Consider the following 69,693-nt stretch of genomic DNA (forward strand, 5'->3'; position numbering starts at 1 on the left):
CCGCTGGGATTTGAATGTTTTTCGCAGAACAGGCGACATTCGGGTTGCATTTGTACTTAGCGGTTCCGAATAAATCGCAAAGCGGCAGACAAAACAAAAGCCCCATGCCTCACATTCACACTGAGAGAAGAGAGATACGGCGTTTCGTGCTTCAATTGGCAAAGTGCCGACCGTCATAGCAAAGACGCAGACTCGAGAAAAAAGCGCTCGTTAATCAAAACCAGTCGCGGAATCGCCCCCGAAAACGTGTCGTCGTCACGAGACGAGAAAAAAGCGAATTTTCTTCTCTTTAACGCGGCCGGAAGCGATGACATAGAGGCGCGATTTTTGCTGGCGCTGGTTTAACTTTGCTTAAATTTCGTGCAGCCGCAAACGTTTATCAGCTTATCCCCCATCAGTGTTGTTGTTTAGCCTTTAGGGATTTGTTTGTTTTCTCGTAAACGTATATACAACTGCAATGGCGAAGCTCGACGACTTTTTAATGCCTCATGGTAAGTAAGCTTTGTTGTTTTTTCCTTGTTTCTTCTCTTAAACTGTTTTTCGTTTTGTAAAAGTCACTTTTGGTATCCTGTCATTAAGGTTGAACTTTATAACTTTGCGTTAAACTTACAAAGGCACACTTAAATCATAAACTGATTGCGAAACAACACTTTTGGAGTCTTTAAAATTTTTATTAAGTATAAAACCTAAGTAAAAAAGTGTGATAAAATTTTAATTTTTTTTCGGTTTACCTGAACCTACTGCACTTTTTTGCGTCTGATTCATCACACATTGCTTGCGCCGTACATATTCCGCTTCGACACTGGTTAAGGGGCTTTTGTTTTCGACTTTCCAATTTTGAATGATCACGTTACGATTAAAGATGTCCAATAATATCGATCGAAGCCCATATATACTCGATACCAACTGGTATTATCGGTACTCGTCCGATAATAATAGAGTGGTATCGGTACTCGTCCGATAATAATAGAGTGGTATCGGTACTCGTCCGATAATAATAGAGTGGTATCGGTACTCGTCCGATAATAATAGAGTGGTATCGGTACTCGTCCGATAATAATAGAGTGGTATCGGTACTCGTCCGATAATAATAGAGTGGTATCGGTACTCGTCCGATAATAATAGAGTGGTATCGGTACTCGTCCGATAATAATAGAGTGGTATCGGTACTCGTCCGATAATAATAGAGTGGTATCGGTACTCGTCCGATAATAATAGAGTGGTATCGGTACTCGTCCGATAATAATAGAGTGGTATCGGTACTCGTCCGATAATAATAGAGTGGTATCGGTACTCGTCCGATAATAATAGAGTGGTATCGGTACTCGTCCGATAATAATAGAGTGGTATCGGTACTCGTCCGATAATAATAGAGTGGTATCGGTACTCGTCCGATAATAATAGAGTGGTATCGGTACTCGTCCGATAATAATAGAGTGGTATCGGTACTCGTCCGATAATAATAGAGTGGTATCGGTACTCGTCCGATAATAATAGAGTGGTATCGGTACTCGTCCGATAATAATAGAGTGGTATCGGTACTCGTCCGATAATAATAGAGTGCTATCGGTGCCGATTCGATACTAAATTAATATAGGAATTTTAGCCATGATTTCCGATCAAACGCAGCGATTTATACAGCAGGGGTTCTCGGACCCCTAAAATATTGTTTTGACGTCGCGTGGACCACCGAAGGCAAATAAATTCAAAAATTACATCATGAATTGACGTCACAATACAAATAGACTTCATAAATTTGCTGATTTCGGTCCAAAAACGTGAAAGTGAAATGGAGTCTAAATACATTCAGTGAAAAACCGTTTTGTTTTTAATTAAACTGTTTGCTTTAAAAAAATGTTGACTTCCTAAATATTCTCTAATATTTCAAGTAGTTCTTTATGGACCCCTTAAACTAGTTTACGTACCCCCAAGGGGTCTATGGACCCCAGTTTAAGAACCCCTGTTCTACAGTGAAAGGCAAACTTAATAAAAAATTATAAGTTAACCACTTTAGAGTTAATTAAACTTATTATCGCTGAAGCAAACTGTAGCCTGTTAAGCGGCAAAAAGACAACTTTAAAATCTCAAAAGTTCCATCTACTTCGCTTGAGCATAGTAATGACGTCATTGGCATCAGATCGCGATACTTTTTGTCCAAAATATCGGGTATCGTATCGGAATAAAATGTCAAGTATTGGATATTCCTAGTAACTTCACATTAAACGGTGGAATTGAGTAGCCGGGTGTGTGCACCATGAAGTAGCCTACTCGTGTTGCTATACTATATCAAGTGCTCCGAATTAAACGCAGGGGCACGCAATCCAATCGAGCCTTACTTCAGTGGTTCTCAAACTTTTTTGTGCGCGACCCAAATCTGAGTTTTATGAGCATCTCACGACCCAAGCCTCAAACATCAAAAATGTACTTTTTCTGATATGCATGAAATAGAAAAATACACAGACAACCAGAGTACACAGTTCTATAAAGCAATAATAGATTACAAACAAATGATTGATTTATTTTAATGTGATTGGTGAAACTGAATTTTTTCCTTTTTAAAATCAGCGTGGCTTGTTTGGTGACTAAAAGCTTACACCAGTCTTAGCAGCTGCTGTAGTTGGCTGCCATCAAAACGTTCATAAAACCACTTATGATGCAATAATCCAGTTACAGACTTGAAGCCACGTGAAAAGCTTATGATGCAATAATTCAGTTATTGTTGAATTGAAAACATTTGAACCCATGTTTGGGTCGCGACCCATACTTTGAGAACCACTGCTATAGTTAATCATACTTTCTTATTTCGTGTAGTCGCTTTTGTGAACATGCGTGTTTTTAGAGAAACCCGCGGTAAATCAATCAATGAAATAATGTACGGCTAATGACAGTATATTTTTAAAGTTTCGGCTCTGAAAAATTTTCTCTGTTTCAAACGTAATTACACCAAAGTGATGGCAAAATGTTAGTTCGGTGACTTTAAACAACAAAAAATGTAAGGTCAAGAAAAAAATCCAAGGTTACAGACTAACAAATAAAACAGAAAGACGTTCGTCTAAAGCAGTGTTTCTCAGTCCATTGCATGCAGTTCGGGAACGTTTGCTTTTGAGGGGGGTTTTCTGTGTTTAAAATGTCAAATAGCCCAACCGCGACACATCACAGTATCTTTGTAAGTGTGTAGCTCGGGAACTTATATCTTCCTGTTGCTTTTTCTGTGCCTGGAATGCTAAATGATAGAACAACATAAACAGAGATTATGCCCCGTTGTCTCTGATAGCTAGCAGAGGTGCTGGAACTTGTTGCCTTGTACAAGTTGTGCTATTTGTTGATAAATTTACCTTTAAAGGGAGAATTGCTGTGTTGGCTCGCAAATCATGCTTGAAATTCCATAATAACTCGGTACTACTGACTTGGCACTGGTCTTCTTCGTTTTTTATTCGATAAGGTCATCTCTATATATATATATATTATCGAGTGTTGCTAATGTGGCTTGGAATTAAGAAATGAATGAAGTGCAAAAATTCGATTCGCTTCCACAGCGCCGAATTTCAGCTTGGCGAGTAGACTTGCCAGTCGTGCTGCTGTTATGCCCTGCGGTAAGCTGTTATCTGATTGCATCATCTGATTGCTATAGGCGTGATCACAGCAAATATAAAGTTATACTCCTTAAATGGAAGGCTAAAGACTGATTTCGTGTCTCACAACACCGCCTATCGCCTTTGTGTTGTTCTTTTATTCGTTGATATGTTGTTGCCATTAAATATTCTTGTCGCGTGCTTAGTGTCATCTTTTACGATTTTAAAGATCTTGGTTTGGTCATTTTTTTTAGAAAATAATTACTGCGTTTATAGAGCTACCCAACTTGATTTTAAAGGGGTAAATATGTAAATTTTAAAACAGATTTCGTAGAATTTAATATACATTTTTTTAATATCTACAGTATATACATAATACAAAACAAATGAAAAAAATGGAGAATTGTTTTTTGCACTAAACACATTTTTTGCGCATATAAAAGATTGTTATAAAAAAGTTTTGGGAAATCGTATATTTCCCCAAACACTTTACATTCCAAACAGTTGTGCATTCTGCAAGCTTTCAGAGTCAACATTTTGCTGTTGGCTCACGCCTTCGAGTCTGTAACAGGACGCGAGCAAAACCGTGATACGCCACTGGCCAGGGCAAAGCGATCATTTGCGACAAATGTCATTTAGTGCAATTTCCTTCTGGCAAACGGTTTTGGCTCGAAAGCTTCAAACGCTTCTCACCGGGAATTTTTGGGCGCAGCAAATTACAATGTTTTCACAATTCCCCTGTTAGCAGCATTCTACAATTACATTTTGAGTGAAAATGTGCAAATAACTGCTGTATATTTAAATATTACTTTCCAATTATCCAATTAGTAGGAAACCAAATAAAAGTTAATTGACAACCGTTTTTACACGACTATCATTTTTACTACAGAATGGTGACAAAGGCTGCAATTTATAACGGTCGGGAGTATATTTTACTAAATTGAGATCTGCAAACGAGCGTTTTATTGTAAAGCTACCGAATCAGAACACAGATTAACTGCCATTTAAAGTTTTCATACTGGATAACTGGCGTGTACGGACTTAAGGGAGTATGTCACTTTGGCAAAAGTTATTAAGGCAAAGTGGTCAAATATTTGCTTAACTGACATTAGTAAATTCGAAGACATTTTTCACCGAAGTCTTCATTTAGGTCGAGTCTTTTTAAAACACCGCCTAAAGTTCACTTAAGTTATTACAACTGCTATATCCTTCGCCCCAAACGCGTCGAGGCCAACAAAATAAACCCGAGTACGACTCCAGCCAGATGTGCGATCTCGTCGAACCCCGATCATAGCGATGTTACCAAATAATTCATCCACCCACAATATATTGAAAATATACCACCATATCATATTCCAGCGTTACAATTTACAGTTTTCGGTGTGATCAGTTTCGAAGTTTGGTACTGCGCATGCGCACAGAGTCTCGGGACTCAAGTAGATTTACTTTAATCCCGAACAAACCTACTCCGTCTAGTCCCGAGTCCAAAAAACTTATTTTATATACATAGCAAAAATTAGTTTATATTTGCATCCTACAAACCTTTCCGACAATACACTTTTAATAAGCGTTTTTCTTTATGGAAAATATGCCGCACGTCAGAAAAACAAACCCCGAGGGCCGTGGTTTGGTGACATCTGTTTAAAATAGCAAGAACTAAAAAAATTAACCGACTCCGACTCCGCATCCCTGGCAAAACGTGTTCTCCGAAGCCTGGACATTAACAAGTTCCTAAACTTTATTACGCACATAATAATAAATAGTACGGACTCCCGAGTCGGACTCTGCCGCCCTGGCAAAAGTATTCACTAAAGCCTTCTGGACAATAACAAGTGCCTATAAACTTTCACAGCACCCAGCTACTGCGAGTTGCAAAGTCAGCCACAGCGAGCATTCGCCGCCATCGTACTGGCTCTTGTGTTGATCGGACTGCTCGGTAACATCCTTATCATGTTCATCATTCTTGTGCTCAAGGAATACAAGAAGTCGGTGGCGAGCTGGTGAGAGAAGCTTCATAAATACTAGATCGTTGTTTTGTTTATAGACCGTTAAGGGAAGGCCCAGCAGAGTTGATTAAAGGCCCAGTAGAGTTGATTAAAGTGAAGCATATTGTGTACATATTGTGCTTAATGACTTAAGTCCCAGTCAAGTCATAAGTCAAGTCTTTTTATATGGACAACAAGTCAAGTCATTGTTAGAGCAAGTCAATTTCAAGTTAAACCTTTGTAACAAAAAAAAAACTTTGAACTATTAAAACTGGCAAACTCCTCCTATTATGAAAATGTGCAAAGATTAAGATAAAAAACCTTATTATAAATAATTGCTTAATTGAAACAATTTATTTTAACCCCAGTAATTTGTCCAAATGACTTAAGTCAAATCAAGTCATTTGTCTAAAAGACTTAATTTAGTCAAGTCATTTAAAAACAGTAACTTAAGTGCACTTAGTCATTACAAGATTGCATTCTGATTTTTCGATTTGTGTTGCATTTATTGTGGTAACTGCACAAGCCCACTGGGTTAAAAACGTACATTGATCAAAAGGTCAATTTACCATGTCGTGTTTTGTTCAGGTACATTTTACAGCTCTCTCTGGCAGATACCTTGTTTCTACTCACCTTACCCTTCACAGCTGTCAGTGAGTTGGCGGGCAAGTGGCAATTCGGGCTGGAATTTTGCAAGATCAAAGAGGCCATTCTCTTTATCAACTATTACGCCAGCATATTCTTTCTGACGGTAAGAATGAGCTGCGCTTGCATTTGTATTACAACCTTAGTCTCCCGGGGAAAATAACAGCCTAATGATCTTCTGTTACAATTGGCTTTTATTGAAAAAAATACTTTAATGAAACTTGAAACCTATTATACGGAGAAGTATTCCTATAGTAAATATCTATTTAAAGTATTTTTTAACCACTTTTGTTATAACTTTTCAATAATGTTATAATATTAAAATGTTTTCAACAGTTTTACGTTTACAAGGTTAAGCACTTATTGCCTTTCAAATCGTTTCGAATCAATCCGATTAGATTTGGTTCAATGCGAAACAAAACCACACAACACGATAAGATACGCTTCGATATCAATCAATTAGATTTAACACAGCGTGATGCGATACGATACGATACGATACGATACGATACGATGCAACTATGATAAATTCAAGCGACTCAATACGGTACGATTCGATTATCATCTAATCCTTTAATATCTCTGAAAAGACTGTTTTGGACCATGACAAAAGTTTGCCGACCAAGTGTATAGGAACTCATAAATCAGACGTTAAACACAATTCCTTGGCTAACAAAATGTAAACCACTCGGGTTGACATAAACAGCATTTTCAAAATTGGCAAGTCGTTTGTCCAAAAGACTCAAGTCAAGTCGAGTCATTTGAAAACAGTGACCTAAGTGCACTTAAGTCAAGTTATTGAGTCATGTCATTGACTTAAGTCATTACAACACTGCCAATCAAAAAAAAAACGTTTACGTTTGTCGCAGGTGATGGCCTTCGATCGCTACCTCGCCGTCACAAAGGCCTTCGCGTCCAACAAGATCATTAAGTCGCTTCGAACACCTGTGGCATCCTTCGTCATCAGCTCAGTTGGTTGGGTGGTCAGCATCCTGGCCTGTACCCCCCTGTTTATGTTCAGCAAGTTGTCAAGCTGTGGTCAGTGCCAGTACGAGTTTCCAGCTCGCTATGATGAAACAGTCACCATTAATAGCGAGGTACGTGAACTAATAAAAAAAATACTCACTTGCTGAAGAAAATAAATAAATAATATGGTTTGGTGGAACGAAGTGGCAATTGTGTGCTGCAAGCTTAAAACAATATTTTTTTATTTCGATTCTATTCGATCAAACAAATACTGACTTGGTGAAGAAAATATATAAATAATATGGTTTGTGAAATAAACTGATAATGGGGTTGGCAAGATTAAGCCCGGTACTGTTTTTAATTTAATTCAATTCAGTTCGATTCAATACTAACTTGGTAAACAAAACACTCACCGGCAATATGGTCGTTAAAAGCGAAGTAAGTGAACCAACAAATAAATACTGACTTGGTGAACAAAATAAATAAATAACATGGTTTGGTGGAACGAAGTGGCAATTGTGTGCTGCAAGCTTAAAACAATATTTTTTTATTTCGATTCTATTCGATCAAACAAATACTGACTTGGTGAAGAAACGATATGGTTTGGTGAAATAAACTGGCAATTGCCTGCTACCAGCATAAAACCTTATGTTTTCCAATTTCATTCGGTTCGATTCGATTTTGCCTTCTTTATTATTCTGTATTACATTCCTTTTAAATCACGTCACACATCTTCTTTGATTTCATTTAATAAACACGAACCTCTGAATGGATTAATTGAACTTCCTCTATTGAGGATAATTCAGTCTCAAAACCTCCGCCCTTAGGCCGAGATTGCACTACTGCCTGCTGATTTCTGAACAAACAAAATTAATCAATAAGAAAACACATCCCTAGAGCCAAGCAATATTTATATTTTTCCTGTAACCTAATAGAAATGTTATTGGATACTCAAAAACGTATATACCATAGTAAAACTTCAGAGCGTAATAATGTCCCATAATATTATCATTGAGACGATTTTAGAATATCAGGATCTTCTGGTGGTATTTTAGCACTAACATGTGAAGCCTTTTCCTATTTTATTATAGTTTTTCTACATTTTTGTGCATGAAATTTCCGTAATTAAACACATTGATAATAATCTGTTTTAATTTGGAAAACAAAGGTTAATATATATTGGTTGCGCGGTTGCAAACTACACAGTTTTTAACATTGCATTTCTTAGTGTTTTTGTTTTATTTCAACTGACTTGTTGTATTTTCATTGACGTCGCCCTTTATGTTTAGGATTACAACAAAACAAATGAGAAATTCTGGGATTTGTACGACAACATCGGTGATGACTTTTTCGAAAATTACCTCAACAATACAGAAGGGAATGTGCAACCTTCGTACCAAGAACAAACCATTGGTTACACTTGCAAGTAAGTAAAAAGAAGTCGCAATCTAAAACCAAGTCAAACTACTGGTTGAGCTTGACACTACTATTATATATCTACAATCCGGGGCTGTGGAGTCGGTTAAAAATATATTAAATGGCTGTGGATTACAGCTAAAGCAGACATTATTTCCAAAAACATCCATACATCAATCGAGTTAGAACAAAAGTCTGACTAATAATCCCCAAAACGCAACATGCATTTAATTGTAAAATGCAGTAATTTGCAGCATAGTAACTGGAAGAGCAAAAAACAAAAGGATTTCTAGCTATTTTTTCCTTAGATTCTCGATATTTTATATTGAATACACACTTTTTATTGTTGGAATCAGTGGGCAATGTTGAAGCATGGTGAGGTGAGGGCTGAAGGTTCATTGTGACTGTCTAAATGACGGTTAAAAATAAACCCGAATCCGACTCCGGGCAAAGAAGAGTCCCGACTCTACAGCGTTTATTCCGCCAATTCACGTAACTAAAATAACGTGGACGTTCAGCAATCCACTTATAGGGGTGTCTTATTATTGATCCACCCACAATACAGGGTTGGAAAAGATTCCACCATCTGCTATTCCTTCATTAGAAATTACATTTGCTATCTTTAAAGTTTCAAAATTTGCTCATGCGCATGCGCACGTCGGACTCGGAACTCGGGTAGTTTTACGTGGTCTTACCCGAGCCCGACTCCAGCAAAACAAATCTACTCCGTCGATTTCCTTGACTCCGCAGTTTGACTCCGCAGTCCTGCTCCAATCTGTGTTTAATGTGTTTCACTCAGTCGCTGATACAGTTTAATTGAGCCTATGTTCGTCCAAGCAAATATGCAAATAATATTCCAAGGAAAACCGTGATTGAAAGATTAGTTTTCCGCAAATTCATGCGGCACATTTTTTCGTCGATATTTATTTTTATATATTTCTCCATATTATTTTAAGCTGAAATGTATAGTATGACAGTAAAAATGTGCGATAATATATGCGAATAATACAAAATCACATAAACAAATGCCAATTTTACCTAATTTAACATAGTAATGACGTCATTTGGTATCAAATCAGGCGGCCATACTTAAATGTTGGATCGCGACCCGTAGGAATACTGGCATAGGTTCTAAAACGTCTATTTGTCGTACAATTTTTATTACAATATTGTTGACAAGCTCAGTGTGTTAAAGGAAAGATTAATATTTTGTCGTTGGACGAACTGGTAATCGACTTATTAGAGTTTTTTTTAGCTTGAATAAGAAGTAGTTCTCAACATGAACGGACATATGCCTACTACCCTATAGCTACAAGTAAAACATTGGCTTTGCAGGCATCCAGAAAACTCAACGCTTTTTGAGTGGATTTACATCAACTTTATAATCGCATTCGTGGTTCCACTGATTCTCATCTGCGCTTTCTACGGAATGATTATGAAGGCCATCATCAAAACAAGCTCGGTCGGAAACGCAGACTCGCAGGTAAATTCAGACTTTTTATTCGATTGTATTTTCAATGGTTAATAATATAAATCAATGAATTTTTTACTTTTTAGCAATCTAATTTAATTAAAGCTAATTTAGGAGTATTATAGTTGGAGGATTTAGTAAGACGTAGTAAGAATATTAAAGCTCATACAGAAGTAGGTAACATTTTGAACGTTTCGAATAACTCTTTTCATCCACAATGAATAAAGAGTTATTCTAAACGTTCAAAATGATAACTATTTCTGTGTGGGCTTTGATAATCTTACTGAAGCTAATTTACCTTTTCAGTTTTATCTTTTTAATTTTTTAAATTTTCATTCAAAACGTTCCCGAATTCACTGAAAAATACACTGTTTTCCAAAATTAATAAAGAAATATTGGAAACGTCCAAAATGACGCACACTGCTGTATAGGCTTTGATAATCTTGCTAAAGCTAATTTACCTTTCTAATTTTTTAATTTTTTTTTCATTATTTATTAGATACGTTCATGAATTCACTGAAAAAATACACTGTTTTCAAAAACCGTTTAAAATCCAGAAACGTCCTATTATTCTTTGAAATGTTCTCAACTTATCTTAAATGTCCTCAAATCTATATAAAAGTCCTAATTGTCTCGGAAACATTTTCAAATTCTTCAAAAACGTCCTTAAAATATTCTGCAAGGTCTGCAAATTTTCGCATTTCGTTTGAGCAAGTTTACTCTATTCCTGAACATCTATAAAAATAATTTAACAGTCTTGAATTCTCTATAAGATCCATATATTCTGCAAAACCTCTACTATTGCTTTAACTTTCACCGCATTACTGAACCTACAACAATGTTTTAAACATCTTTAAACTGGCTGTTAGCCGTTGAGATATCTTTTTATGAGGTTTTGCGCGAACGCACACCCCGCTAACAGAAATTATACGGCCGAGTTACCCGCATTTGGGGTAATCGCAAGGGTCAGCCAAGGCGAAGTGCAATGGCAAGGCCTCGCCTTGGGCCAACCGCCTACATGATCACAATGTTAAAGGCCCCCTAGCCGTTGAATTCTCTGTAAAGCGCCTCATTGCTATTACTCTGACTTCCAAGCTTATCGTACCCGCGTGACTGTTTACAACTTTTTTAAAAATACTCATGAGTTTTCAAAACGTTAAAGTTTATCAGGGTAAAATTTATAAAATTAAGCTTAACTGTAAAGCCCTAAAACCTCATTGCTATTATTTTAACTTCTAGCAAGCTTACCGTCGCCGCGTGACCCTCATAGTACTCGGTCTTGTCTCTCTCTTCGTGATAAGCTGGCTTCCCTGGTACACAATCCACATTGCAAAACTACACGGACTCAACATATCGGAGAACAAGTGCGGGGCTGTAACGCTGGTTGGACGAGTATTCGCCTACCTTAACAGCGCCCTCAACCCCTACTTCTACAGGTGAATTTTTTTTTAGATAAGACGGTTTTATTCAGTGATTCAGTAACGTCCGTCCCAGGGCCGACGGGGAACCAATGGAGTCATATCTGAACCCTAACTGGAACTTTAAGAACTCGTTTTTGGTTAACTTTACCCGAACCGTAACCGTTTTTTAACAAAATTGCCTTGAACCCTTACTTCTACAGGTCAATTTATTTTTATTTCAAGGAAGGCATTTTTATTCAGCCCTGAAAAACTTAAATGATCTAATTTAATTGTAATATAATTTAAAATACTTAAATAAATATTGCTTTTTGAAGTCTATAAGCCCTCAGCATCGATATTTTTACTACGGTTCTTGTCTAGTCATCGCTGATAAATTGTAAGGCACCTTTTTAGTTCTGTTTCTTCTTCTTTGTAGTGTCTATCAGGGATTCTTAAACTTTTTTTGCTTTGCGTATACCACGATAGGCAAGCAATTTTCAAAGATGACGTCATAAATTAACGCAATAATGCAAAAATATTTCAAAAATCTAATGATTTCGTTCCAAAAATTGTGATAGTTCAATTGAGTCTTTACACTTAGTGCAAATCCGTTTTATTTTACATTAAACTGCTTTTTTAAAGAAATTATTTTGAAAAGTGTTTATTAATATCTCCTCTCGCTATCAGCTATTTTCAACAATGACGAAATACGGCTACGTTAAGATTAGATTCTCAGGCTAGCGCGTGCAATAATTTATAGTTCTCAGAACAAAAATGAGGAAATGGAAATACGTTTGCACATTACTTGAAAAATATCCAACTAAGTATGATGCCAACACATCAACAACAAATTGGAGACTTTCGCATGATATATAAAATAAAATCTTAAACAACCCCTACCACATTCGCAGCTTCCTCGGCACTCGGTTCCGCGAACGCATCACTCGGGCAAGTTCGCGCATCACGTTCCGCTCGACTACCCGCACTCGACTGGCGTCACGTGACCAGCGACGCAAGCCCAACAGCTCGACCAACAGCGCCGCACGTGGCCATCGTGTACAAAACAACGCAGTGCCTTTGCAGAGAAATGCGACGGAAAACAAGAAGCCAGCTTTATCACAGGACGAGGTTAAAAGCAGCACAACCGCTCAGAAGACTGAGAGGACCGTATTGTGATGGGACACGCCCGCAAGTGGACTTTGCAAAGCGCACGACTTTATGAAGATTGTTTAAATCCCAAAGCTCCTTTGTGTTTGTTCTACCCAACTCCACTTACTGCAGTGTTCAAGAAACCCTGAATTTTTCAAAGATATTTAGATACAAGCGGTTTGTGTTATTCAGAACTTTTCATAATTTTTTTTTAAATACCTTTATTTTACTAATGCAAATAATAAGTTTAGCGAAAATGAAACGAAGGAAAAACATCACAGAAGTAGCTCCACCTATCACCGTGCAATTTGCTAACCTCCCCTTATTGTGTTTAGCATGGCGAAAAAGGGCGATACGAAAAGACTCGAAAAAATAAAACGAAAGATTCGAAAAATAGAAAAATTAATTTGGCCAAGACCTTCCTGTATGTGGAAACCTCTTCACATGAACGTGTGTGCGGAATCATGGTGGTATCGTTGCCGACCCTATATACCAATTAAATATGAAAATTTCGGCCTTTATTTACAATAGCGAATCTGCGTTGAAAGATAAATTTATCTAAAATTAGTAGGCTGAAGGTAACTGACCTTTTTTACTTAAACTTGTCCTGACGAACTGGAAAAATACCATATCGCTATTACCTATTTTTATATTTTTTGCATAAAACATCGAGTGCTGGTATCCAATTAAAATGTTTAGTATCGGAAAACCACATTGGAACATAAAAAAAACTATAAATTTGAAATCTTATAAAAGCCGACGAAATCTCTTGACAAATATGTTCCATTTGCCTTTTACAAGTAATTTTCAATGATTTGCATTATGACTTATGTCCATTGTTCATGCTTAGAATTTAAGTCAGACAGAGTCAATAGTTGCCAAAATAAATCCTCAGTCAAAATCGATGTAGAGCTACGTCAAGTTTCAACTGCACTACAAAACAAACGCCAACATATTGGACATCGGTAACTCGTTGCACTTCGGTCTATTATCCATTTCAACCAAACTTGTATTCAATAAAAATCCTGGATTTAATGTAAATCGGAAAAACGAAAATTTGCGAACTTAAGTTAAGTCCATGACAACTGTCTAAATGATTTTAAACAGATTAAAGTAATTTTGCAAATATACTAGAATAACTGAAGTCATTTCGTGCGGGCATGTTATTGCAACACTGCAAGGTTTTTCTCATGTTTAACCCAAAATGCACCTGACCAACTGAAATCGAGCCTTTCAGTCTTCCGCAATTTCCTTCTTGTCAAAGTTTTCAATGTACTTAAAAGCTTGCCCTTCCTTTGAGTTCCATATTATCCCCTTGCTTTCTTATATTCCATGAAACTTTCGGCTTCCGTAATCTTAACCCAACATGAATGATATTAGCGATCTTCGTACATTTTATCGCTGTGTTTAAAACTCACTTGCACCGACAATCATTTCGTTTGTTTAATATTATTCATTTTCGCACTTTGCTGTACACACATCTACGTGACATTGTGTTTTTGTTCTTTTCCGTTCTCGACAAAACTTGCCAATGTGCCATCATACTGATGTCGCTATAGGAACTGAAACGATGTGCAATAAAACAGCTTCGAACAATTGTGGTTGGGAGGAATTTTGTCCTACACTGTAAATGCTCGAATTAAATGCCTGATGTATGTAGCCTATAGTGTTTCTTAATCAGGTGAATGGTTCACCCCAGGGTGAATGAAATTTTTACATATGTGAACCAACCAAAAGGGGTGAATAAAGGTTAGCCGTCGGAAATGGATGGTAGCTTGCCAAACAACCAAGTCATTTTGTGATGTTATATATAGACGAGATAGTTTTTTCATATCATGAGATAAGGGTGAATGAAATCTGGAGATAGATGCTAGGGGTGAACAAAACTAAAAAAGTTTAAGAAGCACTGTAGTGTAGTAAAAACGTATTTAGGCGTAATTAGGCGCTAATGTCATTTGGCTGTGTAAGTAATTGTTTAAACACCTAATTATCAAATAACGTTGCCGAAAGTACAGTTTTGTTGCTTTAAAATTGCAGATGTGGATTTTTGCCGCGTGATACATTGCTTTAAAATACATGAAAACCTTTAGCGTACCAATGGAGTATAGCTGTAAATCCCATTTCTGTGCCTTAAAATCTATACACATTTACGGCAAATCGTGCGTTTTGGGTAAATGCCTCTCTATGGTTGTTGGAGTCCTTATTTTTTGTAGAATCAGATAAAAGGCCCTAAAACCGATCATGAATGTCGTCGTTCGGTAAGGTTCAACAAGTTCTAAAAGCTTTTCCGTAAACAGGCTTGAGGTTAACAAGTAGCAAGTGACAAATATACTGATTCATAACGCATCTCACTCTCAGCTTGTTTACGGAAGTGACTTTCCCGCTGGGTTTGTGCGTTGGCAATCAAGCCGGAAATCCATAACTGTTCTTAAGACCAGGTTGTCTTCTAATTACGGCGAAAAACGGCAACGCTGCACTGCCACGTCGTAAAAAAACACACATTATTTTCGACTTGCTTGGTAAAAGGGATAGAATGAGACACGGTGCCCAAACCCAAAACTGCCCAATAAAAGCCACATGTGGCCCGCGACATCAGTGTTTGTGGCCCGCGAAGCACCGTTGAATTATTATTACATTTTTCCAGTTATACCATGAAATAAACCAGTCTCCAATCGCTATTTATCTATTTAAATAAGGAACTGACGATGCCAGTATAGGCGAAATATATATTCCTTTTAAATAAATGTCTCATCCTGATTTTACTCTGTTTTTTAAACTTTGAGTTTTATTGTTAATATACGCGTCAGCGGAACAGTGATCGACAAGCAGAAACCTGCTGCCAATGGTTTTTGATTCCATAAAGATACGCCCTGCTATAATATATAGAAAATTATGAAAACAAAGCACCCTTCTGTATTCTCAACGTATTTACCTTAAACATCCCTAATACGCGCTTTGACCAACGGGTTTGTATAACTTAAATGTAAAAGTGATTTATAACCTACAACTTTATTGCATTTTCTTCCATTTTTTAAATGCTTCAAAAAGCATTTAAAAAAAATTTCAAAAATGACGTCATAAATTTACGTCACATTACATAAAATACATAAATTTGTTGATTTTGGTCCAAAAATTGGAAAGTGAAATGGAGTCTAAATACATTTATGGCAAAGCCGCTTTATTTATAATTAAACTTTATCTTTGATAAATGATTATTTAAAAAAAATAACATTTCAATAAGGCTTCACCGACCCCCTAAGACTAGTCGCGGACCCTCAAGGGGTCCATGGACCCCAGTTTAAGAACCCTCGGGCTAAACACAGTAACGTTAATGAGACTCGGTATACTGTAATGTAATTAACCAAATCACAGCCTGGATGACGTGAATGTACGTCACAATCGTCACATCAACCTGGTATCCTGTTTAACCTAGGTGTGTGGGTGGTGGTAATAGTGTTGCACCGAACAGTAACTCTGAAATGTTTATACATTTTATTATAACTTGATTCAAATAGATTTCAGCTTGTAAATTAAGTAGTAGTGCTGTTTCTGTTGTAGATTTGGGGACAAAATGGAGTTTGGCAAATACGTCTTAACTGGTGAAAACGGCTTTGTTGGAGTTGGGCATGTATTTGGCTTCGAAACGAACAGAACAGGCAAGTTGATAAAGCTTTTGTAAACGCCAACAACGAAGTATGTTATCTTAGCAACGCGTCTATCGTTTAAAAACAGATAAACATTCTATTTGTTTCAATTTTCACACATCTGCGAAGCTTGTAAATCTGTTTATGGCAAACTAACCATCAGGATCTTTTTGTTAAGGACAAAAGGGAGTTAAAAACCAAAACGAAACTGATGAAGAAAACAGGAAATTTCGTCAAACGGTTGGAGCCTACAAAAACATGTTTTTGTCTTTGAAACTCGATGTACAAGAACACTGGAACACGAGTTATGATAATTTGGAAGAGGTAAGAATCAACGTTTCTGCTATTATTTCTCGTTTTAAAGAAGCAATTCCCATTTGTCTCACAACAAAGCCTAACAAAGAAATCGATGAAATGAAATTTGGTAAATTGTTTTAATTTGATAAAAACGGTAATGTGTAGAGGATTTTTTGGAATGTATGCATGCGAAATTTTTGAAAATAATAGTAAGTTTAATTTGTTTGTTTTTTCGTTTTCATGTCGTGGTCGTGTAGATATTTTTCTCAGTCAATCGGCATAAACATAATTAGTAGGCTCGAACTTAAATATATTGATTACAAATAAAAAAATATGTGCAACATATCCAACCAAAATGTTTAGTAAGTCAGTTAAGGTCTCCAATAAGTTTTTGCGATGGGAAAAACAGTAAATAAATGTAATTAATTTACAGTCAATTTTCCAAAACACGTTACAAAAACGTAATAAGAATATCAAAGCCCATACAGAAGTAGGTAACATCTTGAACGTTTCGAATAACTCTTTATTCATTTGAAAATGATGTTGAAAATGGATAAAAACTTATTCGAAACGTTCAAAATGATATCTATTTCTGTATGGGCTTTGATATTCTTATTACGTCTTATACTACAACCTGCAACCAATATGCTCCAAACGTTTAAATTTACTTTAATGCTTTTTTATACACTGTAATTACAGCCATATATATACCTTTATAAAAAAATTTATATATAGTCATATCGCTTAGAAACTGGATGAAATATCAAGTACGACCCCTGAACCAAACAGCTGCATCTTTATTTCGTTTAATTGTGTCCCACGGAGATGACAAGCAAAAAGACTCGATCGTAACACGCAATGCTCCTTACCCGATGGAGAGGATTGTTGGAAAAATGAAAAATGAAAATTTGAACGGCATTCCGAAGATCATTTTTTTCGAGGCGAGTGTACAAATTTTATATTGAACCATTGGGGCTATTTTATCTATCGTGAAAAACGTTCTTACTTATTTAAACATGTGACCAATTATAGCTACAAATTTGCATTTTCTTCTTCAAACTTCATTTATTTATAGGAAATGTAATTTCGTCTTGCCTGATGGGTTACTTATCAAAGTGTTTCAATATATAAAGGGACTACACAGTAAGGCATATAAAGCAACACTTTCTAAGGCGGAATCATCTATAATACTGCAGTATAAAGACCTAAACTAGTCGAAATAAGACCTAAATAACGCCTTACACTGCTGTGGGACAATGCTGACGGGGGTGTTTAACCGGACCACTGTGGAACTTTTTTTTTTCTAGGTAAATTTTTTTTTTTTCTAGGTAACACCGATTTTTTTTTGTGTAGTAAAATACTAAAATTATTACTTACTACTGACACTATATTATTACCTGCACCACACTCAACAAGGCGACAATGTTATCCCGACCTTCTCCCGATGCGCAGTAATAACTCGGGCCTTACCTCCAAGTGGCGGCACCATCTCCCTTTGAGAATGGTTGTCCTGAGGACTGGACCTGAACCTATTACTGAGATTTCAGGCATTCCCGGCCTCCTTTTTGGCCAATGGGAAGCAGAAGACACTTACCCTTTTACCCTTCACTTTGCTTTTACTTTCATTACTTTCTTTTACAAAAAATAAATAAACTAAAAAAAGGGTATCGGGTGTTTTGGTACCGACATCTTTTCGCCCTAGCTACATAATAAAGCCAAATACGCAGTAATGGCTAGCTTGAACTGCACTTAGGGGTTCCGTAGTTTTGGTACCCGTCTGTTTTCCATTGTTTAAGGTTAGGGGTTGGGTTAAGGTGGAAAATTATTGATTTAGGGTGGAAAATTATGTACCGGTAGTTAGTGATAAAAAAGGGGGTTAGAGTTCGGTAAAAGGTTAATCATACCGTATTCTGGCCGTTTAAGTCCAATTCTGAATTGTACCTGATCACTACTTTTGGGTTTTAGTTCCATATAAGTCTTATCCTGATTTTTATTCTAATTTCGGTCTTATTGCCGGAGCTCCTTATAAGTTTGCAAAACTATAAACTTGAACAAGCACAGCACACGAAACCAAATAAACAGCGGAAGTCGACTATAACGTTTTATAATTTAAACCTTATTTAATATTTATTTAAATTAACATGAGTTAAGTTATTGTTCTGCTCGGTTAAAATTATCTATTCTTCAAATATAATACTATACTGTGAAATTAAATAGTATTTTAGCGACGGACACCAAGTCAACTGACCCATTAAGTTATGCAAATTATCACACATACTGCATGTAAAATCTAAGCAAAGTCCCGTAGCGCTTTCAGAGGCATATTCATTTTTCTAGACTTTCTTGATTTGTCTAGGAGGCGGCTCAAGATATTTATTTAGGACATTTTTTTTTACACTGGACAGTGTTTTGCTTTTAGGCCAACAGACCTACGTAATTCGTTTTGTAACGTATAAAAACTGGCTCTACATGACATGTTAAAATTATAAGAAATTTATATTAATTCAGGAAATATACTTTATGTTGCCTGAAAGTATGTTGTAAAATACGCTGCAGTGACCAATCATTTATTTTTAAAGGCTTGTAGGGGTTATACTTCCACCAATGTAATGCAAGGCCCTTCTGGCAGCGCCAAAGCATTGGTGAGTGCTTTTGAAGGCGGATATGTGGTGGATGGATACTCAGCACAAGGAGCTGACACTCTTGTGTGCTACGCAACCAGTCAAGGTTAAGTATATTATATATAAGGATAATATGTATCTGTATTTTTTTGCGTAGCTCTCTATGGGTTAAACACAACATAATTTTCACAACATTACTTTATTGCGCTAGTGTATTTTCTTCGGTAGTCACAGAAGTGTTAGTGGTTTCTGGGTCGTATCATGCAATTTTCCTTCCTACTAGGTTTTAGTACAGTGGTTCTAAACCGGGGTACCGCGGCACTCTTAACTTTCCCGTTTTTTTGCTCTATTGGTAAGCTCCTTGATACGATATTTTGCGTACGATCAAAGTGCCAAAAATAAAAAGTTTTTTTCAATCTTGTTGCACAGTTAATGTCCTATTTTAATCTCTATTATTATAACGTTATAGTTAACCACTCAGCCAAAATACGAGAAAGGGTGCCGCAACTTATTTATAATTTATGTGTAGTTGCCGCAAGCAAAAATAGGTTGAGAAACACTGTTTTAGTAGAACGCCATAACGTTCCGAGCGTTTCGGCTTACTTATTCCACTGTCTACTCATATTCAATGAAACATGAACACACATATGTGTGTTAACCACTGAGATCTAGTCCTTCTGAAGCTGCTTTTTAACCAACGATTACGGCTTACATATCATTAGTATACTGAAAGCCATTGCAGACTCAGCGAATCTGTCGATCAATGATGCAAGCAGAGCAGACTAGAAAAATAACTAGCCTGCAGTGAGGATCGAACTCACGACCTCCGGTCAAGCCGGGACCGTCGCTCTACCAACTGAGCTATGCAGGCTCAGAGAGGAGCGAGTCGAGAAACAACCATACGCCAATACTTGCTCAATATACGGCAATGTTATCTACTCATATTGTTAGAAATTAGCGTTAGTCTTTAAGATATTTTTACGCCAGGCAAATTGACTTTTGCTTTGCTTTGTTTAGATGAACCGGCCTATTTCTTGAAATATGATTACGCCGTCGACGGTCCCAACACACTTTACTCGCTAACACTGACTGAGACAGTAGCTGAATATTTGGGTAAGACATTTTTAATGCAATGTAAATGCACATAAACTTTGGAACACAATACACGTTTTTTTTTAATTTCAATAAACATAATGGTTTTGATGTTTTTATTGAAATATATTCCCAATTTAGGTAAATAAGCTGCGTATTTTTTTACGTTTTTAATCGTTTTTATTTGGGGGGCATTTTTAACATTAACTGTGGATAACAAAATCAAACCAGGTAAAAAACGACAAATCATATTAGCGTTTCAACTAATAACATATAAATATGAGTTCTTAAATATGATTTTTGCCTCATTTTTAGGTTTCAAAAGAAGTAGTTATACGCAACAAGTTAAAGATAAGCCAAGCACAGGTTTTATCTGACGTATGAGCTACGGCTACGCACTTTTTGGCCTTTTATTTCGTACAAGCGTCTACTTGCTGGTATACCGGTTATAACATAGATCATAGCCTACTGTTTATATAAAGTCATAGACGACATACACGTAATAATCGTTATCGTTTTTTTTTGTTTTAAAATGCCAAAAAAGACCTAAACCTGTCGAAATTAGACCTAAATAACGCCTTACACTGCTATGGGACAATTGGGGCCACCGTCAGGTATCGGGTGTAGCCTACTTAGCTGACGGGGGTCTTTAACCGGACCACTGTGGGGCTTGTGACCTGGATTTTTTTTCTAGGTAGCACCGATTTTTTTTTGTCTAGTAAAATACTAAACTTATTACTTACTACTGACACCATATTATTACCTGCACCACACTCAACAAGGCGACAATGTTATCCCGACCTTCTCCCGATGCGCAGTAATAACTCGGGCCTTACCTCCAAGTGGCGGCACCATCTCCCTTTGGGAATGGTTGTCCTGAGGACTGGACCTGAACCTATTACTGAGATTTCAGGCATTCCCGGCCTCCTTTTTGGCCAATGGGAAGCAGAAGAAAATACCCTTTTACCCTTTACTTTGCTTTTTTATTTTTTTACGTTTTTAATCGTTTTTATTTGGGGGGCATTTTTAAAATGCATTAGGTCGTATACAAAGCCACAACTTCAGCCACTTTTTTGTTTTTTTGTTATAAAACAAACGCAAAATATTTCCTTCTTCGCTTTATTCCAATTTGCATGCTATTCCTAGAGCAAGACATCGAGGCTGACTTTGTGAAGCTTATGACACTGGTCTCCTACAAACTGTGCGAGAGATCTATTCTACTACTGGGAAAGGTGAGATATTTTTACAGTTAATGTACAGCAGTGGTTCTCAAAATTTTCTGGCCTGCTATCTGCTAGGGTTTCAGGGAAATATTTTTTGTAAATTTACTTAATTTTAATCTAAATTTAATTAGCCTACTTTTGAAAAAAAAAAATTAAAAAAAAAAAATTTTTATGGAAAAAAACTTTTTCCTGCCCGACGTCAGTCGATTTTATGAACTTTATAGCTTGCGGTAGATGATTCTTATATTAGGTTATTCTTCTTAACTTTTTATAAAACCTGATAGTGATACCTCCTGGCGTACTACCTGAAAAGCCTTTCAGTGTCATTAATACAGAGCAGGGCTGTGGAGTCGGTTGAAAATAACTCGAGTGTGACTGTGGTCAAAAAATAAACCAGAGTCCAACTCCAGAGTCCGACTTCGGTCAAAATTGCGATTTCGTCGAGTCCAGCCCTGACTCTACGGCCTGTGTTCCGCCAATTTACGTATAACGTGGATATTCAGCAATCCACTTATAGGGGTGTCGTATAATTCATTCACTCACAATACATGGTTGAAAAAAAAAGTTGAAATATATTCCACCATATAATATTCCATCTTTACAATTTCCAGTTGGCGAGCATATATCAGTTTTAAAATTTGGTACTGCGCATGCGCACGCCGGACTCGGGATTCGGGTAGTTTTACGTGGTCTTACTCGAGTCCCGAGTCTGACTCCCTCCGGCAAAATAAACCGACTCTCCGACTCCAGCAAAATAAACCGGGAGGTCGGCAAACTACGGATTCCAGATCAGGTCCGGAATCCGTAGAATTAATTATACGAGCCCGCGGCACGTTTTCTTAAAAAAGAGAAAGTAGGCTACAGTTACAATATTGTCGGGTACAATTTCAAACTAAACTTCGAATTTATTTTAAACTAAACGACCATTTATTAAAGCTAACTTCAGTTTGCCTTGCATCATTAATATGATTAACTCTATTTATTTCGTTTAACTATAAATCACACGAATGACTGCCTCAGACAAACAGAGTGACCTCAGACCTATATTAAGTGTCTGTGCTTATCATATACCTCCGCCCATAAACTACACAATAACAACATACGTCTAGATCAGGGGTTCGTAAACTTTTTCACCGCGGACCACTAAAATTTATTTTTGGGTCGCGTGGACCATGGTAGGAAAAAAATGACGTCATAAATTTACGTCACAATAGAAATAGACTGCATAAATCTGCTGATTTCGGTTCACAGATGTGAGAGTGAAATGAAGTCTTAATACATTCAGTGCAAAACCGTATATTATTTTTAATTTAGCGGTTTTCGTTGATAAATTGATTACTTCTTAAATATAGACTAATATTTAAATTAGGCACTTATGAAATCCCTAAAACTAGTTCCCGGACCCCCAAGGGGTCCATGGACCCCAGTTTAGGAATTCCTGGTCTAGGTTTAGAACAACAATTAATGGAGAAACATCAGCCCAGCCTAGATGTCCTCATGAATAGTGGCGATACTCTTAATGCTTACACCAGTATATCTTCAGGGTGAATAAACTTTTAGCAGGGGTTAACCAATCAAAAGGGGGTGAATAAGGGTGAACCGTCAGAAATGGATCATAGCTCGCGAGCAGGGCGGATATTCCGGGTGTTCAACCTGTTCAGTGAACAGGTGAGAATTTCCAAAATCAAAATCAATTCTAAATTTTTCATCATATTATAAGACAAGGGTGAATGAAATCTGGAGATAGATGCTATAGGGGTGAGCAAACTAAAAAAGTTTAAGAAGCACTGCGCTACACAACCGAATCGACCACTATAGCAATGTTTTTTTTCTTTTGTAGAATAGTGCAAATTATTTGAAGCAAACTCCCACCATGGTTTCAACTTTGCGGAAACAACTGGTCTTCAAACCGGGTGAACGCCGGGACGAGGCTTCGTCGACATCAGGTCAAAACCCTGTTGGTGACGACGATGACATTTGAATCAAAATGCAAATGATTTGATCACACCTTTTTATCTTACTCAGAACAAAAACAACAATACGACAAGCTTATTAAGTGTGTAGCCTATATATTTCTCGGTGTACCTGTTACTTGCTTTGTAAGTGTAATGTTAAGGCTACCGTACAACCTCTTTTAAAAAAAATTTGACCTGTTTTTCAAAGAAAAGTGAATGGTCATACAACGACACTCTTTTTTAGATTTTCCACTTTCGTGCTAATCATTTTTTGAATTAAATTTTTATGTGACTTTTTGGTAAAAATCCCGAGGTAAATTAAATAACTTTTGCTACAGAATCAGGTCTAATCGATTTTTTCATCCATGTTCCTTTTTAAATGTATATATACATAATGAAAACACCAAATATCCTTGTTTTTTTGCTTATACTTTTACTGAATATGCGTATAATCAAAAAAGGTAATAAATTATTAAAAGTAAAACTCTATCTGCGTTGTACTTTTTATCCCCTTTTCGGTTGATGAAAATATGCTATGTAGTCTACTGGTAATGTTTAAAAGTTCCCTATAACCGATCAGTAATGGGTCAAACATATTGATAATTGGATCATTCAAATAACAACGTTTCGCTAACATTGGTTAAAATTAATTAATGTATCAACAACCATTTAAACTGCCATAAACAGACTGTAGAAAAGATTGTTTTTTACCTGTAGCTTCCATTTATATTGCCAATGTATTTTGCTAACTCGCTCTTTGCAACAGATTTATTTCAAATTGTCTCTCTTGCAGCACACCGCACTGCTATAGTTGATTTTAAATGTAGGGGTATAGGGACCTCAAAAACTTTCAGTGGGACATTGACGTTATGTAGGCTAATGACAATAATACATTCTTATCACTGAACCAGTCGTGTTTAGGCCTGGCATTTTACTTAGACTTGGACAATAGATAATTCTTTCTAGTTTTCTAAGTTAATGAATTAGAGCAAAATGCGACTAATTCTAACTTAAATCTTATTGGTGGATTGCTTTAATTGTTTGCTCTAACTCTAGTTCCAATCTAATTCGAATTTTACCAAAAATGCTACTTTGTCGAATGGCATTTTTAGTTTGAGGATCCACGACTTTGTGCGCAAGGCCGCAACTACAACCAGAGCAAGGGAGTCCCGAAATATTTAGATTTACTCAACTTAACACTTAAGTCAACTTGTAAATTTTTTTTTGAAAACGTAAATTTACGAAAATCAACCTTGACAAAAGGCTTACCGGGTTAAACAACCTTGGCAAGTTGCCTTTAGACGTTTACATTTATTCATCTTTCTTGTTTGAGCAAAGTTAAGACGTTATTTGAGATTAGATCAGGTTTACTTTTAGACCAAAATATCGGCCTGGGTATAAATAGGCCATATCAGACAACCCTAATGACAACGGTAATTACTTTGCATATTATGATAGTTCTGATGGTAATTACAACCCCAGTAGCAAACAATTTCTTTGAAATTACAAGTTTAAGGCGAAATAGTATTAATCTGGTAAATAGCCATGTTGACGTTGCCAAAATCTTTAGGCTGTACATCGAACAAAAAACACAGGCTTTCTTAAGTCACTTGTTTTAGACATCCTGTTATGACGTAACTTTATGACGTCCTGGTATGACGTAACTTTATGACATAATCTATGAAAATTTCCGTGCGTTTCGGTGAGAAATTTGTTCTAGTTTCTGCCCTACATCGGCTCTACAGTACAATTGGCAACAAACAATAAGACCTAAAAGGCAATAATACCTAAAGCAGAAGAGTCTATGAAATCATAGTAATAAGACCAATGACTTAATACAGCCAAATACGCAGTAATATCCACGACAGAATAAGTTCAAAATCGTCTGAATAACACATAAATCTGCTACGTCCTAAATTCGTCAGAATAAGGCCTACATCAACAAATATAACTGCTTGGTCCTATTTTGGTCTTATTCCGAATTGTGTTTTATTCCGACGTTGATGTTGTTCTTATCTCGGCCTTATGGTTAAAGTCCGTGGAATCGCCGAGAAAAACCAAGGCGTCTATACTGGGGTTTCCCCTATCACAAAAGTAAAGTATGCACAGCATTACGCATCTTGAATTAGTGACGTAGTCGTGTATATTCTTGGTGTTTGAATGAGCAAACAGCAAACATTTAAACCAGTGGTTCCCAAACTGTGGTACGCGAGAGTCTTTCAGGTGGTACGCGACTAACTTCAGCATACGTATCAATTTCGAAAACGTTCAGGTTTTAAAACTTTCAGATTGGGTAATTTGCCGTGCTGCGTTTTAGCTACCTTTAACTTAAGGTTTCGCACGTTTATGACGTAACACTTATCTTGTTCAAAATAATAAAAGGCTAATTGTTAGCTGGTTTAATAAATATGTATGTAGTAATAAACTAATAGTGAGCGGTGTAGTATTGTCGTATGTATTGACCAGCTGGTGAAGAAAAAACAACTATCGCATTGTACCTTGGGTTTTGTTTAATTTATGGCTTCTTTGTCTTCCTGGTATGGCGTTTGGTAAAGTTTTATTCTGCTTACATGCTCATTTTCGTTTGTATAATATGCTAAAATAGTTACAGTTTGAGATATTCTGGTAAGGTGTAACTTAGGTGGTACATCAAGACTGTACAAAAGCTCAAAATGGTACGCGAGAAAAAAAGTTTGGGAATCACTGATTTAAACAATAGCATGTGATTGGAAAACGTTTGGTGTGACTGCTAGTCACGTAACTCGTATAGTCGGCAAAGGTGTGGTGCAGTTTCGGCGCTGGTCTACACTTTAAAATCCTCTACAGTGTTGAGTTAAAACAATCAATAAATCAACGCACATTATTTGGGTTAGTGTTAGTATTTGGTTCGGTCGAGTAATATTATTTAATAATATTGCTTAGCCTACCCAAACACAAACCCTAACCCAAAATGTAAGCTGTGGTAGGATTCTGGACCAGCGCCGTCGTTTCAAATGTAAATTTACCAATACTCTACTTTCAGTCGTGTCGTTTATAAACGCCCAGGAATATCGTTATTGTTTGAGGATTAAGAAAGTTTTACGGCTTTGTTAGTTAAACCAATAGGATGGCAGAACATAGGTAAGAATAATTTATATATTGTGCGTTTCTTTAATAATTGTTTCAACGCTGTAGTAGGATTTTAAAGTCTAGACCTGCGCCGATTTCTTTTTAACAATGACAAACTATCAAATAAAACCCGTGAGAACGGTAATTTAAAAAACTTTCTAGGAAAATGGAGAAACAAGTGCAGATAAAAAACTAAACTGTGCAACGAAAAACAACTCAATTGCAACCAATAATTCACTTTTTTAAAGAAAAGTTTTTAAGTCATATAAAAACTATAATTTTGAGATGTCATCAAGAGAATTGGTCAAACAAAAAACCGAAAAGGAAAAACAAGATGAAATGATGGAAAATATTTTAGGTGGTGTCTTAACATTTGCCATTGGGGCGGGTGTAGCTTATCTTGGCTACAAGCTTTACCAGCATGTCCGCAACGAGAAAATATCACCGGCACAAATTCAGTTCAGCCAAGACACTGTGAAGTCGACTTTTCGAGATGGCCGACGCATTGACGATCTGATCTTTGCAATCGCTGCAAAGAAAAAACAGGTTGACGAGATTCCACTCATTGAAGTTCTCGAAGATAATGGAACTTATTTCAGGTGACCATTTACATCTTACTGTTTTTGATTGATTGTTGATATAAAGTTTTTGTCCTGATAGCCTTAAATGAAAAATATGGTTATCTTTACAATCTAACATAAACTGTTTTGGTCAAAGTTACTTGAATTCAATGTCACCTTTTCATTGTATTAATCTACAGCACAGAAAATAAACTGGCATAACTAGTCTAGACCCTTTTATACAGGTATGCATACTTTAAGGGAAATCCTAACTATACTGTAGAATTTGAAAAAAATTGCGGCAAAAAATAAACTTGAGTTAAATATATCATAAAGGTTTGCAAGGAAGGAAAAAAGGTCCAGTGCTAACTTTAATTCCAAAGTACCGTTGCATTTGCATATTTATATATACTAATTAAGAGTAAAGCGGACAAATTTTAATTAAAATACTTATACTTTAAAAGTTTAATTTAACAATAACAGTTACACTCTCAATCATTTTTTTACGTTCGCTTATTTTAAAAGAAAAAAATACATTTGTGTTGGATAAAATCTTGATTAATCCTTATAAAGAACCAAAAAGAAACAACCAAAAAGAAAGGGGTTTTTAAGAAAAATTATATTTGAAAGTGCCCTTAAATTCCTGTGTCAAACATTATTCTATGGCACATTGCATGAAAACATGTGGACTGTATTCCAAAGATATTCATTAGAACTACCATAATATGTAAAATGGTATAAGGCAGATCTAAATTAGAAGAAAAAAAATTAGCACATGACAGGCAAAAAGTATGCCATATTTTCATTTTATGATATTTCTTCTGAAGGCAAACTGACCATTAGTGATGTCATACATGATTACTCATAAAAGGTGCTAATCAAAATAAGTTGCATAGCAGTTAGAATAACGATAAACAATTTAACTAATTATAAGTTTTAGTCTTATTAAAGATTAGATTTTTAGACTTGCTTACACAAAAATGGCGAATCAGCCAATTTTCATTTTGTTGGCCAAATGAAAATCCTCAGTGAACAATAGCTCTAACAATTCACTGTTAGACTGGTTATTTTGGCCTCACAAAAAAAAAACAGAATACAGTTGACAAAATTGCACACTTTTCTAAGAACGTCACTAGGTTACGTTAAGTTTTATTTTTGAAAACATAGACAATTCTAAGAACGTCTCTAGGTTATGTTAAGTTTGGTTTTGTATACCTGTCTAGAATGGTGGGACAACAACAGACGTAAAGTGAAATATGATATGCAGACTTCACAGCGGATGTTGCAATTGGATTATGCTTCAAACGCTATTTCTCGCACTGCATCTGCAAACGATGATGCGTGTATTGTGATGTAGTCAAGTTGTTTTACTACAGAGTTGAGTGTTATGTTTGTTGTGCAGTGTTCAATCTGTCTATCGCAATAACCTTTTTAAGCAGTGGGAAAATATAACTGTGCATGTGAAGTACTTATAATTTGTACTGCTGGTGAACTTGAAATATATATTACTGTGTAGTGTGTGTGCTACGTATGTTGTTTAATAAATAATTATGCAGTGTAACTGTTTAAGTACTTATAATTTTTACTGCTGGTGTACTTCTATATATATTACTATGTAGTGTGTGTACCATGTATGTTTAATAAATAAATATATATTGTAACTACTTGAATTGTAGTGCTGTACACAGCCTTTTTGAAATGCTCTGAAATTCTAACTCAACGCTTTTATGTGCGCAATTAGAGTGTAAAATTAATTCATGTAACAAAGTTTTAGTCTACCAAAAGTGTTTAAAACTTTCCTGAATTATCATGTAGGCACGCGGCTATTAAACCCCAAAGCTGTATCTTTAAATTATACAAAAATGCATTTTTTTTATAATTAATCAGTTTTGCATTGGTTAGAAAAAATCACACTGGAATTTCAAAATTTCTGCGCCTTTGGTGGAGTTTGTGTATTAATTATGTTTAATAAATAAATTATTATAATTTATTTATTGTAAGACACAGTTGTAGCCAACGTGTGTGGCAGCTTTAGTGGTTGCTAAGTAGTTTTTCTTTTATATATCTTTTTTTTTTATTTAGAGAAACAAAATGGAAATTTGTAACTAAACTACCAGCCATATATATTTTTATCATAATAACAAGCATGATGATATATATTATAAAAACAGCCTACTTATCAATTGGTTCTATAATAATTCGAAAAAATGTTTTAAAAGAGGGAATATCAAAACAAATAAACAAGTAATATAATACATGAAAATGCCATTTTAACTGATAAATATTACTACTGTTTATAATTGAGGTGAATTTATTTTGGCTGTATTATAATTGGTGGCAAAATAGGTACAAATGTGCCAAATTCTGCTATAGATTGCAAAACATGACTGAAATTCCTATATAAACCTAAAATCTTCTTGACAGTAAATTTACTGATGTGTGATAGTACAACTTGGTTTCAGGTATGTATATCGATCTGATAATATCAGGCGGCCCAATTGTAACATGTATTTTAAATCAAATGGGCTTTCTAGAACAAAAACATGACCACAGATTTATAACAATTAGTGCACTTACTTTATGGCAGAATTCTTAGGAAACAGCATCATTACGGTATTTTCAATGCTTTACAATTCTTAAGGTACATATACAATATCTCTATGAAAAAAAGGCGCATGAACATTGCAACATGAGCAATATATTTAGTGAAGAACGGTTGTGCAAATAGATCATTTAGGTCATTTACACGAGCAGAATATTACAAGCTGTCTTTTACTGGGAGTTTGTTTCAGTAACAAAAAACAGCCAATCGTTTATCTACCAGGCAAGCCATGGTAGGCAATAAATAGAACAAACAGAGAATCAGATTTTAAATCACCTAGAAAAAAATAACTAACACAGCTATATTTATTGCAAAAAAACTTTACCAAAAGCTTAACACCAGTTATCAGTACAAAATTGAACTACTTAAAACTAAGGGCGACAGCATGCCAGAGAGCTGAAATGTTTCCTGCCCCGAAACCATTTGCACAGCCAATCCTTTGAATAACCTCAAAGAAGAGAGTTTGCTGTTCAAAGACTGGTCGCGTAAAAGTTTGCATCACAAAGCTGTCAGACTGGGAGGTAACGTTGGTCTGTTTTACAGACACTTCAGTAATGAGGTCGTCGTGCTTTGCCGTGCTATACTCCACTGCTGAAAGTTTGCCATCAACCAGGATATTATTTTTCTTAAGACTTCGCCAGTCCAGATTTAAAGCCTTAATTTCGTTGATTTTTGAATTTTCAAGGTAATAATTGTCAGGTGGAGAGAGACATTCAAGGCCCCAGTCGTTAAACTGTGACATTGTCTCCAATATGTTATTAGTTCCAAATGCGATATGTTGGACTCCTTCTCCACCATGGTTGCTTAGAAACTGTGTGATCTGGTCTTGAGCAGAACAAGATTCCAACGACTCTCCAAAAACAAACTTGGTCATGTTTGTCACATGGTCTGTGTCAAATATTTCCTGCTTGGCGCCATCCTTCACAATTTGACTGATCGCTTTTAGCTTGAGTCCCTGTTTTCCATCACTTACAACAAATCCCTTTTCAAGGTCGTCATCAAAGTTCACAAATATTCTATCGAAGCCGAGGCACTTTTTGTACCACTTAATCACACTGTCCGTTCTGTTGTAATCGAGGGCAAATGCAACATGGTCAACTAATGTGAGGTGTGGCTTTACCTTTGTGTCAATATCGTGAACAGTAAACCCAGGCAAAAACCTTCCAGAGTATTGCGATAGGTCTAAAAGTGTGTGCTGCATGTTTCCCATTGGAGCCTTTATAACAGCATAGCTAAGACAACCTTCGTCGCAGTGAATTTTAGTTAAATCAATCTTGATTGCCGTTTCATCGAACTCCTTCACTTGTTCCAAAACGGCAGAAATGTTGTCACACGAGAAGCACACATCACACACAGTGTCTGTCACATAGTTTGAATTGCTAGAGCAAAAATTGTTTGAACTTTGACCATCTTGGCATTCTAATCTTTTGCCAATAACAAATTGCACTTGACCATTGTTCATAGCAATATTTTGCAAAGTTAGCTTGCCAGGCCCTATCCTTGTTGCGTTGACGGTAAATCCCATTTTTTGTGACAAAAACTTTGAAAAATCTTCCACGTTAGCAACTGCATATCTAATGTGGTGCAACGCAAGCAACATATTTTAAATTTTAACATTTAATATAAAGCCTATGAATCAACATAAAGGTTACAATTTTATTGATGTTTTTCCTCATTACAAAATGAAAGACAGTACAAATAAGTCCAACAACAAAAAAACACAATAATATTATTTTAATTTGACACAACATTTTTAAGGTGTTCTTTTGTTAATCAACCTAGAACAGAATTGATGAACATATAGTCATACTATTTGTAACTATTTAGAATGATACATATGACAAAGCTGGTACTAGAAAAAATCTTGGTCAGACACAACAACTGCATTGGGGATAGTGTTAAAACTAACAAATCAGCACTATTTTTAGGAACATAAAGACATGGCATTGAAAATTTCATTTCTTTATATTAACATGGCATCAAAGGACTTTGGTACACAGAACTATTTTCAGCGCTGGTCTAGAAACCTATCATGTTGTCTTGTCTTGTCCTATATTGCATTTTGCCAGTCTATAATCTACAACAGGACTCAAAACCAAAACGTGCACATTGTGTACTTGCGACATGTGCATTTACGATAATAACATCAACGCTTATAATCTGGACAGCTAGTTACGATTTTTCCCAAAGTTTGAAATGATGAAACAGCAAGCAAAAAGTTTTATGACGAAAGACCTGTGCAAGCTTTTTTGTAAAACTGGAAGGTTAACATATGACCAAGTAACTCAGCAACCGGAAAATACGTTGACCAAATGTTAGACGGCATAAGTTGTAACCTAATGCCTAGTGTACTTATTTATTCGGGTTGGGTTACGTAATAGCGTTTGAGACGACGTGGGTCAAGTATTATTAAATTTATTCTCCTAGGTGAATAAATGACTAAAAAATACATAAAATATTTATATCAGTGCGAGTAGCTACATGTCATACCTTACCCTACCGTGAAATTAACATTTGGTCAAAGTATTTTCTCAGTGACCTTGCCTACAAAAAAACCCGCGGTACTTACCCTAAGATGAATCCACTTTTAACAACAAGCTTAACATTTTTATGTTATCTATAAAAAACTTGCGCCTGTGCTTTTACGTGCATTTTAATTGTTTTCATTTATACTTTGACCTGATGAAGAACGGTTGTGCGAAAGCTTGTCGAGAATCAAATACAATTTGTCTTTATACATTGCCACCTGATTTCTCTATAAAAAGAGTACATTTTTGCCAAAAGCCTTTTGGCGTAGCCCGTCCTAGCCGTTAAAAAAATTAAATTTTGCCAGGTGTAGGGATTTATTTACTAGGGATGGCCGACAATATCAAACCGGAACCGATACCGCAAATGGTAGTATCGCTACTCTTCCGGTACTAGTGTTAGGTCCAAACAAAAGACTTTAACAAATGAGATGCAACTCCTAGTCACGTTATCATTTTCCCCGTTTAACAAATGCATTTTGGTTTTTAAATCTCTTTGGTCCAAACGATGATTATTTAATTTAGGCTATTAATTAATTGTTTAGTTAGTTACCTGCCTAAGTTTATTTTGTCTAATAAAGATACCCGTCAAAACCACAATTAATTTGCCACGTAGCCATGGCCCCCCAAACTGTATTTTTCCTATTTTAACTAATTGAGTGCACTTTTTTAATCTAATTATGTTTTACAATGCCTTAGCCCATTTTGATAGAATAGTTTTATCCCAAATGCGTTTTGCGCGAATCGGTAACATCGTTGTAGCTTATGTATCGGCAGTAAAACCTTAAATAAACGAACTGTGTTGTGTGAGGTTATAGTTTTGCGACGTCACTGTAAGTTTTGACGAAATTTTGTTCCAAGGGGTAACTTTGTGACGTCATCTCTGAAAATATTGTCAATTTCCGATTCAATCGTTTACAAACCACAGGCCTAAATGATAAAACGAACCTTTACAACAAAAAAAATCTTGAAGAACGCACGAGCTGTAACACACTGATAGATTTATTTTCATATCCATAAAAGTGATGAGCAACACCCGAAATTTCCGATGACGACAATAAGAGAAAGTGTAGCAAGTTACTAGGAGGCGCGACGAACGAGAGAGATGTTGTTATTTGTTTGGGCCCTTAACTGCCTTCGCCACCCTTGTACAGAAGTGATGGATGGGAGCCTCTCCGTATTTCACGTACCACCTGAACAACGTAAAAATACATGGCGGAAAACCAGTCTTGGAAAACTGGAGTTATTTTAGCTTTTAAACTTGGATTAGAATTTAAATTAGACCTATAAATTATATTAGAATTTAAATTACAGGATTTAAGTTTTTCTTATTCGGTTTAGTTCCGGTTCAACTCCTTAAAATAGATACATAGGTCAATTGTATAGAAAAATTCTAAATGACTTGAAGTCAAGTCGTTTGTCCGAAAGACTTAAGTCAAGTCAAGTCATTTAAAAACAGTAACCTAAGTGCACTTAAGTCAAGTTATTGACTTCAGACATTACAACACTGGGTAATGGGTATACGACAAGCTGCAGTGATGTCTAGCTTAATCGTCAACCTCTGAGACTAAGTCTTTAGTTCCACCATTTTAACAGTATACAAAAGTTGCCTGGTAAAGCGATTCCTATTTCTATGTTGTAAATCGCGCACCGACGTCAATATACTCACAGTCCGAACAGCAGGCCTCCGAGGTGACCGGCGTGGTCTATGACGTAATAACGCCATCGCGTTGCTATGCCGACAAGGAGGCCAACCGTGTCAAAGATGGCGATGCCCTTGAGGCCAGATGCAGCGCTGAATGTCCAGTTGGGGAGGAATGCGATCATAAGGCGACTATCAGGACGCTTGTAGCACACGTACGCAACAAAACCCATCACAGCTCCTTTGAGGTAAATGACAGTCATTTTAAAACAAATAAAATCAATTTGTTGAGTACGTTGAAACTTATGGCCAAATCAAGCAATAGACAACAACTTTAAACTAAAACATTACAAAAGTAATTCAATTCTGAAAAATAGCCCGGCAAGTTAGACATTTAATCTAAAAAGTTAAAAAATTTTGTTTTTCAAGTCCGGCTAGTATGAAAGCAAGATAAACAAGCTGTGTTACATTGCTCAATAAGCAAAAGTGCCGGTCGCGTATTTCCAATTACGTAAGTCGACTCTCATACTAGTTAGCGTGCTTTCCAATTTGTAGGTTTTTAAAGACGTAAATTTAAATCGCTTGATATTTTTAATATAATTCAAAAACAAACCAGCATGAATGCCATGGTCAGCAGCACAAACAAATATATTCTTTAATAGTTTTTTCAGCGGCACTTTCCAAATACATAAATTAAGCTGTACATAAATGAAATTCAACGACCATTCAATATGACATAGGGTTTTTAAAAGACTTTTCGATAAACAAATCAATACAAATTGTCATCAGCCTGTAGCAAATAGCAACTTAAAAAAGCAATGAAAAGAACAGTTTTTTTTCACCTGATGCTCCCAGCGATGGCAAAGTAACTCCGCCGAGAATCTTTACGGCCACGCTTGCCCAACCAGACATCATTCCAGCGGCCAAGAAAAAAGCGAGCATTTTGCTGGCACTGGATAAGCCCTGGAAGTCAAGAGGGTGTTACGTGTTCATCAACACTTAAACACCTAAATTAATTAATTGCCATAAGCCAAATCTTAGAGTTCATTAAGTGATTTTACGATGTGATAAATAGGGTTTTAGATTACGCGTTTCAGCTTTCGTTTGCCAAATATGTTCTTCAGTTACATAATATCATATTTGATGATGCAAAGTTTTCCGTATTGTTGTGTGTAAAATTCCTCAGTTTTCCTGCTTCAGTTCGCCTCGTTTCAAACTTGACATGTAACCTTTAATCTCGTAATCTAAAACTGTCAGTCTTGCGGGCGGTTTTCTCACGTTCTGCAAAACAAGCCACTTGTTTTGCTGGCCTCTTACTCCCGCTGCAAATTGGCCTTAGAATGGCCGCTGTAATGCCTAGCCATGTTTTCAGAGTGCCGGCCAGTCTTATTGGCCAAATATGACGTAACTTTCGTGTTCTTTTTCTTCCTACGTACTGGCTATATACACGTCGTTTCTTAGCTGTTTTGAGCTTTTCTCTAGAGAAGTCTTTTGCGAAGTTTTAGCCGACAGTCGCTGCAATAGGCGGTGGCTGTCTGTCTCACTTTAACTTGAAAATAACGTTCACTAATGCTATTTGATAACGTTTTAATTCGTTGTAACAATATACTTTTGATTGGAATTTTAGTTGTGGTTATGACAGGTAGCATATCTGACCAGAAACCTTTGCAAACAACAAGAGCTCGCGCGGTTGCGACCCGCCGGGCAACTGTATGGGGTCAGGGGCCAGGCCCCAGTGCACAGGTCGCGGCGGGGGCGCAACACGGGTAAAGAATATATAGCAGCGATATCAGTGGAAATTTCAACGAGGGTAGACAGTATTGTACGTAAGTCATATCCCAGTCAAGACATTTATAAAAATAACTTAAGTCCCAGTCAAGTAATTTTAAAATAACTTAAGTCCCCGTCAAGACATTTATAAAAATAACTTAAGTCCCAGTCAAGTAATTTAAAAATAACTTAAGTCCCAGTCAAGTAATTTTAAAATAACTTAAGTCCCCGTCAAGGCATTTTAAATGACTTACGTCCCAGTCAATTCATTTTAAAATAACTTAAGTCCAAGTCAAGTCATTATTATAGTAAGTCATCTCCAAGTCAAACCACTAGTCTGCTAAAAAAAAACAAAGCTATTAAAATTGGTAAACTAGTCCAATTATGAGCAATAATTTATTATTAAACTAAAAAATATCCAAAAAACAACATGTAGTTCTCTAATCGTTAAACATACAAAATTTGAAATAAATTTTTTAAGAATCCTACCTTTGGTGATCTCCCCCTTTCTGTGTTATCAATGCTATCCCAGGCGTTCATGAAGGATTTCAGCACGTACATGTTGAAAAACAAGTGAAGAAAGCTGGAATGACTGAGCATTGATCGAAGCATCGCAAGTGGCTGAGAACCTAACAAAAAATGGCATTTATGAGTCAAAAATGTTTCATACAGTATCATGTTGAGGTGTTTTTTTTGGTTTTTGTGCCTAGGTCCAGCACTCTGCAGTAGGTACAACACAAATTACTTTTAAGTAGTTATACCTTTAATTAAAGGGTCGAAAACCTAAGCTTGCGGGCCAGATACGAAAGCGAATGAAAATCATCCGACCTGGTACATCACTTACAAATGGACAAAGGCCGGTTTCCTTATTGTTTTTGTTTTGTTATTTTTGTTTTGTAAATGCAAAAACAAGTTTTGTGTGTTTTAAGAATTTTTAAGCTAACAAGTTTAGTCACTGAATTGGTGATTTCTTTATAAAGAAAATTAGTGATGGAGTTGCAAATTTATCGACTAACAACCAACAACCTAAATACTACAGCATGCTTGTATTAATGTAATTAGCAAAAATATAAAAAGTGCCAAATGCAATGACATTATCTCAGGTAAATACAGGGGAAGTTAAGAGTTTTATTACACAATACCAAAATTGTATAATTTTTGTAAAAAAAAAATGTAAAAAAATGCCTAAAATGTGGAAACTAAAGGAAAAACTTTTATAGTTATTATGTTACCATTAACATTAAAGAAAGGGACAAATTTGTGCCAAAGTTTCACCTAAGAAAATTTTAAAATCCATTGATACATATGTTTAACAAACGCCTAAAAGTCGAAATTTAAGAAACCTTTTTGACCATAAAATGAGTTTTTTAACGATTTAAATAAACTACCAATCCAAGGTAGCATTTAATCCCAAGCCTACCATTGTGAAGTGGATTGTGAAGAAGATAGTATTTCGTCATTATTGCCCTGATCGCTGGGATTTTCCACACTCCATAAACACCAGCACATGTTGCAAGTACGCTGAAGTAGACAATGTCGAACTTGTTCAGATTAGTGACTAGCTGTACAAAAATACAAAAAAATACTTGAATCAATTAAAATAACAGTAAAAGAGCTAAATATGATTAAAAATGATAAAAGCTCGTCGAAACGTCTTAATTAAGATGATGTCGATCTACTCAACCTTTTTTAGCTTTGCAATTCATTTTTAAGTTACATTACAGATCTGTGCATAATGTACCCACGATTAAATATATTTTATTACTCATGGTTCCAACATCTATACAACACCTCGTTTGGTGGAGATCCAATGATTACACGGCTGATCTTACTTCGATCTTGAGATCCATCATCGATTCCCAAAAAACCAAAACACAGAGCAGAGGTCTTTAAAAAACACAAAAAAGCAAAATGTGTAAGTTTTGGGTCATAAACTATGATACACAGCAAGGCTTATTTCATCGAGTTGGTCTCGAGCAACAGATAAGTGAGACATATAGAAGAAATATTACGAAAAAATACTCTATGCATGGTGAATTAAAAGCAGCAACAGTATGCAGAATGTAAATAAAACAGACTTTGTCAATCCTGGACAACAAATTGCCAAGCATTCAATGATAAAAGTATAACGAAAAACTTACCGATAGAGCAACAGCGCCGTATAATAGGAGAGCATTAATAGCTGTAGAACCTCCGTTGTTATCGTTGCCTTTCTGTCTTTTTTGTTTACGAGTCTTGCGAATATCAGTGGCTTTCTCTTTTATGTCATCATAATCAGATGTCGATTTTGAATGACGGACATGAAAATTTCGGGTTGGCGTGAAAACGAAGGGTTTGTTACACAATACATTACTGTCTATACTTAAATTGTTTCCAAAACAAAACAAAGATGAACTATAACATGAGTTTTTTGTTGGAAAAGGAGAGACAGTCTTTATTTGCAGGGGCGCAAATAATCGTAGCCCTTCAGAAGTGCTTCCTTGTATGCTGGATTTTCTTTGAGATACTTGACATGCAGTGCTTCTACAACAATAATGTAAAAAGCTATTTTAAATACAGAGAAAAGGTTTTTTTGTAGGCGTTTATCACAGTGGTTCACCACCGGGGTGCCGTGGCACTCTATGGTGGCATTTTTAATACTCAAGGGTGCTGAGAGATATTTAAAATTCTTTAAGATTGTAATTTTTGCACTATTAGTGAGCGTCTTTTTTCAATCTCGCTTATTGTAATGTTCCAGTTAATTCACTCAGCAAAAATAAGAGCAAGTGTGCCACAAACTGTTTATAATTTTTGGGTGCAGCAAGCCAATAAAGGTTGCGAAACACTGGTCTAACACCTAGTGTTTTTTACTGGGATGAACTGGTTACATTTTTTTTTAAGTTTATTAAAGGTAAAAAAAAGAATAAAATATATTCCTGAGGATTTATTTTAAGCACATAATTTATAGCAGCCGTACCACATTAAATATGCTGTTGTTACCAGACATAGTATAGTAAAAAAAGCTCCAGTGTTAGTGTTACAAAATAAATAAACCTATTTATTTCAAATAATAAACCGGGAAGCTTATTTTTAGAATAAATTTTACCAACTTATTACAATGATAAAAATACCACAAACTTACTAAAATGATTAAGAGTAATAGCACGCTAGCAAGAACATTACAACCGCTAGCATGAACATTAAATAATAATTTAAAAAGCTATTTTAAAATCAGAGCAAAGATTTTTTAGAAACAAGTAGATTTATTTCTACCTCTGTCCTCGTACGATTTCTTGATAGCGTAGTTGTGATACCGCGGATAAGAGTCGCGTGTTGCAAAGAAAGCGCTTAACCCAAACGCTGCCAACAGAGAGAACTTGGCAAGGGGCCATGCTAGTTTCAGTGCCACAAAGCGGAATCTCAAGAATTGGGCGGTTGGCTTTAAGTTGTCGATGTGCTTGATCCAGTCGCCTGGTATTCCGTAGTATTTCTTCTGTGCAGGTGCCATTATGACATTGCCTTTGCAGCTAACAATTAAAATATTCACTTTTCCTACGCAAACAAAAACGAATACGTGGGCCAGGTTAATTTATGGAGACATATTGTTTCACCAATAACAATCAAAATGCACCAAACAATTTTTTTAGATCAAATAGCAAGTTTGTAAAGGCAATATAAACACCTTGCAAAAAATAATTTTCTCTTTAAATCACCAGAACATATTGAAACAAGATATAGTTTAGAGAAAGAAAAAAGCCAAATGACAACACAGTAATAAAAAACTATTCCATGTCAGCTGGATAAGTGTAGGGACGCCATACTGGATGAATCCATTCAACCTGAGTGAAAGGGATGGATAAATTTTAAGAAATAAATCTAAAAAAAATTGGTAAAAAACGACCAACTAAACTTTAAACTATATTTTAATGTTTTCTGGCCTTTAATTTCAATTAGTTTGAGAACAATGTGAATGCTAACATAGAATAAACAACCTGTTCAAAAAAACAAAACAAAACGAAAAAAATCAAAAAACTACAAAAAAAAAACTAAAAACAAGAACTATAGTCTACAGTAATGAAATAACAATGTTAAAAGATTAAGAACAAAAATATTTCTCGTCTATGTTTGGTGAAAATTAAAGAAGATGCGTGCTAAATCAGTAATGAAACGAAAAATCGCAATTGGCCGAGGTCGGACCTATATTTTAACCGACATAGCAGCAATGCTATAAGTACAATATAATGTCTATTGTCAAACTTGTTAACATTTGCTGTACCTCAGTTGCATACATTGCCATCCGGTGGTCACGCTCTGTTAAACGCCTGTGAAATTGGTTTCTCACTCGTTCACGGTGACCGCTGTACGGCACCTGCAAAAAAATATTTTAAATCTTCTATTTGGCATTTTCACAAATGATATAATTAATAGATCACGTTAAAATTGTACAAAATTAAGTCCACATAAATCTTGTACAAATCAAGATATAAGTGAAAGTTTTCTTTTGACCGCAAAAAAAATGTGAGTTTGTCTTGAATAAAATTATCACTGGAGTGTATTATTGCACATTCTAACAAGATATAGAAAAGATTGTGTTAATATTTTAATAATTCTATGTTATTTCTATGTTTTATTATGCTACTCAGGGCACAAAACATATTTATAAAAGTATAGGAATCAATAATACAACTCTTTAAAAACCTAGTTAAGCTGCATTGCTTAACTTAGATAAAACTGTGAAAATAACTTTTTATTTAAAACTTCAAAAAAAGAAAATAAACATGTCTTCATTGTGTTCTTTTGGAGGACAAGATTATATTGTGGAAAAACACACTAATCTTAAATTTACACTTTTAACATATAACCAAATCTTCTTACCCTTTCATCAAGGGGACCACGGTAAGAAAGATGATATGTCAGTGACCGTGACTTGAACATGAGCCATAGAGCACCAAGCGAGGCACCCACAACAGGCAGGGCTTCAACCCAAGTCATTATGTTGCACACAAATTTTACCTTAATATAGCTGCAACCTGTGACAATTAAACCCAGTTTGACTTGTTAGAAGCTTAGTCCAGTCATTCTCGACCTTTGTCATTCCCTGGACCCGTTTAACCGCTATTCGAAACTCACTCCCTCCTAAAATCAGCACCTGTAAATTTGTGATTGGGAAAAGAATATAAACTGTTTAAAACTACATGTTTTTCATCCGCCATATTAGTACTAAATGATTGTTTGATTAATTTTTTTAGCTCAGACTAACAGCCTGCTTGTAACCCTTAAGAGAAAGTGAAAGTATTGCATTCTAAAGTTTTTATTTTTCTACCTGTCCACGCTTAATACATACACACGCAAAATAGAAAAGTAAATAACGTTACAGGATTTGGGGAAGGATCAGCCTTGAACCACAAGTGGTTATACAAAGAGACTGACTCTTTCTATTTTTAAAGCAGTGTTTCTTACTGTGCTGAGAGATTCTAAAGTGTGCCGCAAATTTAATTTTAAAAGATCACTTTTATGTTTAAAAAAGAGGCAAATACGCAACACCAAGACTCAATGCACACCTTATCCAATTTAATACTGATGATATTATAATAATTACGTAACTATTGCTTAGCCGTGTTTTAGGATTGTTTTTGAGTTATATTACTTTAGTTTTGTCGGTTCAAGTGTGCTGCGAATTTTTTTATTAGCGTGTCGCATCCGAAACAGGTTGAAATTGACTTTGTTGCGGATAAATGAATGAAGAAACGAGTTGATTAGTTGAACAAAGTTAAAAAAGTGTAGTTAGGAAGATTGAAAGAATGTTAATACCTTTAGTAATCTAAAAAGTAATTGCGACGAAGGGTATACGATTTAATCTTTTAACGAACCCCTGTTACTTCTTACGCTGATGTTAATTTATCATTAGACACCCAAACACGAAAAGCGTCAATTTCGCAAAAAGGAAAATTATCAAAGATTACAGGGGAGTTTTGTGCAAAACAAAATAAGAATAAAGTTCACTTTGCAGTTTGTACTTTCTGCATTGTTGTCCAGGAAAAAAGCAAATTGACCTAGTCATAGAATACTAATACAAACTATTAAACATAGAAATATACAGGTATTTTTCTGGTGGATTTTAAGTGGTTTCATTTTAAGTTCTCTATAAAAAAACTTGGATCGGGTCAACCACGGTTAGAAGATAAAACTTTATAATTTGCGCGATTCAATAACGTTATTGTAATTTCGCCATTAGCCTATGTATTTGTAAACGCAATGAATGTTTCTTCTAATTTGCGCGAACTTTTGACTTTGTTTCTGTACAGTTGTGTAGTCAATGGCCTTCACGGCTTATTTAAACAAAATTCATAAACGCCATGAAATCGAGAATGGGCCTAATGCGCGAATATTGATGCTGTACGTGAGGTGTCGTGTCTCCTTCAAATTAATCGTTTTATTTTAAACTAAATGAATCCTTCAATACAGTGGCTCTCAACCGGGCCGCGACACTCTATGGTGCCATTTTTGAACAACCAAGGGTGCCAAGAGATATTTCAAATTCATTAGGATTCTAATTTTTGCTCTATTGGTAAGCTTCTTGATACAATTTTGTGTGGACGATAAAAGTGCCAATAATTTTAAAGGGTTTTTCAACCTTGTTGCACACTAGGCTAAGTGTGCTGCTTCAATCTCGTTTATTGTAACGTTTACAGTTAACAAAAAATAACTATTTCTAATTTCTGTGGAAGCCAAAAAAAGGTGCGAAACACTGATTTAACATATTTACAAGAATAAATTTATAGTGTACATTTCTGCACGATTTCGCCGAAAACAAGAATATTCTGAGTTACTGGTATCATAAGAACCCGTCATGAGGGCGTAATTTTTTGACGTCATCTTTTTTTTGTGTAGGCATAAACGCATAATTATAGGCTATATATATTCATATATATCCAGTAAAAGTGGTAATTTTTAAAAAGTTTCAGTGTTCCATTACGAGATTGCAGCTTAAGTTATTTAAATAAATATTCTTTACACCCTGTCTTGGTCAAAACCTGCCGATATTAAGTCCTAGTCATTTAAAAGAGAGATATATCTCGCCACATCATAATTAAGGTATCATCGGTCATTGTTAAATTTACGTGTTTAAGGGCGGGGAGATATCTTCTTATTTTACACATTCAGTTTGCCATTCTTTAATTAACTGTGATATATCCTATTGAACCTGGCCTATAGGGGCACATGCAGCAAAACATTAACCACATAAGGGACGAATCTTTGTTTAGTGACGCTTACCAATTGTAGAGTATAAGTCCGTTGCTTATACCACTTAGTAACTGAGTGATTTGCAAATCGGCTAAAACGTACAATGTTCCCACGGGCTAAATGGAACCTATACGCTTCGTAATAAAAACAGATGCTTTATTAACACTCTTGCGATTAAGCTGCACATTATTGCGGAATTATTGCTACACTTCTATAAACTAGTGTCTTCGTAGGCCTACTATTTAAATCTATCAAAACACTCATATACAGAAATAACATAACCATTGTAGGCTACACAAATTTAGGCTGTTTCAATATTATGAAAAACGTAGCCGACTCGTGCATTTTTCTAAGACCTTCTTGATTAGTTTAGGCTTATTTTTATACTTTCAGCCCATTTTTAATCGTTTCCTTCAAAGAAGACATTCAATTAGTTGCATAGGGGAAATAATGCGATTAAAGCTATATTGCGGATAAGGGCTTTATCTCAGAGCGGATTAACCTTGTAGCCTGTCAATTCTAATAATTGCGAGGACGCGATTTGTAGATATGACGCGGTTCTGACAGACAGGGGCTCAGTCAGTGCATCGTGTAGCGTTTATCGAAAGGTTGAAGCGACAGACAACCGAGATTTGAGCGTTTAATTATTTCACAACAACAGCATAGCTTAACGGGCTGATAATTTAGGCAAAGGATAAGTTTTTAGTGCAAATAAAAATAAGTTTACCTCTTTATGAAGTTTCAATTTACACCTGCTAAAACAAACAATAAAGTTTAGTTTTTTGTGCATTTACCACTAGAATTTGTGGTGCGGATTTTGTTTTTCGCGACAGAAAAAAAATATTATTTTTGTAATTTAATCGTGTTATGTTCTTGACAGTATTGAAAGCCAAACATATCTGGCTCAGAGTATCATAAAATACCGTTAAGCTTGTTTGGGGTCCAATAACGCTCGCTTTATTATTTCTAGAGTAATAATCAGGGAACCTATAATCAAGATTGGAATATTGCACTATATGTTTTTGTTTTATTTGTAGGTAAAACCAGACGTTTAAATTGCACGTAAACAATTGGGCGATATTTATTGATTTTTTCTTAAGGCTTACAGCGTAGTTGGATTTCCTGCGGTGAAACACATTGGAGGGATTGCACATCGATAGGCCACGGTGGATCGTCTGCCATGTCGACCAGTCTAAATATAGCCAACTGTATTTTGGTTTGTTTCTTCGTCGTGTCCAATTGTGGGAGTCAATGCGCCGATGTAAACGGTGAGTTGGGCGTTTGGAAAACAATACGAATAATTCGGACGAAAGTAAGATATGTGTTGAAAGAATTTTTTTTTTTTGGGGGGGGGGGCACATATTAGGGATGTTTTTGGTTATGTTGTGTTGTCTTTGCTTATATACTGTTCCAGAAAATTCTTTTTAAAACGATTTAAGACACAGTAAAATCAATTAAAAATCAACTTAAATATACGTCAAATATTTTGTAAAAAACACAAATTAAGTCCTACTCCATGTTAGTATTACAGCAACTTCAATTCAAGTCATTGACATCAAAAGCAAAAAAGTTAATCTATTAAAATTGGGCAACTCGCCCGGTTATTATGAGCAATAAATAAACTTAAAAATAACCATAATGCAACATATAGCAAGCAAATGCTTTTACAGGCAAAAAATGAGGTAAGTAATCTAATTTTATTAAAGATGTTAAATGAAAACATTTAATTTTAACTCAAAGCAGTTTGGTTTATAATCACTTAATTTCAAGTCATGTCATATGAACAACCGACTCACGTTGAGGTAAAAATGGTGACTTAAGTGTACTTTAAGTAGCGTGTTTGCTAAATTTGATGTGATAACATTAGAGTCTTTTATTAAAAGTTTGTCAACACCAATAAACTCGTTCGATTGCAAATGAAAAAGAGTGAACTGTAATTCGTATTTTCAGTTTTATATTCAAATTTAAGCCACGTTTTACGCGTCAGGAGATAAAGCAAGACGCTGTGATTTAAAAAGCAAAGACAGAAGAAAAGTATGTCGACTTTATCAACTTTTTTGCTTTTTATATTTCGATTAAAAGATTTCAAAGATAAATTATGAAGGAAAAAAAAAGAACAAAAAGTTCGCAGGCTTTTAGCTTTTTTGGAACCATCAATAACGTAATTTGTTGACTTTGCTTTAAAGCGTGAGTCGTGCTAAATAAAAGCAACGCAAACGTGAATTTAAACTGCTTTACATCCCTGTCACAAAATCAATAGATGCATCCACGGATAGGATGTACACTGTGCTGAGCCTCATTATTATGCATCAATTGATAGGTTATGACGTAGACAATCTCCTTTCCGGAAGGATTTGCATCCAGTAATCGTTTTTATCCCAGGAATACCAAATCGCTTAAAATTGAACAGAGCGCATTCTCTTTGGTCACTGGTTGAATTTACTCAACTGTTAAGTTGAGTAAATTCCAACCACTATAACATTTCGTGTATTAGCGAACAGATTCTAAAATCCTACCACTTATATGCAGTAATGAAACGAGTTGTCCAAATTGTAATTGCAAGTAATAAATAAATAAAAATATGGGGGAAAAAATTGATGATTGGTACAGAATGTTATTACAAATAGGGTTGTCAAATTAAAACGTCCAAATATATTATTTGACCAAAATTTACTTTGTAGTGGAGGTTAGTTACTTTTAGTTTTTAACCTACTGAATTTCATAAATTTACCTTTCAAGGCAGAATCGCTGCTTTTGGATCGCAAATCAAGGCTCGATTTAATATACAGTTGTTATTGGACCGGGATGCCACCCTAACATCGGATGATTACCGATAATACCTTTTGGCATCTGGATCAGTTTTTCTCCCATATTATCGGAAATCCCTAATAAAAAACACAATTTCACAGTTCAATTAAGGACACACACACAAATGTGTTCTACAACTGTGATCTAGCCCTTCTGAAGCTACTTTCTGACCAACGATTACGGCTTACTAATTATCATTAGTACACCGATAGCCATCGCATTTCACAGATGGTTATATATTTATCTATATGCCAGAAAGGCGTCTGACAAACATATCGTATATAATTAAGTGTCGTAAAAAGCGTCAATAGAATCGTAATTTTATCTTTTGTCTCGAATATCACCTTTAGATTTATCTGTGCCAGTTCAGGTTAAAAATAACGAGAAAAACTGCGCACTGTCGTTGGAACATCGTCTTTATATATCAGCCTTCATTGTCAAGGAATACGGACAGATATGTGTTTGATGATATCTAATTAGCTTACTTAAAACCATAAACTTAACGCATATCGGAAATTAAACTTTTGCAAATTGAAGTCAGGAGCCTTACCTCGCAGTTTTAACCTATATCTAGCACCAAACGGGGTAACCCGGCCATGGTGGTTTATTTGACCTCCAAACGCAAAAAAATAACATTCAACCTAATGTTTTAAGTTTTATTGCGCATTTCAATGAAAACGGGTATATTATTATGGCGATGTTATCATTATCATATTTAATTTCAACACTGCAGGCCAACAGTTTTTTTTTTTAATAAGGTAAATTATGAGCGAGGCCGACCAAATACTTTTTGCCTGAAAACACTCGTTATTTTTTTCAGCCATTAATCAGTTCCTGGTGACCATATCCGGTTCCAATATGTCGGCAAGTGACGTTTTGCTGAAGCTTAAAGTTCTACTGAAAGCAATCAACGGTAAAGCTGATGGTAAGTGGAAAAGAGGACTGCTCTTCTTTGAAACAACCTTCATGCTCAGCGATTCGCAGTTATTGGGTATTTATAATTCGCCTTAAGATATAGTGCCTCGAAAATGTTTTATTTATTAATTTAGCAAGAAAAATTTTGGCCAGCCCTCTTTTTTCCTATCTAACTTGGAATTATTTAGTTATTTACTTCACACCAGAACGTTAAAGACACCTTTAGATTTGCTACCGACCCATAGTGTTTACCTGACAAGCGTTCTTGTTTGTTAGACGTCAACGAGTGCCAACTGATCGCGGACATGTGCGACCGAAACGCAACCTGCATCAACACACTTGGGTCGTACGCGTGCACTTGTGGCCCAGGCTATACCCTTTTGCTAAACGACGAACGTACTACAACTGCTGCTGCCAACCTGTCACAACCCTGCGTCGGTAAGCCAAGCCACTTCCATGTTCTTGTAACGAGGATGTGTTGCTACGTCACTCGCCCGTCAGCGACTTGACTGGCGGGCGTAGCGTGTTGGGCTCAAAGTCCGCTTGCTTGTCTCTGTTTTGAAAGCATATATCTCCGTTTGAACAAAAATATTTTTTTTTAAGAAAGAAACGGCGGTGTTGTAATGAGTTAAGTCCATAACTTGTGACTTGACTTAAGTGCATTTAATTTACTGTTTTTTTCACATAATTTGACTTAGGTCTTTTAGGCAAAAATACTTGATTGAGTTTACTTAGGTATTCTATTTTAAACGAATGACTTGACACGAACTTAAGGCATGATGTCACCTTACTTGGGTTTAAATTAGCTATATAAACACTTACTTTATTACATTAGTGCGGTAAATAAATCAACTATAAAAAAGTTTAAAAGTCCTGTTACAAAATGCCCATACGACACGTCCAGTATACTTGTATGTTGTATTATATCTACTCACATTGCAGATTTGGACGAGTGCGCTTCTGGCATTCACAACTGTTCCTCCGATTCTAACTGCTTTAATGTTCCGGGTTCCTACGTCTGTGAATGTTTACAGGGATACACTGGTAATGGGATCCATTGTGTGGGTAAGTTTCTCTCCTTTCAACAATGCCATTCTTTCATCATTATGCTTTACGCTTTTTGTGTTATGCTTCAACTTTTAAAGAACGAAAATTAATAATTTCACTGGGAAATTTTATATTTTAAAAGCATGTTACACTTTGTCAGCTTCTTTTTTTGTTAGGTATATTAAATAAATAAAATAACTTTAAAAACAAAATGGCTGCCAATTATGGTTGTACGTCTAACTTGTTGTTTAAACAACTACGCGCCAAAAGAGTTTAGTTGTCGTACTTGCAGACTTTAAACTGACGAAAATTAGTCTAAACAACTATTTCGTCAAGTAGAATGACTTCGGGATGGATGGCCAAATTTATTTCGTTCTATTAAGTTTGTATTCTTTCCCTTGAATAGACTGTCCTTTGCCTATTACAGAACTTTTTAACTCTGTAAATCAAATTGCTTTTCCCAGACTTGAATGAATGTCAGCAAAACGACAAGCTATGCAATGATAACGCGGAGTGCCTTAACACTGACGGGTCTTTCACGTGCGTCTGCGCAGAAGGATTTGAAACTGATGGAAACAAATGCAAGGGTAAACCAACTTTTTTTTAAGTTAAGAGTCAGTTAAGACCTCTGCAAAACCTTGAGCCAAAGTCTGCATTCTGTGTCCTGATTACATTCCACTGCCTTCCCGCCAGAGATCTCTGGCGTGGAATGCTTGCCAAAAATCACGCCTTTTTTTAAATTTGTGTGCACAACCAAAGTGCAGTAATGTGCTTAAATTAAAAAAAAAACTTAAGCGTGGTAGATTTTCCAATGTAAGGTGTACAAAAAACAAAGTTGCCCACCTCCACACTTCAAAATGTGGTTCTGCACACCTGAGATCTCCGCGTGAAGTGCCATGAAATACAAATTGGAGCTAGGGGGCATAATCAAGCACCGAAATCGCTCAAACAGAAAGCACTATAAAGTCATTTGAAAAGTCCGAAAATATTTCATTTTCAATAAAATAAGTTTTATACCAGGAAAATATACTCATTTACCTGCACAGTTTATTTAAATAAGTTGATTAAACTGAACAAAACAGAGTTAAACAAACTTATAATTGTTTTGCAGTTTTTTTTGCACATCTAACTAAAGATGTGTGAAATCTTTTTTGTTTAATTTTGGTCAATTTTGGGAAATACTTAAATGTATCCCAGGTTATACTCTGTAAATAACAAGGTATTTGATTAAAGATATCATACTTTTTTGTTATTGAAGTGAATTAAAAAAAAAAAAAAAAAAAAACCTTAATTTTATTCGTTTTTATTTACCAAGATGTTGATGAATGTTTGGCAAATCCATGTCCAATCAACACAGATTGTGCGAACAACTTTGGCAATTATTCCTGCGACTGCAAACTTGGTTTTGTTTGGACTGGACAAGAATGTGAAGGTTTGATATGATTGATTTTAAGTTACCAATCTTCAGAAAATATATATTTTTGGGCCCTTGTCTAAACTTCTCCCTTTCTTTATTCTAGCAACAAAACTAGTTTCCAAAATTTAAATTGCAAGTAAGAACTAAATATGTAAAATAAGTATAGCATTAATACTTGACCCACCTGAACCCAAACTTGCACCCCAACCCAAAAAATGTTAGCAATATACACCCCCGGACAGAATGGGGAAGGATTCTTGACCAGCGCCATTTTTTGTTTTGGGTCAATTTTAGCTTGGTAACGAATTGAACTGAGTAACTACTTACCTTTAGATATTTATTGATATTTAGTTGTTTTACAGATCTTGATGAATGCGACGTTATGTCGGTGTGTCACTCAAATGCTGATTGTGTCAACACAGCTGGATCGTTTGGCTGCATTTGCCAAGTTGGTTTCTTAGGTGACGGATGGAACTGTGTGGGTATGTCTATGTTTCTTAAAAATAATGACATGTTTTGATTAGTCAAATATCAAATCACGTTTCCTTAATTAAGTTATGTGTCGTCACCCTTATCACGGTTTCTTAATTTAATGATGATATGTATTGATTAGTCAAATAGCAAATTACATTTCCCTGAGGTTGAATAGAATATCACATTTTTTTTAATGGATTTAGTTGCCCTATATAAAGTATCTTTGTATATGTCCGTATTTGTCTTATTCTAAATAGGTTAAATAGGTGGCACTAGAGAAACACAAACTGTGTTAATTCTAGTAGGATTTCTACTTTTGACCTGATGAAGCACGGTTGTACGAAAGCTTTTTTACTATGCAATTTGTCTTTATATGATGCCACCTTTTCCCAATTTGCAGTATCTTTTTTTACTTTTCATAATTGTTTATGAGCATATAGCTGTAGTAAAGGTATCAAACCCCATACAGAAGTAGGTGGCATGAATATCTCTTTTTTATTTTAACATCTTAATGAATAAAGAGAAAATGAATTAAGAGATATTCGAGAATTTTAAAATGCTAACTACTTCCGTTTGGGCTTTAATATTATTACTACATATTAACACACCTTTCAAACATTATGCTTCATATAGCTATAATTTTTCACTGTTCACACCATTTATGTTTTTAGATATTGATGAATGTTACATTGGTAGCATCACAAATCCAAATGAGCCAGTATGTCATGAGAAAGCTGAATGTACAAACTTGCTTGGCTCGTATAGCTGTGTGTGCAAAGATGGATTTCTTGGCGATGGGATACACTGTGAAGGTACAGCATAAATGACCACTACAGTATTGCAAATACTCCCATTTTATACCTCATGGTATATAAAAATTAAGCTCGGCAGAATTTGTGGTTGTTATTTCCCTGACATCTTACTGAAATAAAATACAAACTGTGAATAAAATTCCACCTGTATACTAAATCCAGACCTACAAAGAACCGCAAGTGTTGACTTAGATCCAAAATTACTTTTTTAATAATTGTGAATACTGCAGTTATGCCAAAATGTCATTAGTTGTGCGTTATTTCTTTTTGGAACACAAATTAATTTTCTTTTTTGTAACAACTTTGCAGCGAATGTTTTGCTAATGCTTTATTTTTTGCAAAGATCTTGATGAATGTGCATCCTACAATGGAGATTGCCATGAAAATGCAGTCTGTTTTAATACTGCTGGGTCATTTAGCTGTGAATGCAAAGTCGGTTTCAATGGCGATGGATTATCATCTTGTGAAGGTAAAATTGTTCTTTCTATAAGCGTTTGCCATCTTACCAGTTTTACCATTTTACTTAAATAACAAAAAATTGCTTAAATCAGGTCTGTGTAGTCGGATTTTGAACTTCAGTAAGGATGGAGTCTGTCTGTTTTTTTGTTTTTTTACCAACGCACATTTATACAATTAAAAACTCATAAATAACATCCATGCCAGTTTTCAACCAAACACAAAATTTCTATACCGTATTAAAAGTGAGCTAAAATATGTGAATTATTAAATTAGACTTGGACGAATGTGAGCAAAGAGGTGACGACGCTTCGTGTGGAAAATATGCCGAGTGTATAAACACAGAAGGTTCTTTTGAGTGCCTTTGTTTGGATGGATTTGAAACTGATGGAATTATGTGTAAAGGTATTATGTGTAGTTTAATTATTGTTGTATTATAAAATATAATCCAACTGAGAATGGATTATTATATGAATTCAAATTTAAATCCCTACCAAGTTACATTGGAAACAGGGCTACACGAAAAATCAGTCGATTTATAACCAATTGCAAATATTCTTTAACTTTTCCTGTTGTGGTTAAAGTCGGTTATTAATAAATTGTAGTCTTTTAAAAGAGAAATATATTTTACCACTAAATACGGCATTTTTGTCTCTTAACTCGAATGAATGAATAAAGGTATGTATATATAATATATAATCATATAGGGTTGCCGAGTTTGTCATTTAAGCTAGGAAGAACATAAATTTAGATGGAATACAGTTTGATTTTTTGTGACTGGGAAAGTTCTGTTTAAGAGTAATCTGGAGTTCAGGACGCACTATTGCATAGTTGTAATATTTTATCCTTATAATGCTCAGTCTAAATTAAATTACAAATTGTCAACAGTGTCGTATGTCACACATCTTTCTGCAAAATAAGATCAATGACGTCATTTCGTATTAGATCGTATTACAATACTTTGCGTCGAAAATATCGAGTGTCGAAATCGGAATAAAATGTAAAGTATCGTACATCCCTACCTTATTCAGATCTCGACGAATGCCAGATGACGTCATCAATATGTGACGTAAACGCCGATTGTATGAACAGCCCGGGATCGTTTCACTGCGTTTGCAAAGGTGGCTACCTGGGCGATGGACGACATTGTGAAGGTATGCGTAGTGCTCATCAATTATGTTTTGTTTGTAGAAGGTTTATTGCTCATGGACGTAGAAGTTAAGTGGAAGAACGAATAACACGCACGGTTATATAGGGCGCAGAATGCAATCACCATTCCAACGTAAAGCAATAATTACTGCGCCTAGGGACGCTAGCGAAATAGCAACGAGTGCACAAATCGGCAAATCGTGCATGCTGCTTGGCAGTGGACTCATAGAGTGCGACAACGAAATACCGGGTACTAAATTGATACGATGGTCGACCTCCATGACAAATTACAACTGCAATAAGCAACCAAGTTTGCGAAACCTATACCTAATTTTTGCGTTGTTAAACAAAATTAAACAAACCACCCTGCTGTTGTCCCTTAATCGCTAAGTATATATTACGTTGTAACAATGAACGTGTTTAATGAAAGATACACACACGTCGCACAAATGTGTTCAACAACTGTGATCTAGCCCCTTTGAAGCTGCTTTTCGACCAACGATTACTGTTTACTTGTTATTAGTAAATCCTGTCAACCGAAAACGTTTACTGGTAGAACTCTACTGCGCTAAACGTGTTGGTCATATTCAACACGCATTGATATGGCAATTATATCCAACCTATTGGTCGCAACCACATATGGGATCGCCTATACCAGGGATGTCCAACATTTTATTATAGTGGACCGCATTGACACTTGAAATAATTTAATGGGCCGCAGAACCTATTAAGTTTCAAGATTAAGTATTGCTCTTTAGAGTTATAACGGGCCTTTAGAGTTATATATATATATTTTTACCCATACTATACTATTAGTGCGCCCCTAAAAGCTGACGGGTACATTTTAATTAGGCTAATATTGAACAATTAAAATACTACTACTCTACTAGGGAGTAAAAATGACTAGCGGGCCGCACAAAAATTTCAGACGGGCCGCAGGTTGGACATCCCTGGCCTATACCATGGTCGCCATCACTCACCAATTCCTGCAGATTTATTCACTTCATTGCGCTCGTGGTTTAAACGAAAATTATTTTTTTAATGCGCCATGTAATGGATGATTGGCAGTTGTTTTAAGCTTACACTAATTAGACGTTTGCAAGTAAGGGATGATACGATGTTTCCGTGTCAGTAAATACGGAGTAGTTTACCAATGCACAATACACACTTGTACGCCGGAAGGCTAATCGCAGACTAATCGGACAATATAACCCGATAAGTTGTTCCCACCCGGCTTTGTCGGCCTTTCATTAAGTTATTCAGCCGTGTCGACAATAATTGCTAATGGCAGATTAAGCCAATATACAGCCATGGATCTCTCTGCAGTTTGCACCAACGGCCCAACGCCTTTAATATGGATATCCGATGAAATTGGTTTGCAGCAGATACCCAATGTCAAGTAGTAATATCGGTACTCGTCCGATACTAGGGTCATGAGGGTCCCGATCCAAACCAAATTAATTGAGCGTCTAAGGATTAGAGTTTTAGCCAGTGTTTTTGTAAGGTGTTTTGGGGGACCGAAACGGTGCGGTTTCCCAAATTTTGGACTTGCAACTTTTTGGTATTTAAATGAAACACTTGCGGTCTCTTAAAACTACTAAGCGGTCACCCAAACCAAACCTTAAAAAAACCCCTGGTCTTAGCAATGTTTTGTGCCTTAATTCAGCGTTTTCCACTTTAGAAGGTAACTTTAGGAAAAAAGCTTCCCAGCGCTGAAGCTATTTTTTTTTCAACAACCCAGAAAACGTTACATACACGTTTGAATTTGATCAATTTTTCCCATTAAGGCACTGCAACAACACGTCATTTGGTGTTATATCGGATGGCTTGTACTTTTGGCTCAATAGATAGGTTATCACTATCAGAATAAAATACTGGATATCGGACATTCTTATTTTTTGTTAAACAATAATAAAATTATTTTGGTTGGTCATGTGAGAATCTTTGCCTGTTCCAACACTACCAGTTGTGACGATTCGAAAACAACCACAGATATTTAAAAAGATCAGGCATAACTCCAGTATTCTGTGTTTTGATTAGAGTTGTTTGATAGATATTTTAAAGCTCTATTTTCCTACTTGTGGGTCTTAGTCTCTCAGAAAAAGTTTTCAGACACCGCGAAACATATATTCTGGGCGACGACTTAACATTTTACGCCTGTGCCTGTAGACATTGACGAGTGTTTGACCGGTGAACTGGGCAGCGGTGTTGTAAGAGAGTCAGCTTGCCACATCCAGGCAACATGCGCCAACCAACCTGGCTCGTTCTCTTGCACTTGCATGGACGGATTTGTAGGCAACGGGACGCAATGTCGGGGTAAGCGGCATGTATTTTTCTGCTTGTTGCGGTACAACAGGGTTGTCACAAAAATTTTAGTATTTTTTATTTTAGCCATTCAATGTTTTTAAATTGATTTACGCACTGAAAAGTCTTTAACTAACTCTATGTTTTCCCCAAAAGCTCTTGAGATTATTCTATGCCCAGCTTAAGCAAAGTGTGTTATTAAGGCAATCTCTTTTTTAGTTAATCTTTAAAAGTCTTCGAATTGATTTACGTATTGAAAAGTCGTTTTTCAAATCTTTGAATTATTTTATGTTCAGCTTAAGTTATGTTTTATTAAAAGTGTTAAAAAAACAATTACAAAAAGTAATTATATGATTATGGCTTTTACAGTGTTTTGTTTTCCAACTATATTCAAAAACCCAATATTTTTTAGGTGTTTAATGTTTACGCGATTGTGTCTAAATGAGGTGACAAAAATCAGGGCTTTAAGGGTTTTTTATTACAGCAAGCTGTTAAATACTTTCTGAAAACGCTTCAGTTGTTATTTAATTTTTGTTTTTATAAAGATGTGGACGAATGCGCTTCAATCAACGATGAATGCCACGTGAATGCAGTTTGTTTAAACCTCCCTGGATCGTTCAGCTGCAAATGTGAAGTTGGATTTAACGGCGATGGATTCTCGTCTTGTCTAGGTTTGGCTAATTCCGATGCACAACGAGTTTCTTGACTTGAATGTATTTCCAACATTACACCTAACTAGGGATGTCCGATAATATCGGATGGGGTCCGATACCCGATACAAAGTGCTAGTATCGTCCTCGTCCGATACTAAGGTGGTATCGGTACCGATCCGATACTTAATTAACAGAGCAATTTCAGCCATGATATGCAGCCCAACGCAGTTATTCTACATTAAAAATTTATCAAATTAAAAATTTATGAAATAACCCCCCTAATGCAGTTTTTTTAATATTTATAACATACCATATTGTTAGACAAATATTGTTGATCTGTTTTAAAACCAAAACCTTTAATGTCAGATATCGACGAATGCCTGGACAACCCATGCCCAGCCGGTGACCTCTGCGTGAACTCTGTCGGCTCCTTCTCGTGTGAAAGTTGCCCCAAGGGTTTTACTGCTGGAGAAACAACGTGTCAAGGTGTGTAGGTGCGATTGTGCACTAGAAACCTGTAAAAACTTAATTAAGACTTGGACCTAAACTGATTTCTAAAACTCCCAATTCATTTCAACTTGGTAACTTCTTAACGAAATATTGACTTGCAGCTTCTTGTATTGCGTTTTGTGTCAGAATTTTCAGAAGAGTAAAGACTTTATTTGTTGTGTTACGTTCATATTTATTGGCAGGTAACACAAAACAGCATTGAATACTTCCGGACTTGATTGTTCAGCAAACAGAGCAGTGGTCACGTATTCCCACGGTAGCACGTTCGGCTCTCACCTAAGACATGGCTTCATTCTAAGACGAATTATACTTATATATTTATTTTTTTTACTTTCCTTCTAGATATCGACGAATGCTCTTCGATCGCGTCGCCGTGTGACGTAACAACTGAGCGTTGTGTTAACGCGATCGGCTCTTATGAGTGCCTCTGTCTGGAAGGACTGCGAAAAAGCGACGACATGACGTCATGCGTTCCGCGTGAGTGCCTGACGACCGAATTTGAAAAATATCTATTCCGGCTTGATATTAATATCACTTCGAAACCAACTAACGAGGGTTTATTACACCATTTTAACGCTGACCCCTGTAAACTATGTGTTTGGTTTAAACCAGAATTGGTTTGTAATATTCCAGCGTTTTAAAACAAATAGACTTATAAACCTCCTGTTTCCCTTCGGACTTAATGAACAAATTTGAAACTGAAATCTAGTACAAATACATAGGAGAGGACTTAGAGTTTTCATTTTTTTATTGATTTCTTTTAAAAAGCTTATTACATTTTAGAACATACACAATGTTTAATTTTTACATATCAAAAGCATTTGTACTGATTTAATTTTGAACTAGATTTAAAAACCGCTGAGCGATCCAATTTTTGACGTATTTAGAATATCCAACCCATATAGAAATAGGAAGCATTTTGTAAACGTTTTGAATAACTCTTAGGTTGTAGTAAGACGTAGAATGAATATTATAGCCCATGCAGAAGAACGTAGCATTTTGATCGTTGAAAATTAATAACGTTTAAAATGATACCTACTTCGTAGCCTTTGATATTCGTATAAAGTCTTACTCGAACCTACAACCATTATGCTCCAACGATTTTAGTTCTTTAAAAACCTACAAGTTTGCTTTGAAAAGTCTTTAAATGTCTTTGATTTTTTTTTAACAAAATGTGTGTCAACCTGATTGAGAATATAAAAAGTAACGCATCGCAATTTAAAAACTATGAACTTCAAAGAAGTCATTCTTTTAAAATTTTGCGATTTTCAAATAGTAAGCCTGTCAATGACTAGAATTGCACTTCGACAAAAATGTACGAGTTTATTCCAACTACCCTGTAGTTACAATTTCACTAGTTGTGTAAAGTTATTGTCTTTTAATTTGCTGAAAAATAGTGTTTATTATCCAAACCCTAACCTTTCCAACCTAATCGCCGAGATTTTATTCTTCTTTCCTGTCTAGTCCCGAATCGATGCATCGACGGTACTCACGACTGCCACCCACTGGCCACATGTGTGCATGAAGGCCCAACGTTTGCTTGTGTGTGTAACGATACGACCTACGACAACAGTAGCGTGGGCAAAGAATGCGGTGAGTGGTTTCTAGTCGTAGCAGCTAGACTGGCGGTTCTTACTGTCATTAATATGCAGTGCTGTAATGACTTAAGTCATTGACTTGACTTAAGTGCACTTAAGTCACTGTTTTCAAATGACTTGACTTGACTTAAGTCCTTTGACCAAAATGACTTGACTTGACTTAAGTCTTTTTGGAAAATAACTTAGGAGTAAATTAAGTGTTTTTCATTCAAATTTATCTCAAGTTTTGCATATTAAACACTTTAATTGCTGTGTATTGCGTATGTGTTTTTTTAGTTAAATTGTTGCTTATAATCGGACGAGTTTACCAATTTTAACAGTTTAATAATTTACTTTTATTTCAATGACATGACTTGAAGTTGACTTGCTCTAATTATGACTTGACTGGGACTTGACTTGTATTTTATTCAAAAAGACTTGACTTGGACTTAAGTTATTTTTCAAATGACTTGACTTGGATTCAAAATGACTTGTTTACAACACCGTTAATATGATAAAAAACAATTTAGCAAAGCCTGTCGATTCTAATCCTGAAAAAAAAACGAACTTTTATTTTAACCGATCAGACATACACATACGAGTTCAATATAAGGTAGCTTGTTTGGCAGTTGGTACGACCGGAGTTCGTGAGTTCAAATCTCACCACAGACTAGTTTTACGAACAGGATGCAGTAGGCAACGGTGCTATGATTGTTTCTCGACTCGCTCCTCTCTGAGCCTGTGCAGCTAGTTGGTAGAGCGACTGTCCCGGTATGGCCGGAGGTCGTGAGTTCGAATATCACTGCAAGCTATAGTTGTTTTCCACCCTGACTTGTTTGTATCATAGATCGAGAGATTCGGGGGTAAAACCACAGCTTTAAACCACGACCTTCAGCAGTAGTATTTATTCATTTGTTCCAGTTTCTCCAGTCGAGGTTTCTTGCACCGCTTCTTCCATCACAGTTCGTGTGATCGCCGATTACTTCCAGACCCGGCACATCACCTTCGACCAACTGCACCTGGCCGACCCAAACTGCGTCGGCGTCCAGGCCACCAGGGGGCTTTCCCGGTGGACTTTTGAGATATCGGATCTTGCCGCTTGCGGCACCAGAGTGCGCGTGAGTTTGACTTTTTAACTTGCTTTGTTTTTTCTTTTTTTTGTAATAGCTTTTTCAATTGCTTTTATTAATTGCTTTTATAAATTCGCTTGTTTAATTACTTGTTTTAATTACTCTTCTATTAATTTCCTTTTAAGTTTTCTAAACTGATTTCTAGAGAGATCGACCGATATCACTTTTTCGGATCGACACCGATATTTTTATGTACCTGAAATAAAATAATATAGGCGTCACAAGAAATAAAATTTGAGAACCGCTGTTTAACAATATTGGCCTGACTACAATGTTGCATTATGTATTAACAATTTATATTGCATGATTGAGTATTTTTAAGTAAAAAACACAGTTCTAATTCGAATTCAATGATCGTTAAAATGCCTTTTAAAACAATTTTTATTATTATCTGTTCGCCTGGTTAACAATGTCTAAAATTTTGGCGGCTTTTGCAGAAAAACTCCACGCACGTGACCTACTCGAACGTGCTTTCGAATGACGTCACGCACGGCGTTGTCATGGGAACCATCGTCAGCGTCCCGTTCTCATGCGCGTATCCTAGCAACATGGCCGTTGCACTGCCAACGCCATACCAGCCTCAGATCAAGTGAGTACTACCGTTGTAATACACTTAAACATATATTTGTGTATAACAGACTTCTAGATTTTTTTTATCTTTTTTCAATTCGATTAGAGTTAAAATCATATAAATTTTTGTTTTCATAAAGTAGATTAGAAATTTTAGAATTACCGAGTTGTTGAAAAACTACAATTTGAACTAGAATTGCATTTAATTATTTACAATCAGTTTAATTTAAATCGCAAAATTATTCTTATAAGAATATGAACGGTAAATATTTGTGTGCTAGTTTGTATATATTTAGCGTAGCCTATGCTTTTCAAATTGTATAAATCACCTACAAGTCGTTCTGCTCAAAAGAGTTTGATTTAAATTGTTTCGATTTAGTAACTACAAATGTTTCTGCTGGGAGGGTGCCCGGAGCACCCCAATCACCCCAAACTCGGCGTTCACCAATTAATTTGGTATTGAATTTGCGCCAAACCAACATAGTAGGCTACTGTACGATTCCCAGTAGTGCGAAATTACCGCTCAGCATCTGGCACATTCGTTTCTATATCACATAGAAAGACCTAACCCGACTTTTGTTGTAACGTGCAGTGTGATCAACATTGCTGGACCTAACGGAACCGGAACCTTCGTTGTTGAGATGAATCTATTCACCGACTCTACGTATGCCAGTGTGAATAACGACACAACATATGCCACCACAGACACCATCTACGTGCAGGTACATCACGCGCTTGTACGATTCATTGTTGTAATGACTTGACAGGCTTGCCGAGATTTTTATACAATTTGCGTTTATATGAATATGGTGTTGCTGTCAAACATTGTTTAACTTAATTGTTTCGTTTGTGTTGTATTCGTAGAAGGTTTATTGCTAATGTTTAGTACTTATTCCGACGGTTTTGGTCTTATTTCGACTATATTTATAGATATAAGTCCTATTTTAGTCTCATTCCAAACTGTGTTTTATTCCGACGTTGGTGTTGTTTTAACTTCGGTTTTGTGGCTGGAGCCCGTTTTGTCTATATTCTGTGTCAAATTCTAACGAGAAAACGCTATATATTCATCTTCATGAAGGTGCAACTGACTGCCGACGATGACAGCCTTGTGTTGCTGATCAACGATTGTTGGGCAACACCGACAGTGAGCGGTGGTGACCCAAACTCATACTACTTCATTGAAGACGGGTAAGACCCCACTGAGCTTTTCAGTCGTGTAACCAAATATGTGGGAGGGAGGGATTTTGTTTCTATTGTTGCAATATATATTACTTGTAGAGAGGGTTGTCCGGTAGTATTGGATTGGAGCCGACATCCCATGCCGAGTAATAGTATTGGTATACGACGTATACGTCCTATACTAGGGTGGTACTGGTATAAATTTCATTAATAATTTGTGATATAACACAACGATTTTTACCTTCAAGGGTTTATTGTTTGATGTGTTGTTTGCCCATGCCTGTTAATAATTTTTGACAAACTATCTTGTTCTAAATCTACTTCTGTATGGGCTTTGATATTCATTCTACGTCTTACAATGCTCCTTTACAATCTAGTCTTATTCGACCTTATGTCCAACCGCTTTTATTTGTGTTGCAGATGTCCTATACCAGGGCGTGTCGCAGATACGGTTAAGGTAAGTTTTACGTTGAAAAACTTAAACCTAACAATCACCTTAAAAAGTAGAATTGTGCAGCTAGTACCTGACTTTTATTAAAAAAAAATTTTGACATTTTGTAGTAAAGTTTTGTGCCAATTGTAGGTAAAATTTATAGTTTCATAACATTTGGTCATACCGGGAGTTTTGACAATTATGATAAGGTTCCATCAGGGTCAACGGGTTTCAATTTTACAGTATTTAAAGGGAGTTTATAATTTAAACCCTATAACGTTCGATTGAAAGTGGTCTGCTGGTCAGCAAAAGCCCAGCTTTAACATTCCGAAAGACTAATTCATTTTCTTATCAAATTGCAAAATTATGTGAATCCACAGGAGTGTACGCTCTAAAATAACCTTTCGTTGACATTCTCTGGTTTAGTTTCTAAACGGCGCTGTTATGGTGCTGGTGCCTGACTGTTTTCCCCTGTTTTGGGGGTTATGGGTGTGGTTTGAATCTAGGTTTTAGGGGTTTGGTGTTTGGTTTAAGTCAAGGTAAACTATTCTTTACACCATTTCTTCTCATATAGGCCTAATTCCGGTGGGTTTAAGGCTTATTCCATTTTATTTCTTATTCCGACTATTAGGTAAACTAAAACACGGTAGTAAGGAATCTCCCGCAGACAAAAAAATGTAAAAGAAAGATTCTTACTTTTCGTATCAGATGAACTTATGACTGTTTATAAAAAATATATAAACGTAAAATCATTTCTTAGAACTTTACCGGAAAAAGATTTCGCCTCATAAAAAGGCATCGTCAGTTTCTGTACATAAGCAAACATGTATAAAATGCGAATAATATTAGTTAAAACATAAAATATAAAATTTATAAATATAAGACTATTAGTGAATATACTGAGGCATTTTTTGTGCAGTAGCGGCCATTAGAAGGCTGCAGCCGTTTTCACGTTTTCACGTTATTCGCGCCTTGTTTTCTTTTTTCGCCTCGTTTTGCCACCTTGTTTTTTCGTCGTTTTTCTTCACTATATATATATATACCTCTGCAAGGTTACAAGTTAATATGCCCTGATGAAGATTACCTCGATAGGTTATCGAAACGTCGGTACAGAATAAATTATTGTCGGAAGAACCCTCTTTATAATTAATAAGACTATTAGGTGTTATTCCAAAATGTGTTTTATTTCAACGTTATTGTTCTAATTTCGGTCTTATAGCTGGAGTCTGTTTTTTGCCTATTTAATCAACGATAACCTTTCGACACCCAGACCCAAACTTGTCGTTACATGTAAAACATTTTTTGTTTACGTCATCAAGGTGACGTCAAACGGCGAGGGCAAGACGTCACACTTCCAGAGCCAAGTGTTCGGATTTGTGGACTACAACACCACATTTCTACACTGCTCGGTCGACCTGTGTGCCGTACACCATGGCAGTGACGCCTGTCTCAAGGTACGTCTGTTTGGCTCTGCTTTTCAATCGATTTAGGCTGTTTTAGAATGCATTTCTTTAGGTTGACTGATTTTTTCAGTATATTTTTTTGTAAATCGAGTTTGTCGTAGCCTTTTTCTTTTGTTTGGATACATTTCTTAGATTGCTTTAAACGTGAAACCACGCTTTTCAATCGGCTGTAGTTGTTTTTGGATGCGCTATTTTAAGTTTTTTTTTTTTTAAGATCAATTTTTATAATTTGAGTTTTTTGTAGCATTTTTTCTATTTTAGCTAAATTTGATTTAGTTGTATCACAACAGTAAAGCACTTAAAACCATGCTTTTAAATCTACTGTATTAAGGCGTTTGCCGTTCAACTTACTGGGTTTGGTTTGGTAAGATCCATCTAAAATACAGACCGCTGCAAACACAAGTTTGATACTTAGATACAAATTAATAGCTACATTGATATAACGGGTAAAAAAATAGTGAAAAAAATTGGCCTTATTCGGTTTAGAATACTAGGAATGCAGGTTAGAAAAAAAGCCTTCGGTAAGGTTCGAACTCGACCTCAAAAAACCAGGACCACTAGTCTACCAACTGAGCCATTACCTCCCGAACAAAAGTTACTATGTTTTATAGAACACTTTCATATTTTAACATCATTTTTTTTTCGCAGAACTGCAATCGAACACGACGTTCCGTGACGTCATCACAACGCGGCAAGCGATCACTAGGTGGAGACAAAGTGCTTTCTCTGGGACCTTTCATGAAAAGTAAGCTGACGTGAAAACTGTTACAGTCCTAGATGTATTTTAATACACCTTTCTCTCTCTCTCTCTCTCTCTCTCTCTTTGTTATTACCTTTTTTTATATTATTTTTTACACGCTGGGTGCAATATAGTTTATCAAACATATACGAAACGTAGATCGATAATAAATTGCAAAGCCAAAAAGGTCGAGTAGATCGACAGCATCTTGATTAAGACGTTTCGATACGAACTTGTATCAACTTCAGTTGATGTGACTGAGAAGTAAATCTTCTCGACCTTTTTGGCTTTGCAATTAATTATCAAGCTTCATTATAGATCCGTGCATAGTGTACTCATATACGAAATGTGTTTAAACAAAATTATGCAAAGCTTGAGTGTAAGTTGGCGTTCATACATGGATTAGTGAGAATGCTCTTTTTAAAAAAAATTAAAGACTGTTTAGTAGAAAAAAGCCTGTCCCGGGGCAAATATATCCAAAATATAAATATACAGCATTTATGGCCCCACTTAAAAGTATTTATGATGAAGCACGGTTGTTGCTTGTCGAGAATCAATACAATTTATCTTCATATAGTGTCACCTGATCAAAATTTATTGAATGTATTCTACAAAGCGTAAATCGAGATATAATTTGCGATCTACAAAGATCGTTCACTTAAATAAACTATAGTGACTTAAAAGTGAACTTAAGTGAATTAAATGGATGACCGTAATTCAGGTCAAAGTTGAAACGTTAATTTTGCCGGAATGTCATAAAGTTACAAACCAATTATGTAAAAAATTAAAAATTTGAGACTCGATTTTTTTAACTAAATAATTTACAGGTATATTTGTGTTTTTTGTGTCAAAATTTAAATATTGGACGAAATTACACTACATTTTTTTTCTTACAACTCAAGCGGTTGACGTAATTTGAAAAACTGTTTCACGTTGTTGACTTTTTAATAAAAGTTGCAAAAATTTGTACAGAAATTAGTATGAAGGTTTGTCGTTTAAAACTGCCACCTAAAAGCTAAACATGTCATTCTTTCCTCCAGAAAGCGACTCCTCTGACTTGGGGAAGTTCTTCCGTGATCACTTGCTCCCGATCTTGGTGGGACTCGCCTCCTGCGTCCTGCTCATAATGATCCTCATCTTCTTTGTGGTGGTGAACGGCAGGAGAGTAGAACTACGGATCCTACGGAGGTTCTTCGACGAGAGGACACCTTCTTCCTCCAGGAGTGCATCATCCTCCTCAAATCCTCCAGAATCCACTTCCGCAATCCGCAACCTCCACTTCCACGATCTTCCCAGCTACTCTGAAAAGCCGCCCCCACCGCCGCGCACTTCGTCCTTCGAGTGCAGCCGGGTCTGACGTCATGATGACGTCATAAGCAGAGTGACGTCATTGTGAGGGCTCGGTTACATTTTGGGCGGGATATGGCTAACTAAAGGACTTTCTTATGTCCAAACGATTTTAAATATATATTGGTTATTTAACACTGTTTTAATATAAATATATTTCCTAGAACTTTATTCAACTTTTGCCAATGCCAAAAAATTATTATAAAAGTTTTGCCAATTTCAACAAAATGTTAAAAGCCTTTAGTTATGAATTGTTATTGCAAACACTATTACATGTTAGTCCTGTTTGAAGGGTTTAACAATTTTCTTCTTGACCTAAAGACGGTGAGAACTTTAGCAATTCCACATTTTTTTTTTAATATTCGTGTCATTTAAAGCTCTGTGCTAAGTAGAAACGTAAGAAATCGTTCGTTGCTTAATATAAAAGTCGTCTACTATTTTCTGTTTCTCAAAGTAAGACATTCAAACTCGAAGTAAAGGCTTCAGGTTTTAACTTTGAAGTTACCGCAATAATTGGAAACCTAACAACCCTTATTTGCGTAGTTAGACAAAACCCTGGAATAGAAAATGCCAGTTTTTCACTGCTAGGTACAAGGAGTAATATAAATTAAAAACAAGGTACAAGGAGTAATATAAATTGTTTTTGATTTATATTACCATGCTTGGTAGTAACAGTTTATATATGTACAAGGAGTAAGTTGCGTATCCCTCCCTGAAACGACAAAATGACAGACGTTTTACCACTAAAAACATATATTTATTAAATAATCTTACCGTTGTATTTTAAGTGTAACTTGAACGTGTGCATTTTTTATCCACTACGACCAAATGCCGCGTATATATTTATTTTTGGACCGTATATCGTGCTACTATTTAATTTGAATCTATAATAAAGATTCTAACATCATTTGAATTAAATGTAGTCTTTTAAATACACAACCTGCTATGCTAAATGTGCAATTGAAGAAGTACGTAATGTTTGTCGCTCCCTGAAGGCGCATACAAAAGCGCCAGATATTAAAATAAAATTCTAGTTTAGCGGGCGCCAGGATTTGAAAGGTAAAGGATTCTGTAATGTTGAAATCTGTTCACTATCAATTACAATGGAAAATACTGTGAAAATAATCATTTGAGAAATTTAATTAAAAACGGTGCTCTAACATTTTATAATGACACAACATTTCGGTTAAAATTAATTCAAGTACGAGGTCGTAATTCAAGTACGACTCATTTTAGTGTGATAGGGTGAATACTTTCCACCAATAAAATAAACTCTGTCAAGTACAAGGTACCGCGTGTTTAATTCAGCCAGTAGTCTGCCATTAAAATCAAATGACTGTTGAAAAGCATTGTATATATTTTTACCTTGATTTTAAAAGTAAGAGTGTTAAATTATGAAAATAGGTAAACGTTTGGTAAATATACTAAATTTGTTAGCCGGTATATGACCAGCAATCTGTTGTATTAAACAAAAGTAATATAGAAAGAATATGAAACGAAACCTGTGTAGCGTGTGACGTTTGTGATAACTTAGAAACTTTTCCTGTGTTACATCTCACCCTTGAGTTAAAACTTGATGTAGTGTCTTGCCCAATGCAAACTGCAGTATGGCTGGGTCGCCGACTGCAGCAGTATAATGGACTTGTTTAACTGTAACGAAACAAAAAATTGAAAAACTGTGAAGCAAATACGAAGACATCAGTAATAAAAAATAAATTCGAATTTACACGCGCTGTTTTCTTAAGTTTGTTCTTGGGCCAAAATTTTACGCAGGACAATTTCGGCGCCAAAGCTTCGCTGCTATACAAGGCTTAAGATTTGAGTCGCCGGGAAAAAGGTTAAGAAACCTGCCGTAACTTGAAACGAAATGGCGTGACATCGATTCTACAGAGGAAACTCAAATTACTTTTTATAGGGAAACACTGGTTCAGTCCCATTGCCAAAAAATAAGTAATTGAGTAAAAGAAATTCTCAAAACTTTCATTATTCCTGGCCTAAAAGGTCTGACCTTAAAGAAAGCTTCCTGGACTCCCTTTTGGTTCGTTTGAACTCCGATGCCTAAGTAATAGTTGAGCAAATTTTTAGGAAGTGATCTTTTGAATCAATGGTAAGTTGTTTAAACTACTGAAAACAGCCGACTCTGATTTTTGTTTTGATTCGAAATGGCCGCAATTTGTTTGTCGAACCATCGGCCTTTGTTCGTCAACAACGCGTGAGAACAACAAACAATCGAAAGTGTCTGACTCACTTTTTTCAAACTTTAAGGAGCCATGACCCCCTCCCGCTACGCTCGAGTGGTTCCGTCGCGCCTGACTGGCTAACGAACCGCCAAGGTCACCGGGTCAAGTTTTACGCTTTTATCTTCGACGCAGCTGTTTTAAAACAACAAGCTACCTGATTTATATCCCGTAACAAATCACACAAACAATCGAGTTGGTTTACAGATACGTTACACACGTTAAGAAAGAAAACAACTGAGAAAAATGCGAATTAGGAATTATGGACCAAAAACCGAAGCACGGATGGATGATTTAGTGTTTTTTGTAAAATAACATATTAATAAAAAAAACAATTAAGTTTCCAATTTGACGTTTACTGAACGTTTTAATTAAATTTTGCTGTCAACCTTCGGGCATCGGAATCCAATTTATAAGCCGAGAACCCCCTTTATGCCAATACAGCCAAGTATCTAGTATTAAATTAGACATCACCAGTCTCTGCAGCCAACACCAATGGATAACTTTTTTACAAGGCAATTTTGCCCTTTAAATGCAAACAGTGATGAAAGAACGTTGGTATGGGATGTTCTTTTTTACCAGGCCATCCCGCAATCTGCTTAGATGTATTTAAACTAATATTTCAGTAGCATATTTCCGCAATGCATCCAACGATACAGAATTCGAAAGGTTACTATGAGACGTCGTGTTATGACGTAAGTTTGTGACGACATCTTTGAAAATTTTATTGCCTTTTGATTCCATCGTTGCGATGAGAAATATATAGAAAATTAGTCTAAGTTCGCTGGATGCAAACCAACCATTTCCACGGTCAATAAGCGCGCGCCTTTCAACTCACGGAACACCTGCCGCAACCCGGGTTTGCGTCACAATCAAGTGACGTCACACAAGGGGCGGGGCGGAAGCGGCGACATTTGATGGGAGCCTAAAATAAGACGCGAAAAGAGACCTAAAGAAACTGAACCGCTTCCATGCAATTCGCGTGCGCACAGCTTTAACCGCAGAAGCAGCACAAAGAAACGCAATTAGACCGACCCCGCTCTGCACCCCCCCCCTAACCCCTAAGTCCCATGCGCCACAGACCTCCAATCTGCAGGGTCAGGTCCGCCCCGAGGCCCGGAAGCACCCCTATTCCCCGGGTCACTTGCACAAGGTCACACAAGGTAAAAAAGCGACGCTGTTTTCTGAAAACAGTCCCAAGCAACCTTCCCTCCCAATCAATTGCTTTTTAAAATACAGACAAGCAAAATCTTTAGCAAGTGAGGTTGCAGCGGAACATGATGAGAGTCGCTTTTCCTGCTTTGATGGGCCAACGCCCTGCCCCGGACAGCTGGGAACGCAGCGGCGTCCCACAAAAGCCCCCCTGTTTTCCGCCCCCGCCTATTGTCCCGCAGTGGTTTATAAAACGTGCCCCTAGCACTCCAAGTCGCTTACACCTCGGGTAGGCTCTCGTAGGGGCGGGAGTTCTAGTTTTGATATAGGTTCGGGATCGCGAAAGCTTTAGCCCAGTGGTTAGCAACCGGGATGCCGCGGCACCCTGGGGTGTTATTTTGATTGCCCAAGGGGCTCTAAAATCTCGGCGCGCTCAGTTTGCTAGGAAGGTTGCATTTCGCCCGGGAAACTGGAAGTTTAATTATGCGAACTTTGGAATATTTTTCCACTTGAATGATTTTTTACGTAAAATTAGGGTTAAACTGGATTAAAAATCGTACTTATTTATCCTAACCTTTTTGCTATTAGGAAGCATGAACATAGTCGATACTTCAGTTTAATTTTGCGTCATTTTAGTATTTTGCGCTTTAAACTTCTATTATGTAAACTTTACATTGTAGAGTATTTACTTTTATAAGGCCACTTTTGAGTTTAAGGATGTGTAATTATTTGTTAACTTATTTTCAGGGCATCATAGGTATTGTCACACAAACGACAAAATAGCATTATAATCATGTCAATCGGCTTGGTAGTTCTTACTCTAGCAATCTGCCACCAAAGTGCTGCCAACACTCTCATTGGAGGATTGGTTACATGGAGACCAAAGGCCGACGCATCTGATATGGTAATGCAAGATTAGAAAATAATCGGTTTTGCGTTGAAAAACCCACATTAAAATTACATTAAACGTAGGCTACGTAAAATTAAAATTGCAAAACGTACATAAAAATCTTAAGAACAGACACCATATCTACAAAAACTTAGAAAGGCGTGTCCATAGTTGAACTAAATTAAGAAATAAGCAAATAAATATTTTCAAATTAGGCGTGAATGGCTGCGTAAGCCAATATGTGTTTCACCCATTTATTGCTTGAATGACATGTACAACGTTTTGTTAAACGAAGCCTATAGTAAATGTCACTTTAGAAACGTTTTTAGGGGATTTTTGTGAAGTTATTCATGCAAATATCATTTTCCAAAACGTAGAATATCGTCTGAAGAAAAAAATTGTGTACATCGCCGTTTATATTTTGTTCTAAATTACAAAATTATACGTCTCATTGTGCCGATATATCCCTAAATTTTATTCAAATTGACTTTAAACGTTTTTTTCTAATTTTTGCTTTTATTTGTTTAAAACAAATTTATTTGTAAACATGAGGATTGGCCCCGTGCTTAGTTTGTATGATTTGCGCTGGCGGGTCAGATCTGGACCTCGGGCCTGGCCGTAGGATGACCACCCCTGGTATAAGGGGTTTAAAACTCTTAAATTAAAAAAAATCGCGGATCGCCAAATAATCTGTACATTTAAAATTATCCGAAATAATTTAGAAATTTATTTTTTTAGAAATTTCGTTAATAAAACACAACCCGTGCAGTCCACACTACCGACGTTTTAACAAACCAAACGCTACCGTTTTCTCGCTTTAGGTTCTGGTCCAGCAATGGAACTCGTTCGACGACCGCAGTTGCTTGCTGACACCAGCCGCCAACACTTGGTATGTGTGCTCTGTGTGTCCGTACACCCTCGACTCCCCCGGCGATTCGCTAAGTGTCCAGGAGTGTGTCCTTTATCCTGATGTGACCTGGTCAGTCGCATGGATACAACAGGAATACGAGATGGACGACAGACGTGGAACAGTAACGTAAATATATATAAAAATTTTATGTCCGGCTTTGATTTGCTTTGATTTAAGATTTATTTCAGCTTTTTAAAATTAGATAAGAATTAGAATTAGCCGCATTTTGTTCTAATTCATTAAATTAGAAAACTGGAATTGGCTAGTTGTCCGGGCTGCCGTTCCAGACAGTTCCGTTAAAAAAATAGGCATACTGGCAAAAATATATCCCCTTTTTCACGACGCAATATCAAATACTAAGCGAGTCCCGAGTGCGACATGCGCATGCGCAGCACAAAATTTTAAAGCTGATAACGGAGCAAATTATGAATCGTAAAGGTGGAGTACTATGTGGTAAAAAAAATTCCGACCACGTTTATTGGGGGTGGCTTAGTAATATAAAAGCTCTATGAGTGGATTGCTAAGTATCCAACTTTTTTAGTTTCGAATGGGTGAAATACTGGGTGTAGAGTCGGAGCCGGACTCGGGACTTGACCGAATCACACATTTGTGATTTTAAGAGTCGGACTTGGGTTCAATTTTTTACCCGAAGTCG

At 36.1% G+C, this 69,693-nt stretch overlaps 9 protein-coding genes and 2 non-coding genes across 13 annotated transcripts in view; 5 read left to right on the top strand and 6 right to left on the bottom strand.

Moving 5' to 3' along the window:
- Positions 1-360: 360 nt before the first annotated feature.
- LOC146146550 (somatostatin receptor type 5-like) lies at positions 361-14,189 on the top strand. Its single transcript, XM_083387624.1, has 8 exons — positions 361-491; positions 5,425-5,572; positions 6,146-6,308; positions 7,072-7,299; positions 8,458-8,594; positions 9,920-10,067; positions 11,295-11,491; positions 12,367-14,189. Exons 1-8 carry the CDS (start codon positions 458-460, stop codon positions 12,629-12,631), a joined length of 1,320 nt encoding a protein of 439 aa, XP_083243750.1. The 5' UTR covers positions 361-457; the 3' UTR covers positions 12,632-14,189.
- On the bottom strand, positions 10,944-11,112 carry LOC146146551 (U1 spliceosomal RNA). Its single transcript, XR_014494850.1, has one exon. It is a non-coding gene; the product is annotated as a U1 spliceosomal RNA (small nuclear RNA).
- A 4,664-nt stretch (positions 14,190-18,853) lies between the features above and the next one.
- On the top strand, positions 18,854-23,462 carry LOC146146552 (uncharacterized). The gene is made up of 4 exons (XM_083386867.1): positions 18,854-19,272; positions 20,184-20,279; positions 21,405-21,490; positions 23,322-23,462. Exons 1-4 carry the CDS (start codon positions 19,155-19,157, stop codon positions 23,460-23,462), a joined length of 441 nt encoding a protein of 146 aa, XP_083242993.1. The 5' UTR covers positions 18,854-19,154.
- Positions 19,963-20,037, bottom strand: Trnaa-ggc (transfer RNA alanine (anticodon GGC)). Its single transcript has one exon. It is a non-coding gene; the product is annotated as a tRNA-Ala (tRNA).
- Positions 23,463-25,635: 2,173 nt separating the features above from the next.
- LOC146146554 (uncharacterized) lies at positions 25,636-29,045 on the top strand. 2 transcript variants are annotated; one of them, XM_083387547.1, is made up of 3 exons: positions 25,636-26,556; positions 26,707-27,143; positions 28,328-29,045. In XM_083387547.1, the coding sequence occupies exons 2-3, from the start codon at positions 26,830-26,832 to the stop codon at positions 28,350-28,352; spliced, it is 339 nt and encodes a 112-aa protein (XP_083243673.1). In that variant the 5' UTR covers positions 25,636-26,556; positions 26,707-26,829; the 3' UTR covers positions 28,353-29,045. The 2 variants fall into 2 exon arrangements, with proteins under 2 accessions (XP_083243673.1, XP_083243672.1); XM_083387546.1 differs by having other exon boundaries at positions 25,636-27,143.
- On the bottom strand, positions 26,836-31,329 carry LOC146146555 (4-hydroxyphenylpyruvate dioxygenase-like protein). Its single transcript, XM_083387545.1, has 2 exons — positions 29,682-31,329; positions 26,836-27,073 (listed from the first exon to the last, which is right to left on the bottom strand). Exon 1 carries the CDS (start codon positions 31,304-31,306, stop codon positions 30,068-30,070), a length of 1,239 nt encoding a protein of 412 aa, XP_083243671.1. The 5' UTR covers positions 31,307-31,329; the 3' UTR covers positions 26,836-27,073; positions 29,682-30,067.
- A 1,894-nt stretch (positions 31,330-33,223) lies between these two features.
- On the bottom strand, positions 33,224-34,832 carry LOC146146556 (presenilin-associated rhomboid-like protein, mitochondrial). Its single transcript, XM_083388506.1, has 3 exons — positions 34,716-34,832; positions 33,901-34,114; positions 33,224-33,424 (listed from the first exon to the last, which is right to left on the bottom strand). Exons 1-3 carry the CDS (start codon positions 34,813-34,815, stop codon positions 33,343-33,345), a joined length of 396 nt encoding a protein of 131 aa, XP_083244632.1. The 5' UTR covers positions 34,816-34,832; the 3' UTR covers positions 33,224-33,342.
- A 469-nt stretch (positions 34,833-35,301) lies between these two features.
- Positions 35,302-37,993, bottom strand: LOC146146557 (uncharacterized). Its single transcript, XM_083386868.1, has 6 exons — positions 37,985-37,993; positions 37,785-37,856; positions 37,435-37,530; positions 37,064-37,205; positions 36,133-36,272; positions 35,302-35,388 (listed from the first exon to the last, which is right to left on the bottom strand). The coding sequence occupies exons 1-6, from the start codon at positions 37,991-37,993 to the stop codon at positions 35,302-35,304; spliced, it is 546 nt and encodes a 181-aa protein (XP_083242994.1).
- An 18-nt stretch (positions 37,994-38,011) lies between these two features.
- Positions 38,012-40,642, bottom strand: LOC146146558 (uncharacterized). Of its 2 annotated transcripts, none has more exons than XM_083386642.1 (4): positions 40,498-40,642; positions 39,899-39,991; positions 38,896-39,461; positions 38,012-38,166 (listed from the first exon to the last, which is right to left on the bottom strand). In XM_083386642.1, the coding sequence occupies exons 3-4, from the start codon at positions 39,128-39,130 to the stop codon at positions 38,078-38,080; spliced, it is 324 nt and encodes a 107-aa protein (XP_083242768.1). In that variant the 5' UTR covers positions 39,131-39,461; positions 39,899-39,991; positions 40,498-40,642; the 3' UTR covers positions 38,012-38,077. Both variants share the same exon structure in this region, with proteins under 2 accessions (XP_083242768.1, XP_083242769.1).
- Positions 40,643-46,494: 5,852 nt separating this feature from the next.
- LOC146146559 (uncharacterized) lies at positions 46,495-64,109 on the top strand. Its single transcript, XM_083386870.1, has 22 exons — positions 46,495-46,600; positions 46,867-47,028; positions 47,533-47,655; positions 48,102-48,224; positions 49,417-49,536; positions 50,200-50,340; positions 50,684-50,809; positions 51,073-51,201; positions 51,828-51,950; positions 54,115-54,261; positions 54,795-54,920; positions 55,269-55,388; positions 55,755-55,889; positions 56,877-57,005; positions 57,911-58,107; positions 58,557-58,708; positions 59,282-59,411; positions 59,768-59,877; positions 60,289-60,325; positions 61,621-61,755; positions 62,413-62,519; positions 63,548-64,109. The coding sequence occupies exons 1-22, from the start codon at positions 46,534-46,536 to the stop codon at positions 63,858-63,860; spliced, it is 2,952 nt and encodes a 983-aa protein (XP_083242996.1). The 5' UTR covers positions 46,495-46,533; the 3' UTR covers positions 63,861-64,109.
- Positions 64,110-68,009: 3,900 nt separating this feature from the next.
- Positions 68,010-69,693, top strand: part of LOC146146560 (uncharacterized) — a 13,629-nt gene continuing 11,945 nt past the window's right edge. The window contains exons 1-2 of the mRNA XM_083386872.1: positions 68,010-68,143; positions 68,950-69,164. Coding sequence (XP_083242998.1) covers positions 68,033-68,143; positions 68,950-69,164 — 326 coding nt within the window. The 5' untranslated portion in view covers positions 68,010-68,032. The remainder of the gene's footprint in view (positions 68,144-68,949; positions 69,165-69,693) is intronic.

The sequence above is a fragment of the Ascidiella aspersa genome, chromosome 4 (genome assembly GCF_963924565.1).
Source record: "Ascidiella aspersa chromosome 4, kaAscAspe10.2, whole genome shotgun sequence".
In the NCBI taxonomy this organism is placed as follows: Eukaryota; Metazoa; Chordata; class Ascidiacea; order Phlebobranchia; family Ascidiidae; genus Ascidiella; species Ascidiella aspersa.

Bases quoted from the DNA above. Each gene is read 5' to 3' on its own strand.
- LOC146146550 (XM_083387624.1), top strand. From the start codon at position 458: ATGGCGAAGCTCGACGACTTTTTAATGCCTCATG. The intron at 7,300-8,457 runs GTACGTGAACTA...CTTTATGTTTAG, and splicing joins CAGTCACCATTAATAGCGAG to GATTACAACAAAACAAATGA. The intron at 10,068-11,294 runs GTAAATTCAGAC...TTTAACTTCTAG, and splicing joins TCGGAAACGCAGACTCGCAG to CAAGCTTACCGTCGCCGCGT.
- LOC146146552 (XM_083386867.1), top strand. From the start codon at position 19,155: ATGCAAGGCCCTTCTGGCAGCGCCAAAGCATTGGTGAGTGCTTTTGAA. The intron at 19,273-20,183 runs GTTAAGTATATT...TGCTTTGTTTAG, and splicing joins GTGCTACGCAACCAGTCAAG to ATGAACCGGCCTATTTCTTG. The intron at 21,491-23,321 runs GTGAGATATTTT...TTTCTTTTGTAG, and splicing joins CTATTCTACTACTGGGAAAG to AATAGTGCAAATTATTTGAA.
- LOC146146556 (XM_083388506.1), bottom strand. From the start codon at position 34,815: ATGCTCGCTTTTTTCTTGGCCGCTGGAATGATGTCTGGTTGGGCAAGC. The intron at 34,115-34,715 runs GTGAAAAAAAAC...TTTACCTCAAAG, and splicing joins GCCATCGCTGGGAGCATCAG to GAGCTGTGATGGGTTTTGTT. The intron at 33,425-33,900 runs GTGAGTATATTG...TACGTTGTTCAG, and splicing joins GGAGGCCTGCTGTTCGGACT to GTGGTACGTGAAATACGGAG.
- LOC146146558 (XM_083386642.1), bottom strand. From the start codon at position 39,130: ATGGCACCTGCACAGAAGAAATACTACGGAATACCAGGCGACTGGATC. The intron at 38,167-38,895 runs GTAGAAATAAAT...TTATTGTTGTAG, and splicing joins GAAATCGTACGAGGACAGAG to AAGCACTGCATGTCAAGTAT.
- LOC146146554 (XM_083387546.1), top strand. From the start codon at position 26,830: ATGTCATCAAGAGAATTGGTCAAACAAAAAACCGAAAAGGAAAAACAA. The intron at 27,144-28,327 runs GTGACCATTTAC...ATACCTGTCTAG, and splicing joins GATAATGGAACTTATTTCAG to AATGGTGGGACAACAACAGA.
- LOC146146557 (XM_083386868.1), bottom strand. The intron at 36,273-37,063 runs GTAGGCTTGGGA...ATTTTTTGTTAG, and splicing joins TCACAATCCACTTCACAATG to GTTCTCAGCCACTTGCGATG. The intron at 35,389-36,132 runs GTAGGATTCTTA...CGCCTATTGCAG, and splicing joins AAAGGGGGAGATCACCAAAG to CGACTGTCGGCTAAAACTTC.
- LOC146146555 (XM_083387545.1), bottom strand. From the start codon at position 31,306: ATGTTGCTTGCGTTGCACCACATTAGATATGCAGTTGCTAACGTGGAA.
- LOC146146559 (XM_083386870.1), top strand. From the start codon at position 46,534: ATGTCGGCAAGTGACGTTTTGCTGAAGCTTAAAGTTCTACTGAAAGCA. The intron at 47,029-47,532 runs GTAAGCCAAGCC...CTCACATTGCAG, and splicing joins CCTGTCACAACCCTGCGTCG to ATTTGGACGAGTGCGCTTCT. The intron at 50,810-51,072 runs GTAAAATTGTTC...TTATTAAATTAG, and splicing joins TGGATTATCATCTTGTGAAG to ACTTGGACGAATGTGAGCAA.